Here is a 58,804-nt window from a genome sequence, read left to right as displayed (position 1 = left end):
AGTAGGGGCGGGGCTAACGGGTGAATATTACGTAGCAAAAAAGGGTCATTTTTTTCAAGGTCGATTTTGCTGAGCTTGCACACTGTGAACAAAGGCATCAACCCATCGTCCTTGTACGGAACGAGTTGAGTTGCGCCTAAACATATAAAACAACACGGAGGCTCCGAAGTCCAAACCAAGACGGTAAACTTTATTACTCCTTTCAACCTTGACAAAAACAGCACATACCAGATCCACGATAAATAATATTTGCAACCGAGAATTTTGTATTTTTGTGTTGTTCATCCGTCATGGCCCCGGTGTGTAAAGGTCTTAAGTCAGAAAAGAAAGAGATAAAAAAAACTGAACGTCTCGTTCTGCCTAAACACATACAGAAAAATATGTTTTTGCACAAGCTGTATATGTGCATTTATTGGAAAGAGCTCACATTCTCCATGCAGCAAGAAGTGTGCATGTTCATGATAGCCCATAAAAGCAACACTAATTTAAATTGCATCCCTTGGTGATAGTGTATGTCCTTCTGATACTGATAAATTAAAGTGTGCAGACTGGCAATCATACAACTAAAAGACAGTCAAGGTCTGGCCTATATTGTAAAGCATGTTTCGACTCCATTAATCCACCTCATTCACTTTTCCCAGCTGTCTTTCTTCTACTGTATAAATATACAGGATTCACATTTGTGACAGTGTGTGTCCTTCATGAAACTCAAAGCCAGGTGCATACCCATCAATATCAGCAAAAAGAGGGAAAAATTAAATCTCAAAATATACACCGTAGGAGTGCATTGATTTAATATACTGCCATGAGACCTTGCTCCTAACACTCGACATGCAATTTGGAAATGAATTGACTGATTTAGATAGAGGCACGGGGGAAGGGAGTGGGAAAAAAACTGATGTAAACCTGGTCCGCTACTATTGAGTAAGGTGACATTGCGCAACAAATCACTTGCATGAATAGAGAAAGAAAACGATTTCTATTTCTAAAAAGTCATTTTGTTTGGGGAAGGTGCGTTGATTGCCATGTATGTGAATTTATTCCTCACTCGACTCGAGGTGCATGAACATTTTATAAAAGTCAATGTTATATTTTGCTGTTAGCATAATAATCTGAAAGGCCAGACTTTCATCCAAAGAAAAACAGAATCTCATTTATTCCAAGTACATAATAGAAGGCCAACTGCAACAGCCTATCTCTCCTGTGCTTTGTATACTGCTGTGCGGGAGCAGAAAGAGTTGACTTTTGCAGCAGCAGAGTCCATTGTGTTTTAATTGAGCCCAATGAAGAATAATTAAGTAATTAAAGGCTTGATAAGAGAGAGGCAAAGTAAACAGATAAGAGACAAGTGCGGCTATTAACAATATGGTACACTGAAGAGTGAATTGGGCATACCTTCAGTATGGAATCACTAAAGCATCAAAGGCACCACCAAAAATGCGCCAACAGTCTGTATGTCATTTCTTAAAAGCTTGTGGTTGTGAATATGCACACAAAATGTAATACTTCCCAGCTGGACTTCGGTAATGGGAGTGCGCTGTGATATTTTCACCACTCTGACATTAGCGGGTTTATTCTTTGAGTAATTGCACAGCTTGATGTGTACTCAGGAGTTTCCATGAGAACGATGAAAGTCTTATTTCAACAATGCTGCAATTATGGGGAGATATGGGAATACATTTTGAGCCAGTTCACAGTTGAGTTGACTGGAATAATAGGAATAGAAAACAGAAACAGGGAGTAAGGGTGAAAATGGCAATTCGAAAGCTAAAATTTATAATACCCTCTATGTGTCAGATACTGCAGCACGTCCATATTACTTTGAAGCTGTTCATGGTGACAACATTTCCCAAACAGTGGTATCTGCTTTATTCAACATACAGCAGCCATAATCTGTGTTGGCATCATATGCTGGTTGGCAGTGATAATCTATAATCCATTCATCCAGAGAGGGTACACAAATGCATATTTGTTTCCTAGGATTAAAAGCTTATAGGGTGTATGGCATAGCCAATAATGTTCATCCATGCCAGCTTTGACAGAATTTTCAACTGTATTGCAGAACCCGTGTTTTTATCAAGTCACAAGGCAGTATCCTAAGTATCTGAAAACAAAGTACAGACTAAAATGTCCCAATACTAGTAGGGTAGGGAAACCCAAGGTAATGCCATGAAAATATGTCTTTTAATGATCATTTTACAATTCAACAGGTTGGAGAGTAAACAGATTTTGACCATTGACGAAATGTAGTTTCTGAAAGACTAAACTAGATATGCACCAATTGCTTTTTTCTTGGCCGATTCCGATTACTGGTTTTATAAAATCTGGCCTGCCGATTCTGATTTTCTTCCTGTCAACAATAATTGACAGGAAGGCTCCAGACTAACTTCTATTTAAAAAATATTTCCACCCTCCCAAAGTCAGTAGAAACCGTCAAATATTCTAAATGTTATCCTTTTGCTTTGTTGTTGTCTTCTATAGTGGTTATTCGTATTTAAAATCAATTGGTAGTTTTGCTTATTTATTCTAATTTTCTTAGAGATTGTGTTAGTAGGTTAAATACGTCATGATTCCCTCATCAATATCTATTTTTTATTGCTGTGAAACCCCCTCCTTTGAACAACTGTATTTATTCAAGTTTCTCGCAAATAGATAATTCTTACAAGATTACATTTGAACACATCATGATAGCGTTATAGCTTACTTATACTCATTTTTACTAAATTAGCCTAGAATGCCTCATAATAACCACTGTTAGTGTAAGCAATTAGCTACGTTATAAGGATGAGCAGCAGCTCTCACTCGTTCTTTGGCTCAGTGGGTGTGTTCTCATTAACGAGTTAACTTCTGGACTCCTTTTACTTCACTATGAGCTATTGTCTGTGTTGTGTGTTGTGTGGCCAGACTGGTAGGAAAGTAGTGTCATCAAAACAGGGTCTGGCGATTCAACCACGAATTCCAGTGCAACTTCTTTTTAAGTGAAACTTATTTTTTGGTAGTAGAGGACCAACCAACAGGGACTCTCACAACCTACAACATCTTAAAGATCAAACTGACAGAGGTGCCCCAGGTATCCGTCCTCTCACCTTGCGGGACAAGCCAGATCCTCTCTCAACAGTGCTAACCACTGGAAAAGCAATATAACTGACGGTCATAATTGTTAGATATGACTGCACAAAAGAGGAGTCATATTCAGACAGGTTATCCAGGCCAGCCTATTCTAGAAGTTCAAAGTTGCAGATTCCATTGGGGTTCTAAGCCACAGACAGTAGGCCCCAGCTTACAAAGCACCTCTAAATAAGCATTTAATTACCAGATGACGTATGATCCACACTGTAAAGCATATCCTTATTTGACATCAGCAAATGCCGCCACAAATACGTCTAACATGGGGAAACAAAACCTTTCTAAAGCTCTTCTTCAAGAGGTCTGCCGGCTATTTGGAACCTTTAATGCACTAAGAGCTTAAAATCAATCCTTAAGCTAGCTTGTGAAGGGATGCAAGTATTTGACTGTTCGCTTTGTACTTGAAAAATGTTTAGCTGATGCATCTGAACAAGCAAGAGGCAATGGATTTTTTGCCAATTTTCAAATACAGAGCATTACAGCAAACTAGGCAGAATATGATAAATATTCTTGAACAGGACTGCATCACGTTTTAAACTTGCCTGTATAGGCAGGGCTTCTGTATAAAAAAAAGACAGACTTTCTGCAGTGGATGCATGAATTTTTCATTAAAACAATGACAAGTATTCAGTATTATTTACATCTCCTGTAGAAAGAATTGAGCCATCCACTTCTGAATGTTTATGAAGACAGTCAAATACCTGTGGGTTTGGAGATTTGCATAATAAGTGGAGCTGCATATCATCTGCATAACCAAGAACACTGATGGGATATCTATGCAAGAGATGGCCTAAATATGACATATAAATAGAGAACAGAACCGGACCTACATATGAGCCCTGGGGAACTCCACAAACCATCCTACAGGAGAACATTAAAGTGTTATTCTTAACCCTAAACCTTTTCACGGTGCACAGTCCACCCAATCTTTAATACGAAATGCATGATTTCCCTTGCCAAATATAGTACTGAGGTCAACAGTAATTCTGATCAAAGAATTTGCATCAGAAAAAAATATGTAATTCATTATTTTAAGTAAATGTGGTTACATTGTTTCAGTAAGGTGAGCCCTAGAACCTGACTGAATTTAAAGGATCATTAAAGGATTGGTCTATGGACATTCAGACAATATATTTGCATCTCAGACCTGGTTTGAGGGATGTTGACATCGACATTATATCTTTATATCTATATATTGGACATTAGTTGCTGTACAAATAAAGGGTATGGCACAAGTTAATTAAAATGTTCTCGCTAAAATGAATCAGTGTTCCACCCAAACGATAAGACTGTCAAGACTGACTGAACAACAAAATAAAACACATTAAAATATCACAATTTTGTCAGAACTTTGTAGGACCAAAGACAGACACTATTGCTGCTATGAATGGGGAGATAAGTGATGCCATGAAGAAAACAAACAGATAGTATCATAAACCACTGACAATCCGTACAATTGACTATGATCCATAAAGTCAGTGATCTGTGGATGTTGAAGTTGAGGTATGAAACATATGGATATGTAGATTAACCTCAGGGATGTTTCAAGCAAACATATATAGATGCTTAGGTGAATTTGGTTATTGCACGCTTAGTTAACTATATACAGGTGAATTATATTCCTTTTACAAGACATTACACCGAAGTAATGTCTACACTCAATGATATAGCTGACCTTTGCACTAACTTGGGAATGTCTTAGACTTTAACACAGTGATCGTGGTTTAAAAAAAAACGTAAACCTCTTAAAAAAATATTCTGTCAAAGATTATTATGGGAGTTATCATTACTGTCATGGCCTCTTTCCTAATATTAGATCATACATATTATCCCTGCTGCACCTTTAAAATGGCAATAATAAACAGAAATAATGTCACAAATGAAAAAAATATACCTTTTGCAATTAATTATAGTTATTCAAGTGAGGTTTGCTTTTATCTCTTCTCCAAATTTACAAACATAAAAGACTGATGGAAGCAGGGTAATCCCACACAACTCACAGAAAATAGGGCTATTATATCACAATATGTAATTACAATACTGAACGTACAGCCTACTTATGCACCTTTCACCAACTAAATTTCCTCCATATTTATTAATACTTTTGATTACTGCATCTATGCCTCATGGTTCATTCATTTCCTCTTTTTAAAGTTACAATCTCAAAGACCTCCGTTTCCTTCTCTTTGGCGGCACCGATGGCAATAAGCGGTAATTGCAAGTGGGAATGTCATTTCACAGAGACGCGAACAGTGTTGGGAATGTCACCACCAAATTCATAAAACTGCAAAGGCATGGGCTTTCATTAGTGATTCATAGGCTTAATCACCATTGTGTTAGCTCATCCAGCGATAGATAGTGATTTAACAGACATGTTAAATTAAAATCTTCAGGATTATTACTTTAATGTTTTTCCTCAATTAACTGTCTGTTTTTTGTTTTTAATTCAGACAAGACAATTTCCATTTTCAAGATTTTCAAGGTACTGCCCACAAGATTGTGGGCAATAAAGTAAAACAAACACATTTTAACTAAACAATTAACTTATGATAAAACATAATTATTTCAATGTTCCTAATATTGAGGCCCAACACAGGTGTGGAAATGGAGATGGTGAAGTGCCTTATTAAAGACGACTAAATGTGTGTACTAATATTGTAGCAACATGTGAGCGGTACCATCTCTAGTGAAATAAAATGTACTAAAACTGCACATGCTTTTCAGGAGAGAAAAATACCACGAAAAGTACATCCTCCTCAGTCATTACATTCTACAATTTTAAGACATCTATTAAACACCATAAATTACACTTGGATTGACTGTTGGGACTCCGAGTAGGTGATCTGTTTCCCACATGCCATTCCTCTGTATCCGAGCCTGCACTGCCATCTGCTGCTCTCTGGTATGAATCACACACCAGAGGGTTGACAGAAATGATCGTTTAAAAGGTCATGTGTTGCATTCAAGAGCTAATCGTAAAAACCCAATTTATAAATATAAATTGTGTATTAAAGGCCATTGTTTGGGAATAATACAGTAAACAAAATTATGTTACTTTACTATTAATTAATACTGACTATTGTTGGTTGTTGTCTGTTTAAGAAATCAAACAGCACAAAGCTGGTTTGTCTTACAGCAAAGTGTAATCTCAAACTAAACTTTGCTTCACGGGTGCTGTTACTCAATAGTTTTGGATAAACTCAGCCAGGAGCAAAATCACGTTGGTTCAGTACAGTGTCATGACGGCTTACTTTTGGCATTTTTAGCAAGCTTAGTTTTAGCATTTAGAAATATAATTAGGAAGCGGAAATATATAAAAATTCTTTCTTTGAAAAAAACAACTTGTATCCCTCCTCCTCACTTTTTAATACCTCTTCTTGGCACACTACGTTAATTCCAATGAGAATAAGAGCTAGTAAAGGGACCAAGTGTGCGCACATCCAGGCAAAGATACTCAGGTGCAAGAAAAAAAAATACTTCACAGCAGGAATAAAATGACTGTTTTAAATGTCAGCTAGAAAGAATAGCAACCCTCACCCAGAGAGACACTTACAAACTTATCCTTTTTTTTCTTTTTTTTCTTTCTCGGAAAAATCACAAAGTGATGCACTTTCCAACCAAAGCCATCAGTCTGCTGCTTTTATCAAATCTGAATTACTGAGAGCTGTCATGAAGTCACACATTGGAATCCTGCATTGCCTCACAAGCAAAGCAGTGATCGGCCTAACGGACAAATCTTATTAAACCACCCATAACAGGCCTTACCTAAAACCAGATATGTCTTCCTGCTCATTATTTTCAGCTTCGGCTTGTTGCAGCAATAAACCTGGATCATGGAAAAAAAAATTTGAAAGATTCTTAATCTTGTGGCGCCTCCAAATCGGTAAAATTCCCCCTGATTCAGCCAAGTCTGTATGTTAACATGTGCACCAAATTTGTATACAATCATAACTTTGAAAACAACATCTATATGTTAACTGTAACATTCATCCAAACATGAAATTTGATATAATAAAAGTTATAATAATCATAATAATAATAACAACAATAATAATAATAATATGCACTAGGCCAGTTGATTGCTGCTTTGGGGATTTGTAGTCAATATTTCGAACAGCACTTGAAGGCAGCTGGTCTAATCCGGTCTAATCTGGGCAGCAACGTCACCAGATGAGAGGTGACATCTGTGCATACTAGCTTTACTGTTCAAGTGGCATGGCTGTCATTTTGTGAGACAAAATGTCTGTAACAACTTGCCAGAAGGTTACTCTTATATCATGCTCTGTTCTCTGTCTTTCTCTCTTCCTGCCCAGAATGCTTTTACCCAGAGGGAAAAAGGAGATGGGTCGGCCTGAGGGTAAGAAGGCTTTATCAGATCATCATTCATCCATCCGTCCATCTCCATCCTGCTCCATCTCCAATGTTTTTTTTTGTTATTGCTGCTGCTGTTGTTGTTGTTGCCAGCTGTTACTTTACAGACTATACAGAGTATGTGTATCATAGTGTGCATATGTTTGTCATAATGTTACAGAATTGATAAGAAGAGAACAGAAAAACATGTATTGAAGCATATGTGTATGGAATGTATTGTGGAATAAAAAAAAAAAGCACAGCATTTATACATCTACATTGCACATGTTCAAATATGTTTAGGCCTATCTATTCATATCTTATTCATGTCTACACTACATTTCAAATAGCCCATATAAATCACAGTACTGTAAAACTGAAATTATTGCAGGGTTGTATGTATTTATTATGTTATTATTTGTATTTGATCATTTTACGCCTCATGTCCTCACACTGACTCACACTCACACATACTGACACCTGTTCCTTATGAGAAGATTTTATTTCCTTTTTTTTAAGAGAGAAGATTACAGTTTAAATTTTTTTTTTTACAAACACAGGCTAGAAATAACTTAAGTTCACTGTGTGACAGCATATTCAACATGCTGGCTGCCAAACACAAATCAAGCAGTGCTTCAGACTCAATTTTAGAAAATTGAAATAGAATGGAATAGAAAGATAAATTATCAACAATCAACAAAAGCTATAGTGCTGTTCAACGACCAACAATACAAAGTACCCCAGCACCGTTTAAACAATTACCACAAAACAAATAAATAATTCATGCCCAAGATATTATTTATATATATGATAATATTATAATTTAGAATTGTCCGAGGAATTGCTTAGTCCAATTAAGTTCTCAATATACTGATTGTGTTATCAAAACACATTGTTCCTTAACATTGACCAGCAGTAAATATCTAATTAGACTAAATGGGAAAATAAATAATGTTGGGGAACTTGCAGTGCTGGCAACAAAAATAATGTAATTCCTTAACAGTCAAGGATGTATGTAGGCCTAGCTACTCCTACTATTTGTAAGGTTAATCTCTGAGAAACTACGTGTTCCTTTGGTTGACTAAGAGATTGCTGTGAGACGTTTGCAGGAAACATTCGCTCTAATTATTGATAGATTGATCTATTATTGTCTCCTCCAGTTGGACCTGGGTTCTACCCTCCTGTGATGCACCATCTGTCATTGCCAAATGACCCAGAACGGTGGGGTGTGGACCCTTCATACTCCATGGCACACAGTGCTGAGGTCATGGCCAAAGTGAAAGGCGTCGGACGAGGCAAAAAGTACAATCTGATGGCTCAAGCCATACCCATATATGGCTTCGGGATACTTCTTTACATCCTCTATATAATCTATAAGGTATAGTTACTATGACTGACCTGCTTGGTAGGCAGGTTGTATAGGTACAAAACACAATATTCACTACCGTATATGAATATAAAGTGTTAATCATGCAGCCTTACACCACACTATAATAAACTGCACTATTATGCCATATAAATACAGCCTGATGAGAAATACAATGGTGATATCTGTGACAATATAGTGACTCTGCATTTACTCTCCATTTTGGCAATTTAATGTACAGTAGATTATTTCAATATATTAATGATTATTGTTATGATCTATTATGCTAAATATGTATGTGTTCACAGCTGACATGTAAGGGGAAGACTACTGAATCAGAGAACCACACTACAGTAACCAAAGAAAACATGGAGAGTGAGATTAGTAAGTACCTTCAGTGATTTATTGATTGATTGATATTATTGGATATTATTGGTGCAAAAAACAATTTTAACTCATTTTAACTGTTTATCGACAATATGTTAACATTTGTGTTTTTTAATTAGTGGCATTCAGCTCTTCAGTCAAAGAATTATCACAATCAAAAGTGCAGCAGCAAAATACATTTGTAAAGGGAATTTGGTGTGTGAATGGCACTTTTGCCTGTACAATAAATATTAGCATGCGTCTGTGCATGTGACAGACTTAAATATAATTTGCACATTTATGTAAAAATGCATTGTATTTTTTCTCCTGTAAAACTTGTAGCACCCGAACATGAGCTTGTCAGGCTTCAGGAAAGGCTTCTGCAAACAGAAAGGATGATGGAGAGAATTGTCTCTGGAAAGAGTAAAGGTTCTGCGAGGTAAGACTTATTTTTCTCTCAGCATCCAACATTTCACTGCCCATAGCACAGAAGAACCCGAACAAAATCACTCATACTGGGATAAATCAGTACAGACCCAGCATGGAAATGAAAGGGCTAAAGATTAAAGGGGGAATTATTCAAAGGTGGAAAGGCCACTGGCATATTGTACTTAACAGCTACAGCTACTACTCTTTTTAAAAATCCTTAGGTCATATAATAGCATACATTAGAAATTGAATCAATGTAGAAAATAGGAAATGATCTCGTTGCTAGATTGTTGGAACTTCTGGATATGCTAATAACTCTTTTCAGGAAGCAAATAAAAACTGAACCTCTAAGTGATGCTTATTAATCAAAATTCAAAACATCTTTCATCTGTGCCTCATCGCACTCAGTAGGAATCAGAAAATCAAGAGTAAGTATGTGTTGCAGCTATATGCAGCAATTGACTGTTAGAGGAATATTACAGACAAAGAACCATTTACTGAACCGGCATAGATTGATGTACCATAGCTTTGCCTTCTTGCATGACTCCGCTTCATTATCTGCGCTGTTCTCTAGTGGCAGAAGGAGGAAGAGTAAAACTTCTACATCAAAGAAGGAGGAGAAATTACTCAAGCAACTTCGACAGATAACACTGCTGATCCAAGAGGGCCGGTTGGAGGCGGACTCCCCTGAGATGGAGGCTGAGGAGGTCCCCTACTGTGTCGACTGGGAAGGTACACGTCTAAATCTGAATCTCAAAGCTTCTCACATCTTTTTACTGATTCTACAATCGTTTTTGTCTCCAGGGAAATCAAACATATTTTCAATTACAAGAAGCCGTTTTATGTTACCAAAATCTCATACTGTATATCAAATAATCCTTTCGTACGTCAATGCAGGCTACCCAGAGGAGACTTACCCAGAGTATGATGAGCCCTGTAAAAGACGAGGATTTGACATCTTTACACTGGAGGAACCCCCCCACCAGCCCACCCCCGAGGCCCTGGCAGAGAGGATGGAGCAAGAGGAGGAAGAGCTTACGGCAAGGAAACTATCCATAGTGGAAGAGGTAGATGAAGAGGTCGAGGAAGAGGTAGAGGAAGGGGTGGAGGAAGATCAGGATAAGGAAGAAGAAGTAGAGGAAGTAGAGGAAGAGATAGAGGAGGAGGAAGAGATAGAGGAAGAGATGGAGGAGGAGGAGGAGGAGGAAGAGGAGGAGGAAGAGAAAGCAGAGAAAATGCAGTTGCTCAGTCTTCCTTCATCCCAGCCTGTTGCAGACAGGGAGCAGGAGAGACTTGGTTTGGAGGTGAGCAAAGAGCTACAGTGTCTCAATGGAGGAAAGAAGCAAATTAGCTTCAGTGACCACAACGATGTGTTCCACTACCCGAAAGAGGGTACTTGTGAAGAGGAGGAGGAGGAGGAGGAGGAGGAGAAGGAAGATGAGGTGGAGGAAGATGATGAGGGGACAGAGGTGGAGGAAGATGATGAGGGGACAGAGGTGGAAGAGGAGGAGGAAGCGGATGAAGACGATCCAGTGATGGAGGCAGAGAGCCTGCAGTTCAGCTGCGAGGGTTGTCCCAACCCGGAAGAGGAAGCAGAGGAGGATAAAGAAGAGTATCTGTTCCTGTCGGAGCCTGTGGAGGATGACGGTCCTACCCATGCAGATGTGCCCAAAGACGTTGGGGCGAGTGGGCTGAGGATGCGGAACAGGAGGGAGACGTAAAGGACTTTTCCGATTACTGTGCTGTACTTACTTACCAAGTTACAGTGAACTCCATGTTCCTCAAATTGTACTTTGTTTATCACTGATCCCTCATGTGTGTAAAATATAGAGCAAGAGCTAAATAGAGACGTGCAATGCTGCTCTGAAGTGATACTTTTATACAAATGATAGTCTCTGTTCACACCAACAGTATGGTCAGAGCTTCTGATATTTGTTATTTTTATCTACAGGCTGTTCTTTCAGGCCCTGCACCCCCCTGGTCCACCCACACAGGTGTTTTCACGTATTTGCCCGATGTCACCTGTCTTTGGTGTCAACAAAATGGGCTTGATTGATTGTCATCTCCCTCCCTCTCTCTAGTTGAACCTGATAACTTTTACTTCATCATTCTTATTGGTTGATTTTGGGGCACAGCCCAACTTCAATCAGTCAGGTTAATTTAAAACACCTGCGTGGATGAGCAGAACCTTTAAAAGAGCTGAATATTATCATAAAGTTGGTGACTGCTCATTTGCTCTTATTTTTTCATCAAGAAAGGCTATACAGTTTCAAAATGAAGTAGTGTTATAGACCAACACAACATTTGCATTATTGATCAACACCCCAGATTAGTTTTGCTACCTTATTGTTGCTTTTTTTTAATCAGAAAATGGGTTAATGTATTTTACAGAAGCCATGGGTGCTCACATCAGCAACAGAGAATTAAGGCTTTGCTAAATTAGGAATGTAGTAGTTTCTGACTACTTTGACTACTCTGTCATGCAACATCTGCCTCCACCTGCTGGTCCAATATGGTTCTACTCTTGGGGATGCTCCCTGTTGCAGTAATGCGGCATAGCAGCTTAGAATAAAAAGCCACCTTATAAATAACATCCAGGGAGCATCACAAATAACCCCCATGAAGATCATCATAGCAATAAAAACCCTCCACGGTGCACACAATGGTAGTATGGGCAGGTGGAGGCTGTGGTTTGCAATCTGTTAGCAGTTGTAAATAGCCGTAAAATGTGTCAATATACAGAGTGTTAGAATTTAGCAGCACAACTTTGAATTAAAGTGTCCTGCCAACATTAAGTCATAGCTGCTGTTCACATTGAGTTGTTGATGTGCTTCGTAAGGCAACAGAGTGTTTCAATATTACTGAAAATATTTCACTTGTCCGACAAAAGTAATGACATTATAACAGAACACAGATCCTCAATCGTTCTGTATAATTAGAAGATGATGTTAACATCAAACACGTCCATTTGGACAATAGACCTTTCTCACTGTGGACATTTTGAAACGTCCTACACAGATGTGACTTCTAACAATAACAATGGCTGCAATCCATTAAGGTGTTCCATTCCCAGAGCCCCGGCATTGTGCTCGTTGTCTCACCGGCTTGATTTGCTAGCTTACCTCGACAATCAAAGCCATAATTGATTGAATAGTTACACCTGCGCTTCTTCTGGTATGACAAGTCAAAATGTCAGCTATATGAAAGGGCTACTGTTATTATTTTTTTCTGACATTTGTAAGGAACATTTTCATTCTACAATGATTTTGAACGACATATCCAATTGTTTATGTCACCATTTAGTTTAAATATTTAGGGTTACAAAACCTTGACATCTATTTTTCTGAGACATTTTTGACAGCTATTTTTCAACATGAGCAGTGTTTTATGTGTCATCTACGAAGTTGTAGATGATCAAGGATAGACATACAGAGGGTGACTGAGTCTGAAGCTGAATCTCATAGAGATATTGATGAGTGGATGTAGCGGTAAGATCAAGCAGCAGCCCCAAATTTCACTCTCTGATCATACAACAAATGCAAAGCAGAAACTAACAGAATGGACTGTAAAGTATTAGCTAGTAGGTAAGGTTGTTCACCTTGTTGTAAAGTTACATTAACTGGCCCAGTGAGGAACCACAAGTATATCGTAGCAAGGAACAAGGTGAGTGATATACATTTTCTGGGACTGGACTTTATTGGTGATAAGAGATGGTCTGTTCATTGTTACCTTGTTTTGAAAGAAGAGCAAAGGTCAAAGACTGCATCAAATTCATGAACATGTTTTGACTCACTGAAGTTTTATTTTTTTCCATGATCAAAGGACTGTGTCTATACCGCCACAGTAAATTGTACACCATTTATTGTACATTACAACGAGAGCACTAATAACAGAAAGTGAAAGAACCTTTGGTTCCTGGATGTATGAAAAGCAAACTTTACAGCAAAGGTATCAACAATTTTAAAATAGAAATTTAAAATAGTTAGAACACAGTTGAGTACAAGAATAGCACATTTGATAAAGATTTCCTCATAAACCACAGTAATGATAGCGGTATCAGAGATTGTTCTTTGCCTTCATTTAGCATTTTTTTAATGGCCATAAAATACAAAATACTATCATATATTTGAGAAAGAATAGTGTCGCATAAGGAGCCAGAAGAAGAATATTTTGAGTAAAAATGTGAACAGCAATAAACCATGTGATACAGAAATGTACTGCCAGTCGGATGAGGAATGTACCAAACTCCAGCTCAGTGGAGCATAACATGAATCAAAGATGTAAAGAGCAAAAGATGAAATATGCAATTGTTGAAGCTGTGACAGATTTACAATGTTACTGCGTGTTTGATTGCAGCAAGTCAATCTGTGTTCGGTTTCCTTTTTTTTTTTTTCAGGTAGGAGACATCAGAAGATATGAGCACAACCTTAAGCCTGAGTGCCTTGGATGTTATATCTGTTGCCGGATTTACAGTACAATGTAAATAATGATTTGCCTCTTTAGTGCAATGGGTTCTAAGCCCTAAATGTAATTTAAATATATCTGGACATCACTAAAATGTTATCCAATGATGTGCACTTTGGATTTTTATTTTCTAGAGGTTTTGCATCTCCGGCTATCTAATCAGTCTAAATGAACTCTGCATTAGACAACTGAATTCAATATAGCTACAGAGAATTACCTCTAATGCATGTGAGGCAGCAAGAATAGCAAAGACCAATTCAAGCTCAGCTCGTTGTGTGGCCGAAGCCTAACACTGGAATTAGTCTTCAAAGGCACAATAAAGTATGTACAGCTCTATCTCATCCACTAAAGACTTCAACGTAAAGTGCACCATCGTCCTATACATTCACATAAATTACACTGTGACACAATATTTGATATGGTACACAGCACACTGTTACATATCTTTGCCCTGTTCACGTCCAGTCGTTTTTGTATGGAAACGAGATATTCCTCCTTGTGATGCTAACTTATGTGCTTGCGGCTCCATGGAGCCAATACTGCTGAATTTGTTGCGAATGATAACAGAAGGAAAAAAAATTGACATGTAATAAATACATAAATAACAAAATAAATATATAGTGACGTGCATGTTATTTTTAAATTCAGTGACTATATAAGCAGAATTCATGCTTGAGATAGATTGGGACATTTTTGTGTAACAGATTACATAAAATCCAGTCAATTTTTAAAACATACAGATGTGTAATTGTTAGTTATAATTTACAGATAAAGAAATGTTAAATTTCTCTAACTACTACATAAAGGAACAGTGTTTGTTTTAATTATGCCATTACAGTACAAAATTACTATAGTTATCAAAACAAATTAATTGAATTTTGAAAGTGGATTTCTCTTTGTGCTTGTTTTCCTCCACTGACCAAGACCATCCCGAGGCCCCCCCACCCCCCTCCCACGCGTACACACAAAACTTGAGTCCCATAAAGCATTTTGGGATATGCAGGACTTCCAAGGTCCCGCGTGATTTGGAGAAGTCAAACCAGCCCCAAGGATACATTAACAGCCCTTGTTGAGAGGACAGATGGACCAGTTCTCCACTGAACATCAGGCTGGGATCTATTCACAGGCTAACTTGCTGTCAAAGCTGGAGAGTGCAATGGCAAAGGCTTGCAGGGCACACATTGGGTAGTTATAGTCCATGGTGAAGACATCCTCTGCCACACGGCCAAACTGCATCACAATGTAGTCAGCTGCAGAGGAGAAGAACCAGGAAACACATTTATTTCTCCATTACTTTCTCTCACTAGCTACACTTCTTGTTATTGGTCCACCCTTTGATAAGGAAAGGGAAAAAAACAAAAAGGACATTTTACAGAGGGAGTGCTGTTCTAAATCATGACAACATGACTATAACATGTCAAATGTACTCTGGTAATTGTAGTTAATATTAAACCTCTAACGGTTTAGAGGAATAGAACTCACGGTCATTGTCGTGAATGATTTGGAAATTCTTGACGGAGGCCTGAGTGACTCTGCCGTGGAAGTTGAGCACATAGGATTGTGTGTCATCGTTCCACACAGGCGTCTTGTTGTGAAGTTCAATCACACTCTCTGTGTTCTTGTTCTGCCACCTGGCCAGTAGTGACTCATGGTCCTGTAGTGAAGGACAGAGTAGTATAGTTTCTGACATGAAGCCCAGATCAATTATATAAGTATTAGAAGAGGTTGAATTGGTCTGCACAGATAAAGCTATTAAGAAATTAGGGGTGAAACATACATTTCGTGGGCGAATAGACACTCTCTCATGGTCCATGTTCATTCCAGGAATGATGACACTCATTTTGCGCGGTCCTTTGAATCCTAAAACATTGGTTTCCTAGATTGAAAAGATGACAAACTACATAATTTAGTTACATCATTATTAAGCAAATGTTATGTTATTATGGACTGTAATGAAGGTTAAGGCCATTTATACATGCATAGATGATAACTTGATTTCAACCTGATTATGGCAATGCCCTGACTCCTCAGCTTGTTGTATGAATGCTTTAATCTTATTATCTGCGTTAGACTCTCAATGCTGCTGTGCAATTCAAAGGCCACCGGACATATTAACCTTTTTCTAATTTTTAAAGCAGATAAAGTTACACAAACAGTAGGCCCTCTGTTGGTTCCTTTAGATGTTTGATATCAAAAGTGCAATATACAGAAATAAAAAACATTTCTAACGGTGCTAACAGAGCTAACTGTGCAAACTACAGCAACAGTGCCGACAGAGCCAACAATGTTTACCTGAGGGAGAATCAACAGCGTTATCAGCTGTAACTGCCATATGAGAGCAGTGCCGAGCAGCGCTCACATGCACTAACATGCACTAACATTTGCACTAAAAGCATGCACGGCCAGCCCGGCTTAACAAAGAACGGAGAAGCTCAGATAACAACACAAACACCCCCCCCCCCCCCCCCCCCCCCCCCCACACACACACACACACACACACACACACACACACAGGGAGATAGATTTCATTCGACTATCTTTAGATCTTTAGATAGATAATATTTGTTTTCTGCTATATTAATGCTCTGATCCTGTACATTGCACATTTAAATCATTCCATGTTAAGTGTGTTATTAGAAAAATGACTTCAAACCATGTCAGCCCTAATTTAGTATTTTATCTCTGTATAATATGTGATCACAGTGAATTACTATATGTCTTATTGCCAACTCATTGCTCAACATATCTCTTGAAATGTATGAAAAACTAAGTACAGCTTGTGTGTTCAGGAGCATTTTGACCAACTCACATAGCAAATGGCTGCTAGCTCTTGACGCAGGTTGCTAGCTTCAAGGCTGGTTGTGCTCTTCATGGGGTTCAGGCCGCTGTCGTATACAGTGAACTTAGTTCCCATTAGGTTAGACCTGCAAAGAAAACATAACAGACTGAGGGGGTCTGGAGATGTAGCTGCACATCTTGACGGTAACAACTACCAAACTTTTCCTTTTAGTGACAATTTAAAATGTATAATAACAACAGCAGCCATTTTAAATACCCCGCCTCAAGTCACCCTGATTGTGGAACAGTAATAGAGTTGTTGTGCTCTAATGTAAATTGTTCTTGTGGGATCGGGGCTCAGCAGGAATCGATGGCCTGGCTTCCCAGCAGGAGAGGAGGAGTCAGATCCAGATCCTGGCAGTGGGTCACCAAACCACAGAGGGAGGCTAGTGGCCAGTGGCCAGTGCTTTGCCTTTAAGTGACTCTCTACGCTAGATGAAGCTAAAAACAGATCATTCATGATTCATTTACAAAGGAAACAAGAAAGCATACCCGTGTTGTGAGATTACATTTGTGTGTCTGAATGTTTTTCTGATCCTGTTACCTTGATTCACTAACTTAAGATTTCTTACTGCCTCTAGTGGGGGAAACACTGCAGATAGCTCTGCTACTTTATGTACCATAAATGTTGCATTAATAGCATCTATATGAAATGGTGCTTCCTAATTCTATGAAATATGATAGCATCCAGATGCTTTATGCACAGACGCTGCCATTTATGTTTTGAACCACTGTAAATCATTTCTGACTTTACACTTGATGATTTCCCACAGTGCTATGTAACAATATTTACTGGTCATGTTCTATACTGCACAGTAAGCAATCTTCCTACAACTTATTCTCACATGATGACCTTCTGAACACATCATTTCCCAACTCGTTCATATGTTATAAGACTAATACTAGAGATATTAATTAATAATAATAGCAATGCTCTCAAAACCAGAATGACCACTGATATGTGATCCGCTGGGCAAATCAAATATCAACACAATGGGATATTAAGTATTTTTGTCCAATATCAAATAATTCTTCATCTTATTTTGCTCTATTTGTGTTTCTCAGTTATAGTCATATTAAGGCAGTGACTATGTGAACTCCGCCACTGTAGCTGTCATCCTCTGACATTCAAATACATAGTCTTACAAACACACAACACAGCCCAGAAGTTGACTGTAGTGTTGGATGTGTCCATCGTAGGTAAGGTGGGTTAGCCACAGCATCAAACAGCTGACTACATACGTCTTATGGTCCATTCCTCATTTAGGCCAGCCCCCTACTCTTGAGGACCATTAGATGAAAGGTCACCATTTATTTTAATTGAGATCGCCATCATTCAAGCAGGAATGTGATTGGGTTTGAACAAAGCATCGACCAATGGTCAGGCCTGCTCTAAAGATTAAAGGCTGCACAGAGCCCTGTTTGATTAAACCCTCAGGAGTTTCCATGGAGCCACTAAAGGAGCCTTGAAGCTGCCTCTAAAGATTATGTCTCTACTCACTTCGTACCTCTTAATGTGGCCGTAAACATTAAAAGAACTTACAGCTAATGTTTAGGAGAAAGGCATAAAATAACAAGTTAATGAGCGGTGAATCACAGAGGGTTAATACAACAATATAACAAATACGTTTTTCTAAATTATACATTTTCATTAAAGAGGCTAAAACAGTACAGAACATTCATTTCTTATGATAATTATGAATACAAAGATGCTATTCAAGAACTACTTGTTAACTATTCATAAATTAGCAGATGATGTGTTCATCATTCATCCCTTAGTAGGGACAGCATGAGTTACCTTTAGATGTTACCCATGCAGCTTTTTTTTGTCACAGGTCTAAATAATAATTTATGAATGGAGGAATGGGTATAGACTCTAAGTGTATTTCAATAATTCACATATGGAAATGTTTCTAGTTAGATTAAATATATTGATGCTTTGGAATTAGACATTTATTAAGAAAACTCAAAAAAGTAGTGACAGTAAAAGACAAAGTTAATTAAGGAATCATACACAACACTTTCTATGTGTGTATAATTCCTGGTGTCTGCTGCCAAAACGTTTCATGGAGCAAAGCCACTGAGGACTTACCTCAGTTTACCGATGAAGCTCTCTCCGCCTCGAGACAGATCAGTCGGATCGATGGAGATGAGATAATTTGATGTTTTACTCTTTTTCCTTTTCCTGCCAGCTAACAGGAACACCTGTGACAAGCCAAGCAGGAAACCAAATGAGTAAATCATAAATTAATTAATTCAAATAAATTATTATTTGGTGCACACAGCTTGAAACTACAAGACAATCTCAGTAGCGCTTTCTATGACACCCGTGTCTATAATGCCTTATAAATATACTTATAAGGCTTTATAATCTGCTTATAGCACTGTGGAACTCATAAATGTTCATAATGCTTTATAACAACATGATACATTATAAAGCATTTTATATCGGCTTATAATCATACTCACTCACTGACATTTTTTTTGCAAGGACCACAGAGCATTATAATTTCCATAGTTGTAATACATCATAATTATTTTATAATGCATTGTAATCAGATTATTCAAAATATTTGAATTTGTAGAGTTTTCATAATGTTTCATAATATGTCAATTCTGTTGATGTTTACAGTTTCTGCTGCCTGACCCTTCTCACCTTCTTGCCGTCCTCTCTCTCCAGGTGAAGGTAGTAGGTGGGATACATGCCTCTGTCCATGCCCTTCTTGTCTCTGGTGATTCTGCATTTCACTCTGACCCCCTGAGGGGCAGGACGCAGAGAAAACTCTTCAAGGTCATCTACATCGATGGCAGGTTCGTTGACTGGTGGAGTGGGTGCTGAGGCCACCTCCTGTAGGTGAAAACAGCCCACACAGGGCAATCCCCTTGTGAGATGGTGAGATGCGAGTTGACTTTCATTAGAACAGAGTAATGAGTCTGAAGATCAAATCGTCCACTGGGACTGAGAATGAGCACACTGTGTCTAAAATAAGGACCCGGTGTAGACAGAAGTTGACTGAAGGGAGAGATTAGAGTGGAATGAGGAGCAAAGAGAAAACGATGGTTATTGTGAGTAATTCCAGCTGGGGTTTCACTCTGAACAAAGCGTACAGGCTGCAAAGAGGATGTGTTTTAAAGGGATAGTTTGGGTCTTTTGAAGTGGGGTTGTATGAGGTTCTTATCCATAGTCAGTGTGTTACTTACAGTAGACGGTGGTCGGTGTAAAAATGTCAGGGTTTTTTCAGTGGAGTCTGGGAGCTCTGGCAATAGCATAGGTACCGGCTTCAGTTCCCCATCGGAAACATAGGCCGTTCACAGCAAGGTGAACCGGCGAAAATATTCCAAATATAGCATACACTTAAACTGGTAATTCTTTCTTTTAGGTGGCTAAAGTACGTTTAGCTGATGTCCCTGTCCACAGCAGTACATAGCTTTGATGCTGTGCTGGTACTCCTGTCTGCTTCTCCAATCTGGGGGCCTGCTGACCACTGTCCATGTAGGAAAAACACTGACTATGTATAAGTACCTCAAACAACCCAACTTGAAAAGACCAAAACTATCATTTTAAAGAGGGTTACATTGTAATCTGACCTCAGTAATCCATTATCACACCTGAAGTGGAGAAAAACAAAACCAACATTTCCTGTGAGTAACCTCAAACATTAGATCAAGCAGATCCAGAGCTGCCTGACTTCAAGTGATCAGAAGTATGTAAAATAACAGCTAACAGCACATATTTTCAAAATACTTAATAGTATGACATAAATTGCACATTAATGCTTACAATGGCCCACCTCGGCCTTCATGCAAGGCTCACCGCCTCCAGACAAATAACAGTGTTTCCCTTTCAAACTGCTAGAGACACATACAGTAAGGTGTCTGTATGAGAATATCGTTCCACCACCGTCCCACCGTTTTATCTGCACTGTAACATACACAGCAAAATGACTCTGTGGTGAGTAAATAATGGCAGGCCAGAAACAGCAAAAGCCCTGAGAAATTTAAAAATGAAAGAGTGTTAAACAGAGTCCAGCCCAGCACCAAAATGTAATCTTTTTTTCCCTGCATGTCATTCAGGCACCGGTTTCATAGGCAGAAGAAAGACACATCTCTCGTGCAGAGGGAAGTGTGTGCTGTGAAATCTACTTTACCTTGCATGACTTCTTGCTAGTGGCAGAGCCTGGTCTCGTGTTGCTGTTGAGCTGTGAAGAACTGGAGCTAATTTCATCTTCATCATCCTCTTCTTCATCAAAATTCATACTGCTGGATATACCTTCACAGAAAAAGAAAATACAAAAAGAAAGAAAGAAAGAAAGAAAGCGGTGTTGCTGATTTTTTCCCACTAGAGTTAATTGGTAACATGAAATGCTGCAATAACTGTTGCCTTCAAGAGAAACACATTCCTACTTCATCCAGTATAACTTGAGTAATGAAACAAGACAGTTTGAGGTTTAAATAGAATTGCTTGTGCTCCATGTTTGTGAGTGCAACAAGGTCACAAGTTTCCATTAAATGGTTAAACTAGGTGTCAAAACCCACTGGGTGTTTGTACATTTGAGTTTATAGTCACTGTTATATTGTTGTCATCTACAGTATGGCAAGTACTTGCAGCATTGCATTGCATTTAGTGTATTAGCATTCAGTGTCCGACTTTTTCATACATAGTGTATCATGGTAAAAGTATGTGAGATAAATATATGCTCGTAGTTTGGTGAAATACTAAAGGTGGAAGGCATACAAAAACATAAATTAAACAAACACTTATTAGTGACCATTTCCCAGAGGTCTGTGAGTTATCCATGTTCAAGAGATATAATGTTATTTATGTTTTACTGCATAATAAGGAATATGTTTTGTGGCAATAAATTACCAGAAAACAAATCTTCATAAAAGAATGGAATAAGAATCACTTGAAAGAGTAAACAGCACCATGATAAGATAACAACAACACTTTTAACATGGTCAAAATGTCACTATCATTCCTCCGCTCGAAACCTAAAAAACAAAACAAACTTCAACTGTGTCTAAAATAGTATATGAGTAAAGTCCATTATATGCTCCAAAAAATCCTCTAATATAGTAAGACGAACAACGCAGAGTCCATCGCATGGGCACTACTTTTTGCTAAACATCTCACAATGCAATCCTCTGCGTGTGGTAGAAATATCAATCGCAGTTACATAACACTGTACCAACCAGTGAAGGCACAAAAACGTATGATATGTGTGTCCAAAATCTAAATTCACAGCTCACTAGTAAAACTATTGAGTGTCTATCATGTAAGGAATAATAACTGAGTGTATTTGTAATCAGTGTTTAACTCTCGTATTTTTTAAGAAAGAAAAACACAGCATCATAAGTTACATCATTCACACACTGTGTCTTAAAATGGCATTCCTATTTGCAGTTCTAACAGATTCAGTGTGTTTCACCTTCCTACCAGCACACCGCAGCAGTGGACCAGAATGCCGTGGGTGTAAATGTGGACGCACGGTCGTGCTATTACAGATGCAGTGACAGAACCGTTCTCCGAACACTGGCAGTACCTTTCTTGAGCATGGTGACGCGCAGATCCTGTTTGCTCTGCGACTGAGTGCAGCTCATGACAGGCTCTGCCTCGCCCCCCTCCTCTGTGCTGGCGTGGCCCACCGTCAGGATCTGGATCTGACCATCATCTTGCTGGGAGGCCGAACCATCCATCGCTGCTGAACCACAATCCCACAAGAGCAAACTGCATCAGAATACAACTGCGCTACTGTTCGACAATCATTATCTCATGTTAACAAACAGTGAATTACCAAATGAATCCTAGCAAAGTAAAACACAGGCAGTTGTAACCATCATGTAGTTAACACTTTGCATAAGCAACATTTCCACATCTCTGCCTTGATGACTGAATGTGTGGGTGTTCTGTGCTCTGTAAAATGTTTAATGTAATTGTTTCACCTGTCACTATTACATTAGCTTCTAATGTTTAAGAGGCAAGAACATTATGTCCGTGCTGCTCCAGGCATTCGGTGCACTCCAGTTTTAAAACAAACGACTGCTCTACTTGCCCTTTTTTTATACAGTAGAAGTGCAAAAGAACAATAAAGATGATGGGAAGAATGAAGCACAGTTAAGTTTTTGGGGTTGTTTATGTTGTTGCTGTGTATCTTTAAAAATGGTTTTGTTACGTGTAACAATTGTTAACTAGTCTAATCAATTGGTTTCTCGTGTCCTTTATTTCCTCTCCCTCAAAGGTGTGCATGTATAAATCCAGCGCCTCATGAGACAGCATGTTGCACTATTCATTCTGGAAATTCTGCATGGAGAACGTTTTTTGACATATTTCTGTCAGATTAGTCACCATAAATATAAGTGTACAAAAAACATGTGTATGTTATTATGGAAGCCTGGTTAAGAAGAGGTGTGCATGTAGGAGGCCAGTGTGCATTTAATATGGTTTTGTTTAATAGTGGATATCAGATGTAGATTTATTTATGTAGCAGCTTGACTTGCTCCATCTGAGTGAATTCATCAACCTGTACTCGTCTATTCTGTAGCCTTGATGCAGCTGATTGCATAGTAGCTTGGGAGCTCTCTTGTAACTGAGTTCTCGTGCTTGAGAAAATCCGAGAGTGAGTCAGAGAGTGAGACGTAGAGTGAATGAGACAGGTCCATCAGTGGTGAATTTGGCGCGACTGGCCTGATTAATCTTTTACCCCTGTGGAATCTCATTCACTTTTTCAGTTTTTTTTCTGGGACACAGTTATTCCAAAGATGAGCATCTATAGTATTGTGCTAGATCATATGACAAGCACAGTTAATGTCAGCGATGCGTGAGCTAAATACGTATTGAAAGATTAGTTATGATGCTGTTATAAACCTTGGGTTGTTATAGTATGACGGATTGCTTTGTGTGTCAGTTCCTTATTTTTCTGGAGTGATTCTTTAAATTTGATGACCTATTACACTCTATAGTGTCAGCGTGAATGATGAAAAACATAGAAGCTAAGGGAAACAATGCACTGTAGACATAGTTGGACTACACCATTTCCACACCTGAAGACTAATTCATGTGGCTGACAGCACTCATACTGTCATATATCATCACACACACAGTTTAACTCTGACAAGCATGGCACCACAGTGTTGCTGCTTCACTGGCAGGGTTTGTTTCCAGATGTCCAACCATCTCTTTTCTATCTATTCTTCACTTCGACTGCTGACCGCCCTTAATAGGCTGGTGTAGGTAGGCTGACCTTTGTGCTTCCCCTTCCTCTCCTTCTTGTCGCTGCCCGTCTGTGGAGTGGAGCTGGCCGATGCTTTGCCCTTTTTGGCTGAGCGAGGCGGCTGTGTGTCCGCTATCACCTTCACCTCCTCCTGTTCAGCTTCTTGCACTACACACAGGGATGGAGATGAGCAGCAGCAGATGCAATGTTATCAGAGCAGATGGACAGAGAGGAAGAAAAACAAAAAAAGTAAAAATGTTACACTGACAAAAAATAAACTAAAAAAGGTTATAATATGTAACAGTTAATACTGATCAGTGTTCATTATTCAGTCTCAAGCATGAATTAACAATATTCAAATGTGAGTACATAAATGTAAAGCCAAAAATTAAAAAAGGTAATGGATGCACTGGTTTTTAGTTCCAACTCGAGGAAAAAAGTTTGTTTACAAATATGAACTGAAGTGGGAACTGCTGAATAAAATCATCTTTCTCTATAAAATGAATCAAATCTTACAGTATGTATTTACAGATGTAGTTTTTAAAATGTATTTTTCATAGTGAGAAAGAGTTTTTGCTTAAAATACACATAAGAGTAACATTCGGCTCCTGTTCAATGCCATGTCAACATTCATGCAGTATTCATTCGAAGTAAAAGACATCCCCCCCCCCCTTGGTGAATAGAGAATTAAAGAGCTAAACAGTGAATGCAAGCAAGTAGATTTGTTTCCCTTGTTTTGGGGGAAATTATTAGGCTTTATTCCCCTTCTTTCCATCAGAATATCAGCATCGTGCAGAGTAACATTTTGTCAATACATTGTCTCTCCTCTCAGCAGGAAATGTGACAGTTCATGGCCTTGAGCCCAGAAATTGGTCTTCAGAGTTGGGGATTAGTTGGCTGCTCTGTTCTCTGTGTGTAGATAAGAAGACCTCATCAAACCCAGGCTTAACACCATTTCTGCTCTAAGATTTGCAGCAGAGTGCGAGTGCCTGCAATTGATGGTACATTGGTATGTTGCAGTGGGTCAACATGGCCTCTAATTCTAAACGATAATATCAGCAACTGTTCTTTTTAGTTATTCAAATATTTGTATAGTTAGATGTTTGGGAGTTGTGCTACATGTAGTATACAGTTCTGACTGGGGAAAGAAACATAAACCACATAAGAAGAAAGTCTCTTTCAGTCCAAGAATAAATATTTCCTGTGAATCAAAACAGATTGATCAAACAAGCAGTCTGAGATCTTCATGCTCAATCCAGAGTGTTTCTTAAACCCTCCGGTTGAGCTTCCTGCATCAACAGAGTCCCATAGGACTTTGCTCACCATGGTAGATGGTGCTGCTGTTGCTGCTGAGAAAGGATTCCACCAGTGGAGCCTGTTCCTCGCTCTGTTTAGTCCGACGGGTGCGAGATCTCCCGTCTACATTAGACTGGACCATCAGAGGCTCCTGCCTCTTCTTCTTCTGCTTCTGTTCAAGGAGCGCTCGCTGTTGTGAAGGTTTCACGCACAAACGTGTCCAGATAGAAAGACAAATGATCAAGGCACAGTTTAAGCAAATGAGAGAAGCTACACTCCCCTATTACACATCATTATAAGGAGCCGAGGTCACTGAAGTAAGCACCAATTACTACAATAAAGAACAACCTCTCATTTCTTTTGGCCATTTAACCTGACAGTCACGAAACATGTACGAGTCTTTCTTCATCAGTACAGCTTAGGACACATTTCTAAACAAAATGACCTCAGTGAGTGATTATGTAACAATTTAGCTGCTAATTGTTTGAGATCGCCTCACATATACAATACAAAATAATTTTCCATTTTATAGTGGATTTTAATTCAATTCGTTTGTGATAATCACTTAGAAGGCATCCCAGATTTCCATGTAAGCTGCCTTCATACTGTAGGCAGAGTGTTGGGTTTAAAAGCACGTTCGCAATAACACGGTCTCAGATAAATCTGTTAAACCAGGAAAACAATGTGAAGATGTTTAAGGATGAGCTGCCCGAAACACTTTGACCTGCGGCTGGATATAGCAATTCATCTGGACTAACTGTCAGCTATATGCAAGTCTTCAAGCCAGAGCTCATCAAATATTGATGGTTTCTATTAGTGAGAATTCAGGCTGCAGAGCATTAGCGCGCAACAGTATCTCCTGTAAAGCTCGAGACAGTGAAAGGCACATTTACGCATGGATTTGATGGTTAAGGCTTTGACGTGTGGGTAAGGCACAGGTCTGTAATGCACAGCTACTCGTAAGCCTCTCTCCCTCTGACTGAGAGGTCAGTGATGAACAATGAGAAATATGTTTTGTTTTTACATCACGCTGCACTTAAAGTCGTACGTGAGTCTTCAGAAATAACAGAAACCCATTGAGTGAAGAGTAAATCGAAGAAGTAAGGTCATGCCTCAATAAATCATTATTACAAACAAACAAACAACATTTTTTGCAAGTGCTAAAACACAATTTCTGAAATAAGAGCCCTCTTTGTTAAAACTCGACACACAAAAAACAAAAACATATCCATAAAATACAAAATAGCTTCCATCTCTTGCAAGAGCAAACACTTCATTCTAAAGCGATATTTTTGGGCATTTTCATTTGTAGTATGCTGTAAATATAGACTATGAACACAAATGCCACAGGGAAACAAAGAAAAAGTGCTTATTCTCATGCAGTCATAACGGTATCAGATATACTGTAAACAAAATACAGTATATTGCGATTACAGTCCTCTAACTCTCTCTCCAAAATCGGCGAGAGAATTGTGCACAAGTGATCTAATTGGTTACACAGGTTTTCACAGGTGCACTCTGGGTGCAGGTGCTTGATAATTGCATATGTAGTATTTCAATGGCAATGTTTAGCAAACAACACACTCGGGCCTTTAGTTTTGAATGATGTGTCTAATGTAAGTAACAGTGTGTTTGCAAATGTGTGTTTTAGAATTGAAAACCTAGTGTAACGCAAACATGTTTATTTATAGATGTTTATAAATATGTGTTTATGGTTTAGCATACCTGGTCAATAGATTGGGGTTGGGGTAATACTGGACTTATAACCACTTTCTCATTAGAACGCCGCTTGGAACAACAACAAACACTTACCTGTCTGTCCAGTTTCTGTTGTCGTAGGTTGGTGCCCTCATCATCTAAAGTGCTGCAAAGAAAAGAAAAAAAGAGAGGGGAGGGTAGTGGTCATTTCTGAAAAGTGCTCCTCGGCTGTTTATATTCATAATATAATAAAGACATTTTCCAAACTGCTTTAGTTAATTCAATTGCAACTAAAATTGCAGCAAAAGGTTGAACACTTGCAGTAGCTGACTATATATCAGCTTCATTGCCTTTAATATACTGTATATGGTAATGAAGCTTGTTGTAGACTTCAGGAAACAGTGCATTTGTTTACGCTGCAAGACATTTTGTTCTCACATTGACACCTAAATTACCCTCATGACAGTGATTACTACTGCACTCCCAACATGCATTGGGCTCATCAATCCCTGAAAAACAAAATGAGTATACATGCGCATATTAATTGTACAAAAGGTGCATTTATCGTTTTGTGCATTCGTATCTTTAACACAATTTACTACAACAATGTGGTACTACAGAAAAAAATACTTTTGATTTATTTTAATGTATTTCATTTTTTTTTTTACTTATATTTTGGTGTGAGTAACAAGAAAGCCTTATCTTGCACTGTATGCACTTAAATATACAATAGCCAGCCACACTTGATCCTTCAATATCCCTAATTTACTTTATGTCCACATGTTCAAATTCTGATCAAAATATGTATTAAATAGTAAATTATTTTTTTTTACTAACATGCGATAGACTAAATAGGATGGTATGGACAACACACATTGGAGGATAAGAAGCCTGCATGAAGTTCAACAATAAAAACGTACCAGTCAGTTGCAGAATAAGTGAAAAGAGGGCAATGCTGCAGAGCTAAGTGTGTAATAGCATCACGGAGTTTGTATCTCATCAAATACACTGAAGCAGTTTAATGACAGCATGTGTGCTTAGATAGATACAGCCCGTTAAAAACACCCCCTCAATAATATGAGCCAGGAGGATTCCTGCAAAGCTTCTCGGTGAGTGCAACAGCAACAGAATCAGAGGCATCATGAACATGATGCTTAGAGTGATGTCATAGTGTCCAGAAAAAAAACATGAAGCTGGCCTGGATCATTAGTGAGAGCAGAAGAGCGGTGTGAGACATCCTTGGTTTCCTTTGCTGAGCTATCCCCTTTACTAAACAAACGCCTCCTATAATTGAGACACTGCTGTATTTCCTTGAAAATCTATAATTTCATTTTCAGATGGTTTTCCTCACAGTAGCAGACGGATTATAGAATGTTAAATAGTCCATTACATGCTCTGTCGGTTAATTTGCACTTGCACGGCTTTAAAAGGTGTTGCAGCTGAGATGCAGCAGTGACAACAAGGCGTAAAAAAAGCCCAGAGTGACTGTGACTGGAGGAACATGTGCAGCAAAATGCAGCAAACAACATTGTCAATGTTTTTCCTTAAATCCAAGGCTCACACTTCAGAAACTGTAGTGAACATATGGACAGCGGCGTCTGTCACAAGAAAGGGAGAGATGGAGGGGTCAAATGATGGGGAGTCGTATGCTGATTGTCAAAAGCCCATTTAGATTTGGGGCTAACTAAACAGCACCTGTCTTCAATTGCACATTTCACTTTCAAGAGAGAGGATTTGATTGATGAAAGAGATCTTATGTGAACCGTATCACCTCAAACTAGGTAAATGGACATTGTTACCTTTGGTAATCAACCCCTCAGTCCTACCAGTGTAAGTGTCTTTCACCAGGTTATCCAGTTGGTGCTGCAGAGAAATGTGATAAATGTGACAGGTGCTACTGTTCATTTACATTTTTTATATCTCTCAAAAGCATTCTTGTGTCTTCTGCAGCGCATATAATATCTGATGCGTTGTAAAGAGAAAGCAAGGACAAAAGGAAGTCACCGAGGATTCATTGTAAGAGAAGCATCCCTTCCCAGCAGCACAACACATAATAGACTGAGATCAGGAGTGTGCTTCACATTGTGCAACCTCTGAACATGATTCTCTGCTTCCCTCAGCAGATCGGTCTAAAACAACTGGGTACAATCTTTCTCCACAGGAACACCTCGGACAATATTTGATTTGGAGGTGCACCGTATAATCCCACTGGCCAAAGCAAATGCCTAAAGGTCAACGTAGCACTAGCAATTCTGGTAAAATAAATTCTTATATGATTTCAGCAATTTGGCGACTGTTTCTCCGTCCACAGAATGCTGTAAGTGGCTGTGAAACTTATCATGAAGAATGCAATTTTGTTTGTGGGCAGCCTCGATAAAAAAACATGTGATTCAACCAGGCATTCAGATTTGTCTCACCTTCCTATGTGACAGGCTTGGCCATTGGAATATACCTCCACCCATCTAAGTATCTCCACCCACGGCATGAGAACTACTATCAGAGCAGACTGGGCTTTTACGCGAGGGGGGCTTAAAGAGACATGCGTGAAAACAGAGCGTTTCAGACAGAGGGTGATTACAGGTATATTCAACAGTATGAGAAAAATAATGTGTTTTTCGAACATTAATGCATGTTAAAATATTCTAGTACAAACCCAAACTACAAGTATGAACCTGAAAATGAGCACGATATGTCCCTTTTAAAGTATATACGTATATACAGAGATGAGTGCCTTTTCTTGCAGTGCTGCCTTCTTTATATGATAATCTAATAACAAACAAACATTAACATAAAGGAACTACAGTAACTGCACAGAGATACAATCAAGGCCATCACAATTTACCAGAGCTCAAAGTAACGCTTTGCTTTGTCCGACCAACAGTCATAACATTCAAATTTACATTGAAATGAAACAGAGGCATTCTTTTTTGTTATTTTAAAAGTATGCATTCATTTAAGGATCAATCATATATCAGAATCAGCATTGATTAATAGACCAATTGATTCATGAGTATGTGAAATGTCTGCCGTCATTATATCCATATATATTGATATCCAGAGAGAGAGGAAAAAGAGAGCCAAGAACAGAATAATATTTGTTATTTCCTACCTTACTTTTATTGATCAGGTATTTTATTTTTTTATCAAACACAATTTAATTTAAAAATCAAAAGCAGATTCAGATTTTTGGTCAGCCATTACCAATGTTGATTTGATTATAACATTTGCATATTAACATAGCTATTAACTGTAACCTCCCTCTTCCAGTGTGCTCTGACTGAACAGCTTTTAATTCCAAATGACCCTCACATATGACCCACTGGGGATTTGTTCATCCATCTGTTAATGCGTGCAAGAATAAGTGAAACTCATCTAATTCACACAACTACATCGGGCAAAGCAAAAAGACATCAAATCCAAATATGAAAGTGTTTGTGACAACATGTCCCCCACAAACAAAGTTAGAATTTGACTGACGCCAGTCTTTCTCTGTAACATTGTTAAATGTTGTCTCCATGCCGACTGCAGCACTCCATTTCCACATTAGACCTTTTCTTGTATTTTTGTACTATTGTACAGTGTTTTTAGTACATTTTCTCAGTCATACATTATTGACAATTCACAAACTTCACCTATATAAACATCAGCGGTTGGTGAACCTCACAGGTCAAACCCTACCAGAGTTTTACTGTGGCTACCACTGTGCTGCTGTTTTGCTCTGCTCTTTAATAATCTGCATAAACTGCAGTACATCAATCACTCTCACTAACAAAACAACAGGTTATTCAACCAGCACAAGTGATTGGCTGCTTGCTCTCTGTTTCCAGTTCTCCCTTTTCACTGAGCTTGTGTGGACGGGCATCTCAGAGACCCCTGAAAAACCTCAACGGTTCCTAACTAGAGGGCAGTGAGAGGTTTTCTCAGAAGAGTTGGAGAGAATGACACAGCAGAAGAGGAAAGGATGAAAGATGAAGTAAGATGAGAACAATGTTGTTCTTCCAGCACTTAACTATGACTGAGTTGTTTTACTGGCATTGTGTTTTTACATGAAACGTGTTTCCTTACACTGCTGATGAGTTACGCCGCTAATGACATAGACAGCATGATGCATGTTCTTAACAAATGCACAAGTCTCTCATTTTATTTTCCATTACCTTCTGGGAAATATGTGTACGTTTAAAAGCCATATTTGACTCTCAACAATTAAAAACCTTTCCTGCATACTGCCTGAAGGTGTAGTAATATGACATTCAAATGATAAAAGACCATATGGGTATGTATGCATTTGCAAAATCAATTTAGTTGATTCCGCAATGCTGACTAGTAATTGCAGGGTAGATAGTTACAACATAATTGAAAGCAGAATGCATTTCCAACTATGTATTTGAGTTAATATGTTCCATTTTTTCCCTCAGCTTGATTAATGTCAACTGCGGCAAATCTGTTTTAATTTCCAATAAAGCCTTACTGGTGCGTGATAAATAAAGCTAACAGGTGGTTTGTCAACATCATTTATAAGCATTTTATACTCTTCATACCTCTGTTAAAAGCATGAACAATACAGTGATAGTTGACGGTCAGTCCTGCAGCTGCAGCATGTGAGATCAGTCAATGAATATTCAGTCTACCTGCACTACCAGCTCATAGTTTTACGACAGAGGCCAACACAGATGCAATGAGAATGTATTTACCTCCTACTCTCTGTCAGACGTACAGACAAACAAAACACTCCATGTCTGCAATCAGAGTGATCAAGTGTGTGAATAGGCATCAGACAGAAAGATAATGATCCAAACAGAGCTGTTCCAGTGGAGGTCAAACGGCTTGTTATTGTGAAGTGGTCACTGCAAAACACCGATAGTGAGGTTCACAGGCAGCTTTATAATCTATTCAAGGAGCAACTCTAAGGTGCAAGAAGGTCAATAATATCAAGTATTAAGAAGGTACAATATTATTGATAAAGCCAAAATGTTGCTTTGTTTCTAGACCATCGCCAGGTCAAGGGAACATCTAGTGAACCAAAGCTTGTATTAATCATTACTTAAAGCCTTCTTTTTCCATTAAAACCGAGAATTTAAATTATGTGTTGAAGCACTTTAACTATTTAAAATAATGTGTATTTTTAAATTATGGATAATGTTTCAACATTATCCAAGCAGAAAATTGAATTGAATTTGAATAGCTAGAATTTTAGAATCAAATTATTGTTGGTCTGTAAGCAGACCGTAAAAACAGGTGTGTAGGTCGTCTGTGCACACAGCTTATTACGACCCATATTTGCGTTTATTGTTAGGCGTCAACCTCTCGTGACCATAGTAATTATGACGGGAGCAAAGAAGGAAGTCAGGTGCGACAAAGACTTTGTAGGAAAGAGCTTGGGTTGGATGGATGGGTCAGACAAACACAGGACGTTAACCCAAAAGCTAACGTTGACTACTGCATACGTTAACCTAAGTAACGTAATTACCATTAAGGTATAAGGATGTGTTCATTGTAACAGAAGCACTATGTTTGCAATAGACTGTACCACACACATCAAGTTCCAGACAGCACTGTTCAAAGGGTGATGCTTTGAAATTCTAGACTGATTATGATCTCTCCTTATTAAAATTTATTTTTTTTAAAGAAAAAAGAAAAATTTATAAATTATTTACATTTTATTTGGACACAAAAATAGTTTATTTTGAATTAACTCATCCAGCCCAAAGTGAATATAATACTCAGGAGAGGGAAGGATTTGACTGTCATCAGTCCCTCCCAGACTCCTCTTCACACTTTTAAAATAGCTTCATATGCATCACAAGGTGTGTGGTGATTCTGCAGCAGCACCTGGCAACACTGGAGGGCAATCCAATATGCACACGAAAGTACGTTTCAATTGAATTAGCAGGTTGCAATGCTTGAAATTTGATTGTGAGAACATTAATCTGATGAGCACTTGTAACGAACTGACCTTATAAGTAAAGTGAATAATAAAGCTAATATTGACACAATATGACAATATAAGAAAACTGATAAAGACCATGGCAGTAAATGTCATTAACTGACCTCAGATACGATTTTTTGAAAAAAACGAATGTGAAATAATTGGAAATGCCTTTTTGACAATATAGCAATTTCACAATTTCTGCTGTCACGAGCTGACACTTTCTGCTTGCCTCCCTGGGTTCCCATGTCAGAGAAAAACAGAAAGAACTAAAGCTTTGCACTTCGGAAATGCTAATCTGGCTCCCCACAGAGAAGAGCTACTGAACAAGTGTTGTTTCTGTGTGTTTGTGAGCTATTTCCCCTGCATGCACAGTATATCTCTAATGATATGAGAGAGCCACATAGTACAGCTGTCTCCTCTAACTCTGCAGAGGCCCATGCATTTTTCATGGCAGCTTCACTGGATGAGGAAAAACGGCTCATTGAGGACCCATTAATCTCTCTACCCCACTGGCACTAAAATGGCACACTTTGAGAGATAACTTTGGACACTGAGAGTGGTTTAGGTTTTGTTTACATTATTTTAATCACATCAGCTTGTAGCTGATTTTTTCTTAATTAAACAAAAAGTGAAGGGGCGAGAAGGTCAAACTGTAGAATGATCAAATAAATAGTTTGTTTTTCACCAGTACTGCATCAGTCATGAATAATTCATTGTTGTTCGTTTAATGACTTCGTAAAATGCCTTTATATTAACCTTGTTATTAAATGCGATACCCAAGTATCAGTGTCTCTACAGTGTTTTCCAGTTTCCTTTCCAGCCACAGTAACTTATAGCAACCGTGAGCCAATGGCATCAAAGTAAGCAGGGAAACCATGGCAATAGGTATTCAATCAGAGGAAAGCACCAGCAGCGTTAGTACTGCACTTGAAATGATGAAAGCAGATGTAGGTTTTACAGCAAGATACTAAAAGCTCTTCAATCCTCATACACTTTGCAGCATCATACAGTACAGACCACTCGCACGCAAAGGCAGGAACTTCCTCAGTCATTTTTTTAAAGACAACCAAGTGAAAATATGACGTGATTATGATTCAAACCTCCAATTAAACTACTTATTTTGAACCCAGTTAAGCAGCACTAAATTGAAATCAAATAACAGGCAGTTTTACACATGGCCAAATTGAGACCTCAATAGTTTACACAGCTGAAATTTTGGGATTCACTTTTGCTCTATTTATATATATATTTTTTTAAAGAGGCTCGTTCTAAAATATAAAAACAAAGAAGCAACATTTGTCCACTAAACTTGTTCCTATTAGCAAAAACAAGAATATTATGCCACCAAAAAAAAACAAATTGTTTGCTTTTATCAATTCATTGTTACCGTTATCAGTCTGATCTCCTTGTCAGACACTCAGGTCAGTGTCTGACAACACCAGCTAAGATACACAGACATGCACACACTGCTTCAAAAGATGAACACTGTGCCCTTTCTCCTGTGTTCCCACGCATGTGGTACAGTACCTGTAGGGAATCCAGTCGGAGGAGTGCTTGGAGCTCATTCTGTATCAATCACTCTGACTGCTGCTGCCTAACTGCGAGGCTAACGGCCTGCAACAGCACCAGTGAAAGTGGCTACAAGGTCTGAGGACAGCGATCACAGTCGGAGAGCCCACATCGCCCGTTCATCCTCTGCACACAGTCCAATATTCCCCAGCCTGCCTGTGTTTCTTCGTCTGTCCTCTAGCTGTGGAGCAGCAGATGACTAACAATCCAGACAGACTGCCGCACTCCTCAGTCATGCACACAGAGCACATGAAATAGCCGTTTTCTCCTCTACCATGTGTACGCTTCCAGTCAATGCCTCTCCTCTTCTCTTCTCCCATCTACCTCCTCTGCTCCTGCTCTGTGCTGGCTCTCTTCCCTCGCTCTCCCTCTGTAGGCTCTATCTAAATCTCCCTCCGTTTCTTGCCCTTTAAATCCCCCTCCCCTCCCCTTCCCTTCCCTTCCTTCCTCCCTGTCCAAATCCCTCTCCGTGCCTCTCCACCCAACCTATCTCTCGTTATCTTCTGTGTATCGTCACCTCAAGCAGCATCAAGTGCAAAGCCGGAAGCAAAAAAAGGCTATAAAGAGTAGCCTTTGTCTTCCCTCTTTGATGTTCCTTCTATGCTATTTCTGTGCAGCGTAGAAGGAACATCTACTGCACATATCTCTATAATGGAACCACACACACACACACACACGCTCTCTCTTTCTGACGCTCTCTGTTTCCACACTGTCTGTGTTGCATGAGGCATGTAAAGCAGGGATTCAGATGTGTTTTCTGGACCATTATTTATTTATTCTCTCAGAGTAAGAGGCATTAGCATATGACTGTGCAGACTAGTGTTAACAGCCTTTAATTGAACACTCTCTACAGCCAGACAAAGGCACCCTGTGATAGTGCCACAGCTCCCAACCTCTCTCACACACATCTGCTTCCGCCCTCCGTCTGCAGCCCTTCACTGTCACCACACATACACACATCACTCACTGTGTTCCCAGGGTTATTCAGGAGTCCATCTATAGACAGTTAAACCCAGCGGCTTCCTTGTCACAAAACTGCTATACAAGGAGTTGATTCACCAAATATCGCCGCTTTAAGAGCGCGTGTGCTGATTTTAAGAAAGTGAAATCATCATCTGAACCACTCCTGACTATTACTTGGGGAAGACAATCTTTTGCTTCTGGGTAGAGATCAGAGCATCCTCCATTCTACTGACTCCCTGAAAAACATCTTCAAGCTAAATCTTTTATTTGCTGTATTTCATCATCCGTGTGTGTTGCACTATAACATTCACATGGATTTGGGACATTCAGTGCACCAAACCATTCGAAAGTACGCAAATGCATTGAAGTGCGAGCACACACACACACACACACACACACACACACACACACACACACACACACACACACGCAGACACACACACTTAAGATCTACGTGTTGTAATGTGCTAAAGCTAGTTCGTTCTCCCAAGGTTATAACTCATATCATGAGCTGATCAGATAACAGACATTGTGTCACAGGGTAACGCTGTAATATAGCATTCAGCATTGCGTTAAAAATGTTATTTATGTCAGCAAAGACGAGTCAAACAGTGGAGTCACTAATAAGGGCATTCAAGCATCTTCCCTCAATTATTTATTGGCCGCCTTGGAAAAAAAGCATCACTGATAGAGTTTGGTGGTAGACTGCCAAAGTAAATCGTGTGGAAAATGAAACGGCAGTGAAAGCCAACAGAGAAATAAAGACGTTTCTGTTTATATGAAGTCCATGACAAAAATATTTGTTTTAAGTTCATGAAATGTTGAATCTAAGGTTTTCTATATGCGACTTTGAAATGGCTTTTCACAATTTCAAAATTGACAATTAGACAAAAAATGAAAACGGCGGAACAATCACAAATCTGGAAGGTCCATCCCAAAAATTAATATATATGAAATATAAATATATATACAGTATATACATAACATGGGATAACTTGATTTAATTCTATTCTAGAACATCTAAGCATCAAAGGCAACAGCTTTACTGAAAACATAGAGAAACATTGATTGCATTCTCCAGTGGTATGGCCTTTCAAAAATCTCAAGTCACAAATGTGTTTCTTTTTGACTCGGACAGAAAGAAACTGTTGACGGAATCAGCAACAATAAAATAATCAGCTTTCATAAAATAAAAAAAAGAACCGATCAATCCCTCACACAGTGTTCCTCCCACCATGTCACAGACCACCAGGCATGTTTGAATAAAATGGAGGACTGGGGAGTTTCTAACAAGGTTGAGAATATACTAGACAATTATTTGGCAAATACCGGTATGAGCTCTACTTATTTAATAAAGAAATGTTTTATTCCGCTCAATTAAAAGAAGAGTAAAATATTACTGTAATATATTACTTAGAAGCATGCACAGTTTGTGTTTTACTGAAGTAGGCAGCAAGGTCAGGTGTTCCTCCTACACAGCTCTGCTGCTGTTTCTTCTGCAAATTACACAACGATAATTCCACTACACAAGAAAAACCCATCAAACTGAGACAGACTAAAGGACATACGGTGAACTGTCACGACCCAGGAGACCCAGGAGACCCAGGATCTTTTGGTATTTTTTAATTTATTCCATAATGCAATTATTGTGATGAGTAACTAAAGCACAACAATTCGCTGAAGAAAAACAACCAGCATCATCAGTCCTCCTTGTCGAAGTCATCACAGTAATCAGGTAGACATCTTGTCTAACTGAGGATGAGGCCCTTGAGCAAGGCACTGATTCCCTACCCACTCTGACGTCAAATGAAAGGGAGGCAAGAGAGAATATATTTCTATATATAAATCCATTAGGTGTGGCAATTACAAACAGAAGTTACTAAGAGATGAATGTAGATGACTGTTGAAGAGCCTCTGTGGTTAATGGTGCGTACCCTGCATATCAGCTGGTGTGATGAAAGTGGAAGTAAATAGAACAAGCCACTCCATAGAGGAACAGGTGTAAGCACAGCAACCTGCTTAATATTTCATGCTGAAGGGCGGACTTTGAAGTTTGGCCATGAGAGAGTTAGAAGTGTGTGTGGGGGGGGGGGGGGTGGGCTGACTTTCATATTATTTGGTGAAGACAAAAGTATATTCTCCGACCAAACAGAGCGCTTTCTTTCTTTTCCCCTCCCCCGGCCTTACAGCCATTACAGCATTAAACAGCAAATGATGAGATCCTCTCGACAAATTAGATTTTTCCAGTCCAGAATTTGTCCAGAGTTTTCCCAGAGGCATTTTATCGTTGGTAACAGAGGGCAAGCAGTATCAGTAATTATAATAATGGTACTGGCACAGAAGCCACACACTGATGTGAAAATGGATCTCTGGCTTGTGTCTGCATGTCTTAGAAAGACTGGCCGAAACACAGCTGCAGAGCACACAACCTCAATTATATAGCAGCCTGATCAGGCATGCAGGACATGTGCCAACTGATGAGTGGCATTTGCCTCTGTACGAGTCTGTACGTTGAATATTTTTATCACACGCAAATCAACCAAAAAAGACATGTTGTCACACAGAAGCCACTGCTTGTGATTCCCAACAGGCAAAAACAAACTCTTGTGTCCATCACATATAGTGTATTTCTTTATAGCAGGCACTACATAACAGTGGCTTCATGTCTCTTCAGCGGCTGTTACCTCACTTCCATGATTCTTCCGATTGACTGCATTCACAGCAAATATGTGCTGCCATGCATTGCAATGCAGGGGCTCTACTTTCGAAGGAATAGGCCGGTGATGTTGCAGACTTTAGAGGATTGAAGGGTTGCTCCTCCTCCTCCTCCTTAAATGCATACTTGCCATTCCTCACCCCTAGCCTCACAGATATCACAACCAATGTTGCTTGCAGTTCTCCTCGACTTGTAAAGTTGAAAATACACAAGTCAGAGCAAATGAGGTGGTAAATACCAGCGATAAAGTCCCTTGATATCTGAGTTCATACTAAAGGTTTTGACATATATGGCAAATGTAAGCCCGTCTGTGGCACAGTGTGGGAAGAATTGTTGGAAGAATGCTAACAAGAACAAACCTGATAAATACATCAGGTGACATTTCCCAACTTAGCAAGTTGGTAAGGACAGCCTGATCGCACCATTAACAATAACCACCATTCATTGGGTTAGTGATGTAAGTTTCCAACTGATAAAGCGTCCATGATCTCCAGATTCAGGCAACAGAGCGCTGCATTTCTCTGTCGCGTTTGGAGGAAGCCTTGGAATGTTTCCTCAAACTCTTATGACGTACGCATCCTTGAAATGCCGACATCGGAGGACGCAATTAAAACACAGCTAGGGAGTAAGTCACTGACTGGATCCACATTACATCACGCCACACACAGGAGCGTGTTGCACTTCAGAGAGACTGGAGATAAGTCAAGGGATCCTGTCACCAGTAAATTGGTGTGAGCTAAAAAAGCCCCGTCTGCATCAGGATTAGGAGGTGGAGGGAATTTAGTAATGTCAATGATGCATAAACAAAACAAACAAAGGAATAAGGAACAGGGGAATGAACAGGTGACAGCAGATACCAGATGGAATATTTTGTGAACGAGTGCTACTTGATGTTGCACAAAAATAAAGGGTTTTGAAAGCTCAAACATTACCTTAAAATAACTAATTTTGTAAGAGCGTTGAGAGTAATAGGACATTTTGATTGCCAAACTGACCATGTACACATGAAGGCATGATCATGATAGGGATATAGCCTGAAACAAACAGATTTTTAGTAGTGCATATAGTCTACTGGAAAACTTCAAACTAAAAAACTAGCTATTATTCCCTCTTCTCTTCTCAGGAAAGTGGCCAGAAACACAATTTAAATAGTAGATGCAGTTACAAATGCATTCAAACATTTTCAAAGCTATGGTTTAATTGCATATTCAAACTAAAGACGGCCTACTTGAGTAATCTAAGTCGTTATCAGATAACATTTGATTGTTTGATTCGTACTGGAGTGCCAGGTTACCACACTGCTTGATAATGTTACGATCAATTAAACCACTGATGGGCACTATGAATAAGCAGCAGTCTGATTCATTCTATATAGAGGACAATATCATCATTTATAGATGAAGACCTCGAAAAATGTCCCCATACAAATTTTCAAAGAAATCTATTTGAGAGTGATGGCGGGTGGCTTTGAACCAGAAAGCCAGCCTTTGAAGGTTTCTGTGAGGCATAAGTGGTGCCATCTTTATCTTAAAGGGAGTAGTAAATCTTAGAATGAGAGACGGGGAGATTGAGAGAGAGAAAAAGAGAGACTATGTGTGTTTGTGAGTGAAAGGTAAATCTCTATCTTCAGAGACAGAGAGTGAGAGACTGTGTGTGAGCTTATGCATGCAAAAGAATGAAAACTAAATGAGCATATTGGCTTGCGTCCGGTATTGATTGAATCGAATGTGTACCTTCTATTGATTACTTCTTATGTGGCCAACGTGGTCTTTGCTGGTAACAACAAATTGTGGAAGGTTTGAATTTATTTTCCAGTTACATTTTTCAGGGACCACTTCTTTTGTAATATGGCATCAGATGCACCTGAGACTCTATGGACCTATGGACGTTCCTGTATTCAAGAGTGTAGCACAACATTAAGCTATGTTGAAAAATCAGCAGGTGGGTGACCTACACACATGCACACACACACACACATTCACAGTTCTTGTATCAACAAAAATCCCTGTATCTCATCTCTCAGTGCCCAACGGAGGACATGCATAAAACATGATTTGGATTAGAAAATGTCACGCTGGATGAAACAGTGTCCCAGTGTCCCAGTGAGGCAACCAGATTGACTGCTACAATACACCAAAGTTCCTCTGCATCCTCCTTTTCATAGCACAGCTGTACCTGTGTATGTACAGCATGCTACTGCCAACTGTAAATCTCACATGATGATTAGGAGAAGCTAACAATACACATTTGCATTCTTTTCTGCATGTTGAATTTTATTCCGTAACACAATTATTGTGACAAACAACTAAAGCATGGACATTTTGCTTATACAGTATAGCTTAAACTGATATAAGGCCTAAAGATAACGCTGAAAATCAATTTATAACAAATGTATCTTCCCCGAAACAGTTTCAAAGATCGCCCCATGACGGATGATATTATAGATTCCACTAATATGTCATGAAACAAGCAAAAATGTTTTGAAAAAAAGCCCAAAAACTGCACTGACAAAAAAATGGTGATTGTAAACTAAAGCCCACCAACAGAAATAGACACAGATATTTGCTAAACATTATTAAACTCTGCCTTAATAACGCACAGAGATCTGAATCAATCCCTCCGTGTGGCAACCTGAACAAAGACTATTATGTCTTGAGCTCTGCTAAATTGTTGCCTATGACAGGGTTTCCATTTGGAAACCACTTGTTTCCACAGGCAACAGACAAAGATGCACAGTTTAATAAGAGGCACAAAACCCAATATGGACTCATGAGTCATCTTCCACATTTTCCCTCTGTATATATACAGATGTGTTTACCTTTCTAGACAGCCAAATTATGCCCTAAACTCACAATGTCTATTTCCAGCTGTTGAAAATGCAATCTGTGATTTTATCCCAGCTGTTAGAAGTGTACTTACTGGTTTTGTTAAAGTAATTCAAATAGTACCCTTGAATCAAACTTCTCTTAGCTGTGAACTGTGAAATGTAGAATTCGGTTTTGTTAATCGTTTCCAACATTATTTGTTAAATATTGTCATTTACAATATTGATCACAGAAAGCTGTTCTCATTCAACATTGGTATATAGGTACCAATGTTGAATGCACTTGGGTATGTAAGTTACGGTGTATATCACACATACTTATTTTAACCCAGAATCACAATCTTTTCCTAACCTCACCAAGTAGTTTTGTTGCCTGAACAGGTTCTGCACTGCAGGGGATTGCACAGGCGCACGGATTGCTTTCGAGGAGAGCGCACAAAAAATCAATAATTTTCTGTAAGATATTGTACACAAAGGATCAAAGAAGATCAAAGAATCTGAAGTTGTCCTCCCTCCACAACACTCACAGCTAACAACAGGACTGAGGCTTTTCTAGAGGAAGTCAAATATATTTGATGTTCACATCCAGTTAATAAACTAATTGTTTTATATTCCCACAGCTGCTGTCCATTTTAAGTGTTGGGCTTTCATGTTATCTTATATTTGTACATAGCAGCAGATATATAGTGTTCAAGAAAGAACTACTTTAATAACACAACATAAAATTGACTCACTATATACATACATATTATATTTATATTATATTGCAAAACTGTCCCAGTACTTTCTTATATATTGCATTTTCATTATACAAAGACAAAAATCAGGGGTATACTTTGTCATTAATTTGGTCTTTGGTTCAAACTGAGGATACAAAATACATCCCATACAGACTGACGCACACACATTGTACTTCACACCCTGCTGACAGAAAGGCAGCAGAGAGGCAGAGATGTTAAATGAGAGTGTCATCTCGTCAGGTGCTGTACAGTGTGTGAGTCTGTGAGTGTGAGTCCTGCATCTATCTTTAGATGATTATCTGCATGCTGTTTCTGGTCGTACCTATCTGTACCCGTTGTGTTCTCATCACACACCATGAATCAGATGAGCAAATGACTGTAAATGAAAACAGCCCTTAAATGACACTGTTACAGCTTGTCCACTATGAAGTCATGTTCAAGTGAAATACCTTTCCGTGGAAAATGCAGCTGCCCATGTAATTCTGCATCGGAGGGAGCAGTGCTAATGAACGTTGGTGATTCAAGCACCGTGCTGTGGTGTGAGTGTGTTCAGCCCTTGCATTCTAACTCAGCATCTTTGCGAGGAGGCGGTGGCCGATGTCTTTCTCTGTGTGTCACGCTGCCGCCTCTGACACACGCTCCTCTGCCGGTTGGCTCCCGTGACCATGGCAACAGCGGAGACTAATTATCATTTAAAAGCTCACCGGTCAACCATAATATCTGTTTCAAGAAGAAGAAGAAGAAGAAGAACACACAGGCACAACACACAAACCAGTCATCATATTGTCAGTTGCCTTAGCTGTGACGAGCAGCAACATCACTGTGTTGCCGCATTAAGTCGTGTTTATTCTTCTTGACCAACAGGGGGACACATTGAACAGTGACAGAAATGTGTAGTGATCACTTGCGGACACACGGAGGTGCTGTACAATAGCGAAAGCTGTGCATTGCCGGCTACAGTGTACAGCTACACACTCTCTGTGAGGGAGAGGAGTTAAGAGCTACTGCAAACGCACATCCTCTACAAGAGCTAACAGCACTGGCTTGGATGGGGAATTAGTTCCGGAACACAGTGTGCCAGTTCCATTCATGCATTTGTCATGATAGTGTTTGTCAAGTATTAATTTACACACGTGTACAAAGGTGCCTGTACGTTTAGTGTGATGGACCAGTGAGACGAGATGGAATGAAACCTGGTGTGTCATGTTGAAAATGAAAGTCAGTGAGAGTCAATCACAGATCTACAGTCAGTCTTTTGTTCATGCCTTCCTCTATTGTATGTGCAATAAAAGTATTACAGGCTTTCTATCATCATGTACAGTATCTTTATTTGTCTCCTTTATCCTTTTATTAGCTAAACATGCAACGTAATTGCAGCTGACATATGCATCGTGGTCATAACAACAGATTTGATGGACTGAGGATCAAGAAATATTATTGCTAGGCCTACATATTAGTTTTTTCCACCTAGTCACACCAGAGACAAAAATCTTTCATTCTCTGAGTCATTACAGAACATTCTGTTCTGTATTTTTGGATGTTGTTCGGCGAGATTTATACACTGAGAAAGTGAGTCAACAGAGGACTAACAGCTTGTAGGAAAATACGAGATATACGGTGACTGACTGCACAACATGCTGTCTTTGTGTGCATGATGTGTTTTTTGCTGCTATCAATTAGGACGTCTTTTTAACCTTTACGATTATTTTACTTTAGGAACAAAGGGGATTGGCACACTGCATTTGTATCTCCTAGGAAAGGCAATGTCTTACTCTCAAATCGATCTTCAGAGGGCCTTGACAGGCAAACATAATGTTCCCAACAATGTCCCAGTGGCTGCTCAGCACCTGTTTCAGTCTTTAAGAAAGCCAGCTGCTCTCTCCATTTAAGAGATCAAAATAATCCTCCAACTATCTATTAGTCACATAGCAACACGGTTTATGCTCCCTCCGGTCCATCAGTATTATTATTATCAGTATTATAATTGAGAGGCAGACAAGTGTGAATTAAGACACCTTTCAAATTGCATGCTGAATCATGTGTTTGCTCATACGAGATTAAATAGGATCTGTCATGTATAATGTATAGTCCTGTGATATACTCAAATATGGTGGTCCAAAGGTAATACAGAAAGAGTAATATACAATGCTGATGGCAGATTAGAGAGTAGGGTGATAAAGAACAAGGAAAGGGAACAAGAAAGGAAAAGAACAGATGAGATGAGTTAATTAATAGCACATGGAATAAATGAGGAAAGGAGAATAGGTATTCATTTCATCACATTTCTTGGTACCAACTGTCCGAAGAGACTTCACGGTGTCAAGGCTCTCTGGTCCAATTTCTCCTCATATTCATCCACCCATCTGATTTACTTTTAAGTAATTGTTTATAGAATGTAGGCCCTGAACTATAACAACAGTAATGCTTTTGAATGCACTTAGTTTAGTGGCCGAATGCCCACATCCCTAAGGGGCCATTCATCAAGTTAAGTCAGGTTGATTGTTAAATGACAATGTATATACTTTCAGAATAGCGTTTTCAAAAAATGTTTACCTCCAAATTAAAAGATGCCAGAATGCATATTTGGGTTTTAAGCAGCTGAACAAGCTGAAACATTGACATCTCCAGTAGACATGTGAAGTTGAGTTTCTGGCCGAATGTGCTGCTAAAGTATTCATCAGCTGCTCACTAACTCTGCCTCTTGGTGCTGCAGAGGCAGTTGCTATTGTGCTTATCAGAGACTTTTTACTGAGAACAACCGCGGCTGGGAACAGGGTGGATGAGAGCGAGTCAAAACGCAACAAAAAGCAAAACAATGAGCTAAAAGATGCTATAAATACGATGAGTCGACCAGTGGAGGGAAGATTGTCTATCTCCTTTTATAATACATATCATAATTTCCCTCAATGTCATTTCATCCATTGTTCATTTAAAAATGAATCAATTACTGCACTTTTAATGCTTTGCCTTAGTGTTTGCAAGTACAATATTTGTATTAATGTGTGTGTATATGCATAGGTATTTACGTATGTATACTGTATATGTATCATAAATCAAAATGACTGTGTTTACATGTGTGTGTCAGTACAAAATATATGACTTTCACCTTTACACATATGCCTGTGAAACTTGTCCGTCTCAGAGTGTATCTGATACACATAAAGGTGAAATAACATAAGAATAAACACGAGCACAGACTGCAGGAGGCTATTGTGCATACCGAACATATTGAGCTACTTTCATCTTGGTTTACTCATGCAAAAAAGGCACCATTCTTAAATATTTATCACTTCTTAATATTTTTTTATCAGCCATGTATACGAGCCAATTGCACAGCAGGCTTGTCATGCTGCTTCACACTCTTGCTCCAAAGGAACACCTGCTGCTTAAAAGGCAGTTCAACACAAATCCACTTTGATGTGAAGGAGAACCAACAGCCTCTCCTGTGTTAATAAGACAGCAAAGGCATCAAAGTAAGGGGGCCACAAACACCGTCACGCCACTCGTATGGTGATTGTGATTTATGAACGAAGGTGATGTTATTCCTTTGATGAAAATGAGGATTTTTTTTTTTTTTAGAAATGCCAAGCTGACAAAAGATTTCATTTAGTGATGGCATTTGGCAATACTTCGAAAACAAAACCCTTGATTCTACTTCATAAAGAGCTTGAATATTAGTGCATAGGTTGCAGAGTGCATAGCCTTACACTAACACACACACACACACACATAGTATGGGAAAGTACAATATATCTATGACTCATATATGAAATGCAATATTTGCCAGGACTGTGCAAAAAGGGCAAAGTAGCACTATATTTATTAGTCTTAAAAAGAATATGTAAAATAATGAAGCATTTTATCATTCTTAACTGTGTATAATTATAGTATTTAACTTTTTTTTTAACTTTTTTAACACTTTTTTTACTGCGCTGTATCACTAAGTCATATTCCTGTGTACATTGTAATGAAGCTCTAGCGTAGGTTCAGTCAGGAAGACTATACTTTTGTATGCTTAGAGGCTTGTAGTGTATTTCTCATATCTACCCTTCACTTCTCATGCATGCTCACTCATTATTTCACTGTTCGGGGCTGTCAATCATAACAGCTATTTAGATCAGCTGGTCTCCTCTATCCAATAGCACAACGAAACAATTTCATCGTTAGCCTATCATATTGCTGCTGTCTCTTTAAATATGATTGTCTCTCTACCTTTATTACGTTCATGTTGCTGTTACGTACAGTACGTGCGCTCTCCCTCAGCCCAGTTTCTGTGTGTTTTCATTACAAACACGATTGGCAAGCTTCCACATTACCTTTTTCCAGTCTGGTTTGTCGGAGCAGAAATTGTCATGGTAAAAATTAACAAATTGCAAGGTTCCCATCTGTACCTTAATGTAGCCTCCATCCTGGTACCTATGTTACGTTACTACAAGTACAGTTGTTTGGAACTTTTAACTCGAGTATACTGTGAGGTTTCATGTTTTATGGTTTAGTTTTCGATCAAGCAAAGGGAGTACTCAATGATAAAAGGCACGATCATTCATGACATGCTCAGAAGTTATCCACATCAGTGCAGCTCATGAAGTCCATAAGCAGGATCACGCCGGCCTCATTCAAGCAAAGTGCCCTGGTCATTGCCGAACTCATCACAAATCACAATGCGCATGCTCAGTTGGCAGAACGGCGACTCTCCTCCACGGTGTACCGGTGTATTTCTTTTGACTCGGAAGTTGTGACGTCCCCATCCGTGGGGTTTTTCCTTGGAGCCAGCAAGTACTTCTGTGCAAAGAGTACATATTTGGAAGGAATTACTTTCATTAAGAAACTTTTCCTAGGTGTGAAGTAGGTTTGGTGGAGAAAACTGATATGGATCTGCTGATGATTAGGAATTTTAGAGGTTTCAGTTATGGTTTTCCAAATGTAATCCGAGTCCAATAACACGTTCTCCGTCAAGTGTTCGAGGTCTTTAGTCCAGACCCGCTCAATATACAGAGGTTTGTAAAAAGATACAGAAAATAATGAGTACAGTTAGTATGTAGGTGATGTGATCCCAAATGATCATTCCATGGTACCCCATATGCTTTAAGTGATGATCTTAGTTGTAGGTATAGAAAACATGACTGTCTAAATTGTTTAAATCGTTGATTCTAATCTCTTAACCTCAAATTGATATCCTGCTCCTTGTTATGCCTCATCTCTTAGCAGCTTATGCCATCTTCATCAATAATTTGTGAGCCGTTTCATTCCCGCTCGGTAAGTAAACATTCTTTTGGGGGAAACATTAGGCTGTGGTTTATTTTGGGGGATTTATCTAGTCCAAGCGCCAAAGACTTTTTCAAGACTTTATCATCACATATCATATGTAGTGACTGATTTCAGTAACTAGCCACTCAGCTGGGTGCGGGAGAAGATCCTGTTCCTTACTCGCTAGAACAAAGAGATTCCAGGCTTTCACACTTTTGGGTGAGGTTCCCGTTTAATAAGCATTCACAGATGATAACACAATTTGATATCAGTTAGCTTACTGGTCTCCCTCTGGTGTGTCTGGTTTGCGGTAAAAAACGTGCAATCTCCCCGTCACCCATGCATCATCACCTCTGTCAGTTGCACCTGTGCCCCATATATCAACTAGCTGCCACACTAATACACACTGCCACCCGTAGTCAACCTGAGATAGGCTCCCAATTCAAACATATAATATACAGACATAACTAATGCTCTTACATAATCTGTTATTAATAAACTATCTTTTCTTTATCCGACTTGTCTCTCCTGATTGAACTGTATTTGGCGAACGAAGCGATGATTCTAATTAGAATCAGAATCAGAATCGGCTTTATTGGCCATGTATGCGTGCGCATACTGGAATTTGACTCCGGTTACACATTACTCTCATCGTACATACACACATATGAAATATATACAATAAACAAGAGAAATATAAGAAAAACAAGGACATTTAACAGCTATATACAATATAAGTATAAATATATCCCAAACAAAAGTGTGTATGTATATATATATAAAATACAATAGTGCAAACAGAGGTAGTGCAATATGACTTATTTATTGTTCATGAGAGTGACGGCCAGTGGAAAGAAGCTGTTCCTGTGTCTGGTGGTTTTGGAGTACAGAGCCCTGTAGCGCCTACCAGAGGGGAGGAGTTGGAACAGCTTGTGTCCAGGGTGTGAAGGGTCTGCAGTGATCTTTCCTGCCCGTTTCCTGACTCTGGAGGTGAACAAGTCCAGGATGGAGGGCAGGCTGGAACCAATGATCCTCTCTGCAGACCTGACAATCCGTTGTAGTCTGTTTCTGTCCTGTTTGGTGGCCGATCCAAACCACACAGTGATAGAGGAGCAGAGAACAGACTGGATGATGGCTGAGTAGAACAGGATCAGCAGCTCCTGAGGCAGGTTGAACTTCCTGAGCTGGCGCAGGAAGTACAACCTCTGCTGTGCCTTTTTCCGGATGGTGTCGATGTTGGGAGCCCACTTCAGGTCCCGGGAGATTGTGGATCCCAGAAACCTGAAGGTCTCCACAGCGGATACAGTGTTGTTGTGTATGGTGAGGGGGGGCAGTGTTGGGGGGCTCCTCCTGAAGTCCACTGTCATCTCCACAGTTTTGAGCTTGTTTAGCTCCAGGTTGTTCAGACCACACCAGAGGACCAGCTGTTCAACCTCCCGCCTGTACGCAGACTCATCACCGTCCTTGATGAGGCCGATGATCGTTGTGTCGTCTGCGAACTTCAGGAGCTTGACCGTTGGGTCCTCTGAGGTGCAGTCGTTGGTGTAAAGGAAGAAGAGCAGTGGGGAGAGCACACATCCCTGGGGGGCGCCAGTGTTGATAGTCCGGGTGCTGGATGTGATTTTTCCCAGCCTCACCTGCTGTGTCCTGTCAGTCAGGAAGTTTGTGATCCACTGACAGGTGGAGGCTGGCACAGTGAGCTGGGAGAGTTTGGGTTGGAGTATCTCCGGGATGATGGTGTTGAACGTGGAGCTGAAGTCCACAAACAGAACCCTTGCATATGACCCTGGGGAGTCGAGGTGTTGCAGCATGTAATGCAGTCCCATGTTGACTGCATCATCCACCGACCTCTTTGCACGGTAGGCAAACTGCAGGGGGTCCAGCAGGGGTCCTGTGATGTTCTTCAGATGGGTCAACACCAGTCTTTCAAAGGATTTCATGACCACAGACGTCAGGGCGACGGGCCTGTAGTCATTTAATCCTGTGATGGAGGATTTCTTGGGGACCGGGATGATCGTGGAGCGTTTGAAGCATGAGGGGACTTCACATAGCTCCAGTGATCGGTTGAAGATCTGTGTGAAGATGGGGGCCAGCTGGTCAGCACAGACTTTCAGGCAGGAGGGTGACACACCGTCTGGGCCTGGTGCCTTCCTGATCTTCTGTCTGTGAAAGAGCCGACTCACATCCTCTTCGCAGATCCTCAGTGCCGGTGGGGGGTCGGTTGGGAGAGATGAGGAGGAGGCAGGGGGTGTAGATGGTTGTTTGATGGGGCAGGTGGGGGTGTGAGGGTAGGCTTATCAAACCTGCAGTAGAAGGCATTCAGGTCGTCAGCCAGTTGGTGATTGGCCTCAGTGGGGGGGGGGGGGGGGGGGTGGTGGTCTCCTGTAGTTTGTGAGTACTTGCAGGCCTCTCCAAACTGACGAGGGGTCGTTGGCTGAGAACTTTTCCTCCAGCTTTTCAGTGTAGCTCCTCTTACTTAGCTACCCTGATCTCCCTCGTCAGTGTGTTTCTGGCCTGGTTGTACAGGATCCTGTCCCCACTTCTGTAGGCCTCCTCCTAGGCCCGACGAAGCTGCCTGAGTCTTGCAATAAACCATGGTTTATTGTTGTTGAATGTGCAGAAGGTTTTATTCGGCACACACATGTCCTCACAAAAACTGATGTACGATGTCACAGTGTCAGTGAGCCAATCCAGGTCTGTAGCAGCAGCCTCGAAAACACTCCAGTCAGTGCAGGCAAAGCAGGACTGTAGCTCCAGCTTTGCCTCATTGGTCCATCTCTTCACAGTCTTCACCACAGGCTTTGCAGATTTTAGTTTCTGCCTGTAGGTCGGGAGAAGATGAACCAGACAATGATCAGAGAGTCCCAGAGCTGCACGGGGGAGTGAGCGGTATGCATCCTTTATGACAGTGTAGCAGTGGTCCAGTGTGTTTTTGTCCCTGGTGCTACACTTAATATGCTGTCTGTATTTAGGCAGTTCTTTGCTGAGGTTTGCTCTGTTGAAGTCCCCAAGAACAATGAGCAGGGAGTCTGGGTGTTTATGCTCCATGTTGTTGATCTGCTCAGCCAGGTGTTGGAGAGCCTCACTCACACAGGCCTATGGTGGGATGTAGACACCGACCAGAATGAATGAGGAAAACTCCCGCGGTGAATAAAAAGGTTTGCAGTCTATGAAAAGTGTTTCTAGGTGAGGGCTGCATGATTCCTTTAACACTGTGACATCCGTACACCAACCTTCATTAATGTAGAAGCAGATTCCGCCTCCCCTCGTTTTCCCCGACAAGTCCATTCAAAAAGACCAAGTCCATTCAAAAAGACCAAGTCCATTCAAAAAGACCAAGTCCATTCAAAATTCAAGGCCATTGAGTTAGAAAAGAGGGTACAAAAAGTCATGGCTATGGTAAGTAATGGCTGCCTAACAAGCTGTGAGAAAATGTGATGTTTTGTGATTCAGAATTGGATACTGTTATCCATTTGTTTTCACACTGGATATGCATCACCGAGAACATTTTTGAAGCCTTGTAAAAGTATCCCTCACAAACACCTCCACACCTCTAATCTGCATCTCCGTCACTCTGTCACACTTCACATCATTTTTTCCATCTCTTCAGAGCAAAGATTTTGATCAAGTCCCACTGGAGGACATTTAAGAGGATCTATCCTGGATTCTAGCTGATTGTCTTTCGTTATCTACAACTAAAATGTTTACCGTTCATAAAGCAAGACGAAGATTAATAAAAAAAAGTCATTTTTCTGGCTTTATTTATTGGATGCAGACAAGATACGATTGATCAAATAAGATACACCGTTTATAAAGTAAGGAGAGTTATATAATTATAAAATGTATGGAATCTGTGGTATATGAACCATAGTTTGTTGTAAAACAATTAAAAAATACTACGAGAGCCAAATGTTTTTTTAAGTAATGTAATCAATTCCCATCAGGGGCTTAATCTCATTGACACAGATGTGTAGGGATTCATTTTATGATACAAGAAATGTTCAACACATGCTGATATTTTGTTGTATTTTAATAACAAAATTGCACGTACAATGTTTTTTCATTCAACGTTAGTAGGTTTTGGCATCCATCTTGATTGTTGGACACACATACCATATCTGCTATATTGCTGCATCCTAAAATATCAAGCCCAAGTCAATACCATCATAACAAGTAAGGGGGAACAAGTTGGAAAATCTGCACGGCATCCTGGGTTTGGGTTTATTCAGTTTGAAGTTATAACAAGTGCATCAATCTAAATAATCAATTTCATATTTTATTTTTAAATAGATATATGAATAGATTATATAGTGGATGCATACATAGATACCTCAATGGACACATATGTTGGACTGTCACATCTACTTTTGTTAAAAATCAATCATGAACTTAAATGAGACCATAATTTAACAAACAAAACATGTGCTAGATCGGGCTAGATCTTACACATCACATTGAATAATACAGAATCTGCCTTCAGTTGCATTATGTTTATTGTTAATATTTTAGAAAAAGAAAGCTGTACATGAGTTTGCTATCATCAGGCAGTAAATTTCAAAATGATGTGTTTTTGTTTTGCGTTAAATGAAACTTTCATGCCAGAGGGTTGAATCCTCTAAAATACCATTGTGGTTTGTGGACAGGCTCTCACAGCAGGCGGAGTGGACATTGTGACACTCTCTGGATACAGCTGTCACTTCAGCTGCTCTCCTGCTCTGTACTGCAGCGGTCATAGCCTGCTTTTCTAGGCTCATCTCTCTTCAGAACAATAGGTACCTCTGCAATCCAAAACCTAAATAGTCCACCAGCACAGGCACAGCACTAAAACAACGTGATTGTCATCAAACTTATGCTGAAACCATAATACACATATCTGAAGATGGAGAGGAATCATAAGAGGTAGAGCCAAAATACTATACTTTGAATATCAAATATCCCAGCTCATTTTAAGACAGTAGAGTCTGAATAAGTCAAGGTTTAAAGAAGTATGTGGTCAGACAGTAAATGCTCTGTTTACTAAAAATGTCAAGACGCTGGTTTATTAATAACATACCTTGGTTGGTAAAACAGTGCACACATTTAATGCAATTGTTTCCCGACGACTAACACCGCCCAAAGATGGTAATGTTTGTAGTTCCATCGATCCAGCAGTTTGTCTGTCTAATTGCAATATCTCTACAAAGTCCAATCAGACTGTCATGACAACCACATTCAACTGTCTCTCCACTGGGCCCACTCTCATCTATGATGATTTTTTTGTTTTGACTATAAAGAACGTGTTTCGTTTATAATGGAGTAACAGTCTTCTTGGATGGAGGCCGATGAATCAATTTCAAACCTTTTTATTTGGTTGCAATTTCCAACTAAGGTACATGGTTCTTTTGTGACTCATTTTCAAAGCCACCCACGATGGCCACAAACACACAATGCTGGCAGCAAATAGTGTGTATGACTTGGTGTGTAGCTGACAAACAGTGTTAGAAACACGCTTGTGGAGGAGGAGGGTGTCTTGCAAATCGAGTACCTGGGACTGGTTCACTTTTTAAATAGCAATATGCATTTTTCTGCATATCCTGCAAATGATGAACATACATTCTATCAGGTTACAGCTTCTGTAAGGCAGTAGAGAGTGCATACGCATAGATGGTCTTTTAGTACTGAATGTCAACAGCTCTTGCTGTAGCTAACACCTGCATAGCGAGCTGAACAGACATGAGCACACCACGTAGCAACCCATCAGATCTGATCTGAAACCAAGTTATTCAGATGCTTAAAACATTACAACACTCTATGAAAGCACCTCACAACAATAATTAATTGAGGCTTCTTGCTGCATGTCTGAATTCATAGTTAAATGTATTATTGTCAGGAGGTAATTCAAGTCTCTTCAGTCAGCTGCACAGATTTCAAACCAGCACAGCTGACATTGCAAGAAATTCAAGCCACTAAGCAAACAATGCAAAGCCTCCCAAACAAACACAAACTAAGACTTCTTAGATATCACACAGGCAAAGTCTAGAAAAACACTGACTTAAATGCAAAATGCATCCTCACAATAACTTGTGTTTGTTTTTAAAGATCCACATTGACACTAAAACATCACAACATTAGGAGAACTGTAAAATCTGGTACTGAGCAGGACTGTTAAACCACCTGGGCTTACCTCAGTAAACATTGTCAACATGAGTTTATGGTCTCAGTCGCTAGTTTCAATTCTTCTTCAATACAGCATGATGTTCATTTAGTAAATTATGGTCCAGTTTAGAGTAAAATAGACCATAAAACGGAGTATGCTTTAGGGCGGGGCTACATTGTGATCGACAGGTCGCTACCCTACCAGAGCCGTAGACGGAGTCTCTACGTTACTTCTCCACCGTCCAAATATGGTCACTTACATTTACTGGTTGCAAAGAAGCCCAGATGGCGACAGCTGTAATCCAAGATGGCAACAGCCAAAACTACAAACTAGAGGCTTCAAAATGCCAGTCCACAAACCGATGGGTGACGTAACGATGACTAGGTCCACTTCTAATATACAGTCTAGGGAGGGAGACAAAATGTTCTCTTATATGCAGATAATATAGGCCACTGTGTCGGCTCCAAGCTGTCTCTCTGTCTGATAAATCAATGGCCACACTGGCATCAATACTAGCCATGAACTTTTGAGATGAGATGTTTGGTAATTGTCACTTGCAACGATCTCCACAGTTAATGCTTTCAAAGGGTTACTTCTCTCTTCAACTAGCCATCAAGTCCCATGAAGACAGATGAGAGATTGAGGAGAAATTTACAAGCTCCACTGCTTCCTCTTTTTCTCTACCTTTTTTTCCTGTGCAGTTTGAATGGGGGGGACAATGTTCATCAGGAACAAGGTATTGATTTAAAACATGATAATTCTGCACAGACCTCTGTGGCTCTGAATTGTATCTTGTCAGCCCACCTTTCCCCTCCATCTCTAGGCTACAGTGTTGACTGAGTGGGAGCCAGGACACTTAGGACTATACATACTGTAGGTCCACCATGAATTACAAAACCTGCCAAAACACATCAGTAAGGCATGGTCGACTATGAGCAGGCGTATTCAAGTATTTTGATTTACTCTACACACAGATCAGACACTGTAAATTAAATGTAAGATACATATAGACAAAGCCAGAGCGATACTTTCATACAAATGGCATACGTACTACACACCCACAGTGTTATTTTTTCCGATGGTTGTTCAAAAAGTTCAACATGGTGCTTGTTTGGCGCATTTAATATGACCAATGAGAATTAAGTATCTCACTTAAAGGCCCCAACCTTTGCTTCGGTTGACGTTGGGTGGAGCTGAGCTGGAATTAGGGAGGCCTCCAAAGTTCATAAAGGTGTGGCCTTGCATACGCCAACAGGTGCTACATAACTAATAGGAGGGACAGACACACGCAGTCATTACACCCACACAGGGTGGATCCCAAGTCTCTTAATTGCATCCCCGTTTTCCCTCACTTGCGTCCTTTCTGCGAGGAGAGAGGAAATATGTTTTAAGAGAAAAGAGACGTCCTTTCCTCTAAAGCGTCACATGCAGCGGACGTCTGTTTCTGATGAAGGCGGCTCTAATCACAGCTGTCAGTCAACTTTAACAGCTGGAGAGACTTTTGAGAAGTTTGTGTCTAAACACATGATCACTGTACTTAATAGTAACTAATAATACTAAAAACTAATAAAGACAAATTAATCATCACTGTAGAGGTGTTTTCTCTCTGTAGCCTGTTACTTGTTTAACAAACTGTGTTCTGTTTAAAAACGCAGGACCGATTTCTACCGACGGAATGCGTTTGTCTTATTTATTAATTATTTGCGTCTGTACGTTTTGAAATTGCGATTGTGACGTGATTATTAAATAACCCAGAATATGAGTACGGTTTCTCTTGAACACTGGAATTAATTTATTAGACTCAATGTTTCAGGTTAAATTTAAATGAAACAACTCATCAAACCCGACACTCAGGAATGATCAGCCTCACGTGACTGAATGAAATGATGATAAATTAAGTAAAAAGTGTTTTGCCTCTCCAGCTCTCTCTGACTTTAATTGTATCCATCATAAAAGTTATTGAGGGAAATATCAGATCATGAAAAGACAAATCTTTCTAATAAATGAAGACAGTTGTTTGTGGTCTTTTTGTTGTTCAGTCTACAATGAACATGTATTTAAACCAGACGGTGAATCAGAAAACTAATCAAATATAAAGCTCGAGTTTAATCTCCGATCAGTCAGTCAGTCCGATCAGCTGCAGCGTCCAATCACATAACTGATGAACAATGAGGGGGCGTGTCGGCCTGTTCTCGTGCATCCTCGCTCATGGCTCCTCGGAGATCCCTCCTCCATCCTCGATCCTCGATCCTCGCTCCTCCGAGCAGAAACAAGAGCTTTGGGACGGCCGTCAATATGGCGGCGCAGAACAACTTCCGGTTCAAGCGAGGAGCGAGGAAATTACAAATAAGAGACTTGGGATGTACCCACAGTCTTTAGACAAGGTTTAATCAGGCAAAATAAGTGAAAACACCTGTGTGGGTGAACCAAAGGTGTGTACAGCCTTCAATGTGGAGGGGTAGAAGTCTGTTGCTATGGGGCCCTGTAGGGGGAATTACAGACATGTGTGTGTGTGTCTGATATTTCAGCATGGACTCATCCCCCAACTCAAGTGACCCCTGTGCTGACACATGCATAAGAGAGCCTGTGCCGCCACAACCAGCAACACCTGCACATATCTCACAGAGCTGGCTTTCCGCTTTATTGAGCTTCTAGCCTTAAAAAAAAAAAAGAAATACATTTGAATGACTCATGTTGCAACTTCATTGTATTTAGTAAGGAATCATAATCATTCATTCACTAAGATATAGGTGTGATTCTGCAACCTAAATTTGACCCTTATGCTATTGTCTCGAGCCCGTAAGAAAGTATCACATTAACGTCACAATTTGCTCTTGGGTGGACTGATTTTGGCCTCAAGAAAGACTTCGCAATTCATTCAGATGGTCAGTTCTAACTTAAACTGCAGTCACTCTGTTAAAGGCTGCTTACTAATCGGTTTACCTGTACAGGAAAGAAGTACTGGAAAGTGAATCCCTAAAACTGAATCTTTCGGTTGTCTGGAGTATAAAAATACATGATATTGCTGTAAAAGCAAACAAAACTCCTCCTGTAATAAACAGACCCTGGCACTTCGTACAGTCTAAAGCTGCTTGCACACAGTAGCCTAAACATGACTTCACAACACTGAGAAATCTAAAGTGGCTAAGAGACCACTGGCTCTGGCAACAGTCTCTTGGGATGTCCAAGCACAGATTCAGAATACCAATTATATTGTGTGAGCCAGTGTATACAGTGTTGTCGGGGTAAACCATCCTCTACTGATGGAGCCTCTGGTAATCAATGACTGAGGAGTAATTGGACAGTTAATCAGGAACTGTCTGCTTTGGTGAGTGTTGGCCGGTGAGTATTCCTGAAGATATTTGCTACAATTGTGCTGAGACAGTATGTGTGCATTGATATGATGAACATATTTACAGTGCATGGGGATTGTCCATATTAGAGCCATTTTCACAAGTCATGACCATTCAAACTGACTCCTTCACACTTACTGTACGTCTGACATCATGTTGATGACACAAACACACACACACAAAATGGAATTTTGCTGTTTTCTTTAACGACACCCATTTATGAAATGTGACATAAATCACAGCTCGGAAAAAGAAATCCTCCACGTGCTCCTATTTCTAATTCCTACTAAAAATAAGTTTATTAAAAAATGCAGCTATTATCGAGCTGAGGGCCGCCAAGGCTCCACGTGTTTTTAATTCGCTCTGTGTTCACACTCCACAACGCCTGTTTGAATTAACACCAACATGTTTGTTCTTGATCACACTTGACACCCCCTGCTGAGACAAAGCATGCTGACTTCCTCTCCAATAAGTCCAGCTCTGTGATTGCAGCACTTTGAGGCTTGGATACACAGATAGTCTGCCTCTGAGCTGATAATTATCACTTCTCAAGCACAAACAACTTTAAGTTTAATGTCAAGTCATCGATAGATAGATAGATAGATAGATAGATAGATAGATAGATAGATAGATAAACCTCTTGATTATTATGAAAATGGAAAAACAAAAAAACATGGACATACAGGTAGTGAAGCAGACATCCAGTGTATCTGCCAGCAGACACAGTATGATGCTTAGGCTACTTAATACACTCACGTTACATCTCCCGTTTCCAAATCCGTTGAACCTGTCAACTAATTGCGCATGAGGGGGGGTCCCACCAACCGTAACTATATCGGCCTAGCATGACAATACAAACGAAACGCAAAAAATTGAAAACAAGCGTTTGAATCGTAGACCTGTCAATATGGGGGAAGCTCGCTTACCTGTCATAACTCCACCTACTGTAAGACATGCTCCTGTTGCTGCTGACTCCCTCCATGTCTTACTGGACGGACTGGACTGGCTGGTGAGACGGCAAAATGAAAGCGTAAACGCTCCTCTCTCCGTCCTCACTGAAGCACAAGCAAAACACGAACTACAGGAATCGCCGTGAAGTGAATGAGCAAGAGAGGCTGTGCAGAGCCAGACGCTCTCCTGTGGGCTATACCACCACAGAGAAGGGGAGCGCGAGCGTCAGCTCACGGTGCGTGCGAGGATGCTGATTTGTTTCATTCACGCGGACGCGCAACGCTGATAGATTTTCACCCTATAGGCCTACTGACTGTGTCCTGCGTGTCATAGGCTCGGACGGACTTCAGTCTAATTGAACGAGCGTATGAAACTGGGTTTTGTTCATTTTTGATTATCGGCGTTTTGTGCACTGCTTGAGAGCAAACACTGAACCTTTTCACCCATTTATTAAAAAAGGCAGATGGTAGATCGTTAAAAAACACAGATCTGTTCCTTTACTTTTCAAACGCTGAAGCAAAGTGGATGTGTCCACTCTTAATAATAAATTGGTCATGGATACTATTCAATGCAAATTTGAATAGGCCCAATTATTCATATGTTTCACAGGATCAGGCTCACTGCTTATTGGATGCAGTTCAAGGCCCCTGCTTCTCTAAGATCACTAATTGGATGTCTGCATAGCTGTGGTGCAAACATTGAGGCACTCTAATACAACCGATCATAAGGTGAACCAGAGAAGAAAGGTGAAAATGAGTGCAAAGGGTATGCAGGAAATCCTCTTGTGCTGCCATTTCAACACTCTGTGAATCACAGTTCACTACCTGTGCTGTATCTCTCCCGGAGCTGGGGAGGTCCTTCAACCTTACTTACCTCATTTTCTCTTGTCTATATTATATTCTGCCAATAGAGGACAACATTACAATAAGAAAATGTGTTTTTTCATGTCCACTTTTTTGAAGGAGCAAATATCTCTATGGTTTGACTATTTTTGGAATACTACTGATGAGTGCATGGCCAGATGGCCCCCACAAGACAAAAATTAGCATGCACATATAATAGTTTGAGTCAGATGAAAATGATGTGAGTCGTATATGGACTTCATATCATCAGATCTCAACCCAACTGAACACCTATGGGACAATTTGGACTGATGTGTTAGACAGTGCTCTCCATCACCATCATCAAAACACACACTGAAGGAATATCTTTTGGAAGAATGGTGTTAATCC

The 58,804-nt window shown here is 39.7% G+C and overlaps 2 protein-coding genes across 3 annotated transcripts; one reads left to right on the top strand and one right to left on the bottom strand.

The window, feature by feature from the left end:
- Positions 1-7,365: 7,365 nt before the first annotated feature.
- Positions 7,366-11,358, top strand: ric3a (RIC3 acetylcholine receptor chaperone a). The gene is made up of 6 exons (XM_076110267.1): positions 7,366-7,483; positions 8,637-8,854; positions 9,151-9,226; positions 9,551-9,647; positions 10,212-10,369; positions 10,535-11,358. Exons 1-6 carry the CDS (start codon positions 7,366-7,368, stop codon positions 11,356-11,358), a joined length of 1,491 nt encoding a protein of 496 aa, XP_075966382.1.
- A 3,859-nt stretch (positions 11,359-15,217) lies between these two features.
- On the bottom strand, positions 15,218-34,638 carry tub (TUB bipartite transcription factor). 2 transcript variants are annotated; one of them, XM_076110168.1, is made up of 12 exons: positions 34,601-34,638; positions 27,259-27,310; positions 25,474-25,636; positions 24,181-24,318; positions 22,483-22,641; positions 21,088-21,209; positions 19,596-19,787; positions 19,032-19,144; positions 16,911-17,025; positions 15,879-15,977; positions 15,584-15,755; positions 15,218-15,351 (listed from the first exon to the last, which is right to left on the bottom strand). In XM_076110168.1, the coding sequence occupies exons 1-12, from the start codon at positions 34,636-34,638 to the stop codon at positions 15,218-15,220; spliced, it is 1,497 nt and encodes a 498-aa protein (XP_075966283.1). The 2 variants fall into 2 exon arrangements, with proteins under 2 accessions (XP_075966283.1, XP_075966284.1); XM_076110169.1 differs by lacking the exon at positions 22,483-22,641.
- Between the last annotated feature and the right edge of the window lie 24,166 nt (positions 34,639-58,804).

The sequence above is a fragment of the Anarhichas minor genome, unplaced genomic scaffold, assembly GCF_050575085.1.
Source record: "Anarhichas minor isolate MPS153535 unplaced genomic scaffold, ASM5057508v1 ptg000042l, whole genome shotgun sequence".
Lineage (NCBI taxonomy): Eukaryota > Metazoa > Chordata > Actinopteri > Perciformes > Anarhichadidae > Anarhichas > Anarhichas minor.
Note: the sequence above shows the minus strand (reverse complement) of the source record. Positions and strands in the feature narration are given on the sequence as shown.

Coding starts and splice junctions, on each gene's coding strand:
- tub (XM_076110168.1), bottom strand. CDS start 34,638: ATGAGCTCCAAGCACTCCTCCGACTGGATTCCCTACAG. Junction 24,319..25,473: donor CAGCAGCACCATCTACCATG/GTGAGCAAAGTC, acceptor CCCTGTGTGTAG/TGCAAGAAGCTGAACAGGAG. Junction 15,756..15,878: donor TGTCTATTCGCCCACGAAAT/GTATGTTTCACC, acceptor CCTTCACTACAG/GACCATGAGTCACTACTGGC.
- ric3a (XM_076110267.1), top strand. CDS start 7,366: ATGTCTGTAACAACTTGCCAGAAGGTTACTCTTATATCATGCTCTGTT. Junction 7,484..8,636: donor GGAGATGGGTCGGCCTGAGG/GTAAGAAGGCTT, acceptor TGTCTCCTCCAG/TTGGACCTGGGTTCTACCCT. Junction 9,227..9,550: donor AAACATGGAGAGTGAGATTA/GTAAGTACCTTC, acceptor TAAAACTTGTAG/CACCCGAACATGAGCTTGTC.